We start from the raw sequence: 72089 nt of genomic DNA on the forward strand, positions 1-72089 counted from the left end.
CAATTCAAAGTTTTAGTTTTTATTTCATTCTCTTGGTGTTTGTTTATGTTCTCATTATTATTTAAGATCTTCATTCTCTTAGTTTAATAATTGCGATTTCTAAGTTTAATATTCTTAATCATGTTTAACCTTAGATTAGTCATAGATTCATTGTTTAATTGCTTTAACTCCATGATTAGTGAGTAGTTCATAATCTAGGGTTAGGGTGAAAGTATGAATTAGGGTTTAAATATGATGTTGATGTGATTGTGATTATTCAGAGAAAATTATGCATTGATCTTGGTGTTTTGAGACCTTAGGATAGATATTGATCACACTATACTTTGGTATTTTGATTTCAAACGTTCTTAAACCGGATTTTGAACTCTTTTATCATCCCCAAGAATCAACTTAATTTCTATACCAAGATATTGGGTGGAAATTAAGGGATCCTTCATTAGGGGTTTTCCAAACTTATCGAATCTCTTAATCAATTAACTAAAGACCATTCGAGAGAGGATTTAGTTGATAGATTAAGCGATTACTCTTGAGGACCATTCGAGAGAGGACTCAAGTATTTTGGAGGAGAACTAAACCTTGCATAATCGTCTTTGTTGCTTCACAATCGCATTAACAATCATCATCCGTTCTTATTCATACTAGTAGCCTTAACTCTAGTGTCTTTATTTGATATTTAAACTCGTATTAGTTGCTTGTTCTTGTTATTAGTTAGTCTTAATTGATACCAAAACTCTTTCAAACCCCCAAAAACTTCTTCAATTAGGCAGTCTAGACTTGTTAGACTTTAACCAATCCCTGTTTCCCTGTGGATCGACCCTTGACTTGCCCTTACTATTCTCTTAGTAATTGCTTGTTAGGACTATAAATATTGTTTGGAAAGCGGTTCTTAGTGCCTTAACGACACACTAAAAACCTCCTATCATCATGGTTGTCCACACTTGAGTGGAGATTGTGCAATCTCTCAAGACATGTAGGATATCTTCATAAGCATTGTCGCATATTGGGAAAACAGGAGATGGGATAATAATATGTCTAGAGTGAAGGAGGGCCCTGTGCGGGATACGGTCCCTCCATACTAGCCAGAGGAAGAACCTAACTCTTGGTGCTGTATGGGCTTTTCACACCTTCTGTATTTCAGTTTGCATCTGATGGTTTTTTCCTATTATGTCCCAAAGGCTCTCCTTATAAGCAAGTCCAAGGGAAAAGCCATTTATATTCACCAGATTTGAAATGGGGTGATCTTGATCGGTTGCGTTGTGCGGTACAGCTCGAATTCTCTCCTTGATTTCCGAGGGTACGGTGAGAGAGAGCTTGTGGAACTCCCACTCATTATCTCTAAGGATATCAGAAACCCTAAAATTCTCCTTCTCCCTCCTAAAGGGACCTTCTATACATCTCCTTAAAGGGCCAATCCCCACCCAGTCCTCCGCCCAAAAATTAATGGACTCCCCTTTTCCTAATAACCACGTATTGTTTTTAGCTAGAAGTTCCCAACCCATCCCAATCCCTTTCCAAACCGGCGACCCATATTTGAAACTGGTTACATGATTCGCATGTATATACTTAGAGAAAATACAGTCTTTGGACAAACTATCTTTTCCATGGCACATCTTCCAACCTAGCTTAGCCATAAAAGCTCTATTTAGGGCAAGTTGGTTCCTTATGCCTAGGCCTCCCATTTCATTAGGTAGGAAAGTAATGTCTCTGTTAACTAGGTGTATACGTTTTTTCCCCCTCCGTATCACCCCATAAGAAGTCATTGTAAAACTTATCTATATTGTGCATTGTTGCTTTTGGTAGGATGGTCGCCTACATATAGTGAGTGGGGATGGTTGATAGGGTGGATTTAATTAAACAGAGCCTCCCTGTCTTAGGCAGAAAGGTCGTTTTCCAATTTGCCAGCTTCCTCCTCACCGTTTCAATAACGAATTGGACTTAACTCTTAGTCGGTCTCTTATGAGAGAGGGGAAGTCCCAGGTATGTACCTAAGTCTTTAGACTGAGGGATGTTCAATGTTTCTTGGAAGAGAAGACGGTCAATTTCCGGGGTATTCGAGGAGAAAGTTAATCGGCTTTTCTCTTCATTAATTTTCTGCCCTGAGGCTTCACAAAAGTGCTTTAACACCTCCCTGACAGTGAAAGCTGTCGACTCCTCCACCCTTCCAAATAGTAAGAGGTCATCAGCAAACATGAGGTGGGACATAGGGACCTATCTCCTTCCAACCCAAAAAGGAGTCCACTTCTTCGCAAGACATGCCTCATTAATCAGTGTTGACAATGCCTCCAAGCACAGATTAAATAAGTAGGGTGACATTGGGTCACCTTGCCTAAGTCCCCTCGTATGTTTAATGTTTTCTCCTTTCCTACCATTCACTAATATTGTTGACGAGGCCTTGGAAACACAGTCGAGGATGATTTTGATTGTGTGATAATCCAATCCATGAATTTGAAGGCACTTTCTAACAAAACTCCACTCAACTCGATCATATGCATTCTCAAGGTCAATTTTTAGTGCAAATTAAACTAGTCCAATTTACCTTTCTTTTTGGACATAGAGTGTAGCACCTCCGAAGCTACCACTAAGTTTATGTTCGGTCCCCTTTCCTTGCTGAAGCTATTCTGATTTTGGGAGATTAGCTTAGGCATAAAAGGTTTTAACCTATTAACTAGAACCTTAGCAAGGACTTTGTAGAGAGTGTTGCATAAGCTTATAGGTCTCAAGTGTTTAACAGTTTCTGGGGGTTTTGCTAGGTATAAGGCAAATTGTGGCCTCACACATAATTTTCGATATACATCCCTCCCTCACCCCTCCCTTAATTGTCTCACAGACATCTTCCCCTAGTAAATTCCACAGCTTTTAAAAAAGACCGGGTGGAGGCCATCTAGACCTGGGGCTTTATTGGGGGTGCATCCCAAAAAGCGCACCTCCCACTTCCTCGTTTGTTATTGGCCCCTGTAAGTCAATCAGGACAGGGTGGTTCCTAACCTCTCTAAAGCTCACTTCCTTTTCAGTCCCATATAATTTGACAAAAAAGTTAGATATGTGTTCTCTAATTTCGGCGATGTCCTCCAAGACATTACCAACTCCATCCCTAATACTTAGTATTCTGCTCGCGATCTGGGCAATAACCACACTTCTATGAAAGTAGCGCGTATATCTATCCCCTTCCACAATGTTCTTGGTTCGACACTTGGCTGCCCATAAGGCCTCCTCCTGATTTAGTATTTGGGTTAGCTCCTGCTGAAGTTCTGCTTCTAGGTCAAAAAGGAAGCTAGAGTTCGGAGATTCAGCTAATGCCTTCTGGTTCCCGCAAGTCTAGCTAGCACTCTCTTTTTCCTATAATATACATTCCCAAATGTGGTCCTATTCCAATGTATGAGGGAACTACACAAGGCTGCTAGGTTCATTTGCAATTTTCCCTCCCCTAGGTTTTCCCACTCCGTCTCTACAAATTCGTGAAATGCGGGCTCAAGTAACCACATTGGCTCAAATCTAAATGGCTTAGCTTCTATTGGTTGGGGTCTCTTGTCTAGGTATAGAAGAATCGGACAGTGGTCGGACGTGATCCTAGGAGGGTGCCACAATGCAGAGTTTGGGAAGGCAAGAAACCAATTCGGGTTCCCCCACCCCGTTCCAAACGTTGAAAAATAGGATTATTCTTTCTTTTACTGGACCATGTGAGCTTAGGGACGTGAACACCAATGTCTATCAAATTACATTCATTCATTGTTTCAGCATAAGTCTCGACTCTTTTTCTACTCAAAGGTCTCCCACCAAATTTCTCACTTTGGCATAGAATATCATTAAAATCACCGACAGCTACCCAAGGTACATTCAGAGTATTAGCCACAATAACAAGTTCATCCCACAATGATTGACGTTTAAGAGCATTCGTACTAGCATAAATTGATGAAAGCAAAAAAGAAGAGATGGGGTTACGTACCTCCACAAGCCCATGCACACTTTGAGTACTACCTCCCGTGATATGGATAGTTACCCTGTCCGGGTTCCATAAGAGGAGAATACCCCAGCAAAACCAACCGGATCCACCAAGTGCCACGCCGTAAACGGCTACTTCCTCACAATCCTCTCGGTATGTTCCTTACTTACCCAAGTCTCTGCCAAGATTAATATATCCGGTCCATGTGTACTTAGTAACTGTCGAAAGTTTGCTTTGAATGATGGGCGAGCAATCCCCCGGACATTTCAAAACAGTACCAACATATTCCTAGGTATGGAGGGTCGGATCAGAATGCTTTGGTATAGCTCCCCTCCTTCAGCTCCCAACACTTCTACTTCTCGACCCGTTATCGGGCACATCCAAAAGGCTCTTTGGGGCCATAGAACCATCTCGTCTTCGCGCACGGCGCTTTTCTCGCTTTCCTCTTCCCAACTCACTGACAATTGGAGGAGTTGTTTCAGAGGTGTGCGGATTCGGGCTGCTATTAAGGCGTTGGTGTTGCTCTTATATGTCACTCTTTGTGTCGTGTATGAGACACGGACTAGCAACCGGCAGTGGGGAAGCAATGGGGTTGGGTCCAACCAAGGCCCTAAATTCTGTAGGAGAGCTCTCTCTTCTTGCTCCACCCCCCCTTCTTCTGCAGCAATCATTTCTTGAATATTTGCATGGTGGGAGGTGGTACATGGTCTGAAACTGTGGCATGTGAGGGGGGAGGAAGGCACACTCCTCGTGGCTGTACATGAGCTGGCTGTTGGACAAATTCGGGTCGACCTTCGGGTTCAAGATCATCTCCTTCATCTGCTCGAAGGTCATGTCCTCTACATAACCCTCCTCCTCCAGTAGGAATACATAGTCCGTGAAGCCCGGGTTCAGTTCCGGCATTATAGGGCGGACATGGCGATTGAACAAGAGTGGGCCTAAGTAATCCTGAAACTGGATTCGTGGGGGGGAAGATGAGTGGGGATGGTGGTGGCGTGTCTGGGGGGATGTTGGTGGGGGAGATGTAACGGTGATTTGTGACCGGTGTTGATTGTGGAAGGCTCAGAGTGGTAGCGGGTCCATTTAGAAATTTCAGTATGTCTATTTTTGTGGGGAGGGGTTTTGTGGTGTGTTTGTTGGTTTTTATTTCAGAATTTTCGGTTGAAAGACTAGCAGGCAGGAGGGTTTTTTCTTTAAAAATTTTAACTGGGTTTAGTTCTGTAGGGGGAGCTTCTCCTTCCCCACCTTTCGAGCTGTCATTGGGTGAAACTCATGTTTTATCCAGAGAGAGGAGAGGATAGGCGGCATTGCAGGTTTCGTAGGTTTCACAAAGAACTTCAAAAGGATTTGGGTCTGACACACTTTTCATTTCCCCTCTTTCCTCTTTGTCGTTGACATGTAAAGACTTGGAGACCCACTTTTCAGCAAATCCTTGTTTTTGATTTTTACCTACGTCCCCCCTTTTTTTCCGTTGGACTTCGTTCCACCCTGCTTCAGCAAGCGTTTCGCTTTTCTGCTCCTCTCTGGGTTGTACCATGGTGATTTTAGGACAGGTTTTTGGGTGGTGTCCAAAGCTGTGACAACCACTACAATAACCCGGTCCTCCCGCATAAATAATCTCTTGATATAGTTGCCCAATCCAAACACCGGTTGGCAATACCTTGGTTGGGTGGACCCAAATTAAAGGCAGAGAGATGCGTACCTACGCTTATCCCCCTCAATGGAATTTGTGTCTATTTTTGAGTTAGACGTGACATGTTCTCCTTTCGGGAAGTTTTGGATGACTGCGCTCTTTGTGATTTGGGATACATTGAATTGGCACGTGGTACACATGGGAGAGAGGGCTCACTCCAGCCACGAGAATAAAAGAGAGGTTGGACAGGTATATTTATAGCTCGGATTGGTTGCACTTATAACCTAATTACATTGTTGAGCATGGGCTATGTTACAAATCGGACCATGTTCCGATTATCACCCGACCTCCGCAAAATCACAAGAAAACAAAGAAGAAACGTGGGTTTCGGTTCGAGACCTGCTGGTTGTTAGATGAGGGGTGTGAATCGGTGGTGAAAAATGTTTGGGAAGATTCGGCTAGTGATGTGGAATGGCTTTTACTCCCTCTATATACCATCTGGGGGAAAGGGAGTAAAAGCCATTCCACATCGGAAGTTGAGGAGAACAAAGCCTTCTTTATATAGAGGTGGATACCTCAACCTAGTAGAGGCCTTTTGGGTGGGCCGTTCCCACTCCAAAGCAAAACCTTGCGGGCTAGGGCCCAGAGAGGACAATATCTACTAGCGGGCTCGTGGTCCTAGAGGGGTGTTACAGATGGTATCAGAGCCAGGGCCCGATTCGATGTCCTGTCGTGCCTTCAAGGACGCAGACACCCTTAAAGGGGGTGGGGAAAGGGAGTAAAAGCCATTCCACATCGGAAGTTGAGGAGAACAAAGCCTTCTTTATATAGAGGTGGATACCTCAACCTAGTAGAGGCCTTTTGGGTGGGCCATTCCCACTCCAAAGCAAAACCTTGCGGGCTAGGGCCCAGAGAGGACAATATCTACTAGCGGGCTCGTGGTCCCAGAGGGGTGTTACACTTAGTTTGCTGGCTCAAAATCTTGTAGTTTGGAGTGCTTCCCATTACAACAACTAAGTGAACAAATTAAAAATGTGGACAAAGCTCTTGGCCTCATTCAACAACGTGAGAGTATACTGGTACTTGCGCTCCAGAGTTGTAGAACTTAAAGACGGTGATAAGAACACTCAGTATTTCCATCATAAAGCCTCGCAGAGAAAGAAAAGAGATTATTTGAAAGGGCTCTTTGATGCTGGTGGAGCTTGGTGCGAGGAGGAAGAGGATACTGAAAACATACTTACTAATTATTTTTTTAGTAATATATTCACTTCTGCTAAAACCCATCTGATATGAATTTCCAGGAAATTCTACAGTGTATTCAACCAATTATCTCTGATGCTTGTAATGTTGCTCTTCTTAAGCCTTATACTAAAGATGAAATCTATGCAGCTCTTAGTCAGCTGCATCCCTGTAAGGCCCCTGGGCCGGATGGAATGCATGAAATTTTTTGTCAGCGGTTTTGGCATATTATTGGTGATGATGTTACAACTTTTGTCTATAATATTCTTCATGGAGTTTAATTCCCAGCGTCTGTAAACAAGACTAATATTGCCCTTATTCTGAAGGTGAAAGATCCGAAGGCTGCTGCAGAGTTTCGTCCTATAGCTCTGATAAGTCATATTTATATATAGTTTTTAGGTGCATTTAGGTTGCATTTTTGAGCATTTAGTTCATATTTAGGTTCATTATTGCATTATATTCTTAAGTTATGCTTTTCTACTCCTATTCTGTATGTTTTCTTGTTTTTGATGTTTCAGTCATTGAGGATGTATTTGGAGTATGATTAGCTAAGCTTGAGGATTAGGAACACTTGGAAAGAAGCTACAATGCATAAGGATCATATGGATATGTCATAGTACGAGTTTGAGCAAAAACAAAGCGGAAAAATCATTAGAAAAAATGTGAAAAAGGAGTCACATTTACTCTTCTGATCATAACTTTTGATGTCATTCTTAACATTGAGTAATTCCAGCATATTTGGAAACTAGACTTGAAGAGCTTTCCAACGATAGGTGGCACGCCCTGAGGAGACTTCTAGTCAAGGAGTTATGCCTTTCGGAAGATTGTACTGTTTCTACTGGAATCTGCCACGCGTACGCGCGGATCACTAATCCGCCTATTAATGATTTATTTAATACCTTTCTTATCTTGTAAATTACTTTCCAAGTCATATTAGGTCATTGAATATATATTTAGATAGGTTTTCATTCTTTTTCTCCCCACCCCCCTCTCACGTTATTCTTAGTTTTTAGTTTTCTCCTCTCTTTCTCTCTAGTTTTTGGTGTAAACCCTAGTTTCTTTTATCTATGGTTAAGTTGAACCCTAGTATGATTTAATTCATGATTGTTTCTTTAAATAATCATATTAATTGTTAATTGTTCTTGCTTAATTGATTGTGCATATTCCAATACTATATTAGGGATAACTAGTATTGTTATGATTCCATTGTCTTGATCACAACGGGAGTTGGATTTTGACGGATTTGAGTATTTCAATTAAGGACATGAAGTTCTCCATGGGAGTAGGTAGAATGGATTGTTAGAAAGTTAAAGTGTCGTGTTTAATGTCTTTAATTTGCATGATTCCACGGGAGTAGGCTTGACTGCATATTAGAGAAGCCATAGATACTCGGGAGAGGTCTATGGTACTTTATAGGGTGTACTTTTCCTTGTGAACATTTAATTTATTAGTTTGGGGTAGAAATTATTTTGTATTATTTCGTTCTAGTGGGGATACTTAACTATAGATGCTTTTATTTATATATTGATTAGTATAGTTAATTCGACCATTATTCTTGATATTAATCTCCTTTAGTCTTACCATTATTTAAGGACTAATCATAGAACAACTTTCTCTCTATGGGATCGACTCTGACTTACCCTACTACATAGTTAGGAGGATTAGTTATTTTATTTATTTTTGTTTGGTGCGCGACACGCCTATCAATGCACCATCACAATGAATAGCAAGAGGTGACATAGGTTTGACCCACAAGTCAACCTCACTCAACACATTCCTTAGCCATTCCGCTTCTTGGCAACAAGATGCCAATGCAATGAATTCCGATGCCATAGTTGAATCCGTTATACATGTTTGCTTCTTGGATGCCCATGAAATAGCACCTCCTCCAAGAAGAATACCCATCCACTTGTGGATGAATAATCTTCCTTATTGGAATCCAACTAGCATATGAGTAACCTTCTAGAATAGAAGGTTCTCCTTTTTCAGTTATGACATAATCCAAGATTTTATTCAAATACCTTAGCACTCTTCTCAATGCTTGCCAAATGCAACATACTAGATTACTAGTATACCTACTGATTTTACCAATAGCAAAAGCTATATCCGACTGAGTGCTAGTCATAGCATACATCAAGCTTCCAATTAAGCTTGCATACTCCAATTGTGAAATAGGAGTACCATTACTCAGAACCAAGTGAACATTAGGATCCATCGGAGTAGCAAAATGAATCGAGTTCGATTCATTAAACCTCTTGATCACTTTCTCAATGTAATGAGATTATGATAAAAAAAATTGACCCTTTACCTCTCATTATTCTAATACCTAAAATAACAATTGCCCTACAACCCCATACCTTAAGGTAATTGAGATTAAGCTTTTTGTTACACCAAAGTTCATAAGGGGTAGTCTTATTCCTCTTATTAGGAACTCGATTTAATATATAACATGCATCTAAAATTGCATCACCTCAAAAACCGTCATTTAGACCCGAACTAGAAAGCATGGTGTTAACCATTTCTTTTAGAAGGCCTATTTTTCCTTTCCGCTATACCATTACTTTGAGGTGAGTATAGGGCGGTTGTTTCATGAATTACACCAATGGAAATAAAATAGCTAGAATTATAGTATTCGCCACCCATATCCGTCCGAATTCTTTTAACTTTTTTGAAAGTTCCACTTTGGTCTTAAAAATCTTAAACTTTTCTAGTGCTTCATATTTAGTAAATAAATAATAAATATATGTAACAAAACCTTTAAAAATCATCAATAAAAGTTACAATATATTTTTTATTTTCCAAAAAAGGTGAACTATGAAAGTCACACAAGTCACTATGCACCAATTCTAGCATGCATTGTCTAGTCACACTAGGATAAGGAATCTTTGTAATCTTATTTAGCAGCATGTTACACTTCTCTAATTTAAATCAAAGAGGATTAAACCATTTAGACATGTCATATAATCTACGATAGTTACATGACATAATCGATTGTGCCATAGAGAAGAAACATCAAGCATGTAAATAGAACTAGTACAATTGATTATTAATACTAAATTTAAACATTCCATTACAAAAAACCTTGTCCCAATATACCACCCTTGGAAATAAATAAATTATCCGATCAAAACAACTTTAAAACCAATTATTCAAAGACCTCCCGACACAAGATTCTTCCTAACTTCGGTACATAAACAACATCCCGGAGAGTTAAGTCTTTCCCAGGTTAACAACAATTTACTTGGCCTATGCCCTAGCCTTTACCGAGAATCATTCCCCATATACAAGATTGGACCATCATCCAAATCTTTCAAAGACTTAAAGAAGTGCTTATTATTGCACACATGTCTAGAGGCCCCCGAATCTATCCACCAAGAATCATCAACCTGCACAAACATAATTTCAGAAATCATAGCCAAAAATTCATTTCTTCAATTACATTTAAATGTGCAATTTACCTTGGTTTTGAACAACACTAGGTTGTCATTCTTTGTCTTCTTCTTGCTTAGAAGGACAATCCCTCTTAGATGAGGCCATTGCATACCAACAAGGAGGGTCTTCCTCTTTTGTTTGCAAATTGGTTTTAGAGTTGTTATTGTTTGGATTTCTTGGTCCTAGACCCACCAACCTCTACCATATTCACGGTAGACTTTAGGAATACTAGGAGTAGTATCCTTAACCCCATCTTAGCCCGGATCCTCTTCAATACGAAGATGGTTCCTATAATTGCTCCATGGACATTCTTCCTCCTTATGTTTTCAAGAATGCTTAGTTTCTTTCCAAGAATATGGTAATTTATCAATGATTGAGGCGACCGCAATAGCCTCATCCATCACCATACCATGTGATCTTATTTGGTTCAAAATATGATGAACTTCATGAAGTTGCTCTATAATAGGCCGATCATTAGTCATTTTAAATGAATTAAAATTACTAACAAGAAATTTCTTATTTGAAGCATCTTCCGAAATACTTGGCCTCAAGAGCATCTCAAAGTTCCTTTGCACTCTCCACGTTTTAGTAAAGGTCGAACAAAGGGTCGGCAAGAGAGTTGAGGATGTGACCCCAACAAATGTAGTCATCATTCTCCCACTTTGTTCTCTTCCTTGTAGTCTCCACGGACTCTTCCTCTCCATTTTTCGGGAATGGTGGCATGGGTGTTGAAAGAAAATACACCACATTCGAAGTTGTCAACAAGAAGTGCATCTTCTTTTGCCATCTCCGATAACCCACCTCCTCAAACTTGTCCAACGAACTTTTGAAAGTTCATAGTAATGTCCTTGAGTGATTGAGCCATATCCGAAAAGAAAAATTAAACTAATAGATTGTTAGAAGTGTGATCAAACAAGGGAACCGGATATACCACTCCAAGGCACGGAAACTACGATTTCCTATTAGTTTAATTTCGCCCCTCTAGGATCACCGGGTTAACACAAAATAACTAATGAGATACAATGGAGAAAAAATTCACAAGATGATCTTTTATGTGAATTAACAAGAACTTTGAGTTTTTAGTTTGTGAAGAACACTGGAGAGAAAATAGCAAGGTTTCTCTCAAGCAAAGCAAGTGTATTGGAATGTGAAAACTGATTTTTTTTTTTTCCTCCCTCCACTCATAAGAATGACCAAGGTCATATATTCATATTCCCTCATAGCTTAGAGTTGTTACACCCTTTAATCCCTTGATTAAGAATCCTTAATCGTCATTAAAACGATAACGTAAACAACACAACGGTTATAAACCGTCCACGCACAATTTCACACCCCAAGCTAGAATACACGTCGCGGCCCGCGATACAGATCGCGAGTCGCGAAAGTGCGCTGGTCATGACCCGCGACGGCCCCCTGGTCGCGACCAGTGACACCCGTTCTATTTCTCTTAATTGTTTCACGTGATTTTACGCATTCTAATATTAGCATACTAGACCTCCTCCTCTTCGAGTATAGAACCATATATGAGCTTAGAAAACCCATTACACTATAAATGTTCCAACAAATAATATGAAGTTTCAATATAAACTAGAGAATTTGCTTAAAGAAAAGATCTAGACTAATGTCTTTTAGCAATGAATATTATTGGAAAGTAAAAAAAGCAAAACTACCTATTTGCTAAAAGGGGATACTAACTCAAAATTTTACCATTCCCATGCCTCTATAAGGAAAAATAGAAACCAAATAAAAGAATTCATAACTGAAATAATCTAGGTTACTCTTATAACCCAACTAATAATTGGGTAGATGTAGTTACTACCTATTAATAAATCAACTAATTAATAGACTTAGTGTGTACTGGGTTGATAATTGATATTACCTTTATATAGTGAGTTTTATAGAGATATAATAAACTTATATACAATATATATATAGTGGATTTTATTAAAGGAAATGTATAGTAAAATTATATGCAATATAGTGGAGGATTTAATTTTTAACATGCATGAAAATGTAGTTTGTGTACGTAGTATATCGTGATACATGCTTTAACATATAGAAAGATGTAGTTTCTGCATGATAATGAATGTTGAATAATATAGTGAGTTTTTGCATGATATAGTGAGTTTCTGAATAATTTAGTAGATTGTTCAGATTAATTTGATGTAGTTTCTGCATGATGTAGTATGTTTGTTAATGATATAGTGAGTTTCTTCATGATGTAGTGGGTTTCCGAATGATATAGTGGATTGGATGTAGTTTCTGCATGATATAATTAATATGCATCTGAATGATATAGTGACTTTTTGCATGACATAGTGGGTTTTTACATGATATAATGGATTTCTGCATGATATAGTGAGTTTTTGAATGAAATTGTTAAAAAAATGATAAGTGTTTTTGGCCTGGTGCACATTGCACAGTGTACACTAATGTTAATGTGAACCGGGTCCACACAAGTCAGATTAAAAGAATTTCATCAAAGGTTTATTTCAAACTACCTATTAGTTGGGATATTAAGGTACCTATTTGCTAAAAGGGGATTACTAAATAATTTCATCGTCAAAGGTTCAAATTAAACCCAAGCTGTTCTTTAACCACGTAAACACATTTTAATGTTTTAACCACAACCATTTCTAACGAAGATGATAATTTCTTAATAGAACATATTCTAGGGGAAGAAAATGGCGACTTCTGACTTAGCTCCTCATAAGTCTTTGGGGATGGGTGACTTTCCTTCTTTTTACTTGCAGAAGTACTGGTCCTTAGTAAGAATTTTTTTATTAGGTTGTCATAGTTTTTTTTTTTTTCCATTCAGGGAATATGTTGAAAGAGATTAACCACACTTTCTTAGCCTTGATTCCCAAAATAGATAATCTAATGACTACAATCACTTTTTTCCACTTACGCTTCGTTTGGTTGGGTGTAGAACATTTTCAGTGTAAAATGATTTTCATGGAAAACAATTTACAATGAAAAACACAATTCCAAAATTAGTTTTCCATTGTTTGGTTCAATGTAAGAAAAATAATGAAATGAAAAAAAAATGAAATGGGAGGAAAACAATGTTACCTTCATTTTGAAGGAAAAAAGGTTTTTCATCATTGGGTAAGAAACTTTACTCTTAAGGAAAATGGTTTTACACTCCTTTGCAAACCAAACAATGTAAAATTGAAAATAAAAGAAACAATTTTCCAGGAAAATGTTTTGCACCCAACCAAACGGAACCTTAGTTTTCGCTCCTCCATTATTTATAAGTTTATTTCTAAAATCATCACTTATAGGTTAAAAAAATCGTAATGGGAAGATTATTCACCTGCTTCAAGGAGCAAGCCTTTGTTCCTGATTTGTTAATTCATCAACATACTGATAGCTCATAAGGTATATACTCCCTCCGTTTTCTAAAGATCTTCCCTTTTTTCGTTTAAGTGCGTTTCCAAAAGATCTTCCCTTTTTTACTTTATTCCTTATTTGAATTTTTTTCCCTTTTTACCCTCTCATGTCCCTATCATATGGTCCACTATTACATTATTAATTCAATTTTACTCCCTTTCTCGCTCCTACTTTAACCTCTTTTTATTTGTTTATTTATCTTAACTCCTTTCTCTCTCCTACTTTACCCACCCACACCCCACACAACTTGATTCTCATTGTTATCTGTAGTAACAGTAACAAGGAAGATCTTTAGGAAACGGAGGTAGTAGCTCATAAGGTTTTCCACTCTTTTATGATAAGACAAGATAACAAGGTTGGATATCCATTAATTAAGTTAGACATGAACAAAGATTATACTTCCTTCGTTTTTTATTAGATGTTACACTTTTCAAATCACGGACTCCTAGGTAATTTTTGGAGAGGAGAGAGATAGTGAGAATGAAAAACAAAAGGGTCCCATGTGAACATGTGATAGAAGAGAGATAGAGAGAAGTTATTACCCAAAATAAAAGTGTAACATCTAATTTAAAACTTCCTAAAATAAAAAGTGTAACATCTAAAAAAACGGAGGAAGTAATAGATTACAATGGAATGATTTGTTCACTACTTAAGAAAAAAAAATAGGCTTTTGTTCAACTTGGCAAAATTGGATCAAAAGTTGTCTTTAGCTACTCCTTCCATTTCAATAATTCTAGTTAATGTATGGAATCCCAAGGGATCGTTTTGTCCCATCTCGGTGAAGAGAAAGCCTTGGTAACCAACTGTTTGAGTCCAAAAAAGACTCAAACACTCAAAAAGTTACACATTGGTACCACTATAACCTGGTATTGGTATCACATTGTTATCAGGATTGGTACCAAGCAACCTTACTTTGGTATCAAAATTTTCGGACAATGGTACCAATATAACCTAGCATTGGTACCAAACAACACGCGCGTGAAATTTCCAAGGCTTAAAATAATCAAATTGCCCCTGTTTGAGTCTCCTAAGAGACTCAAACGGTTGTTTGCCTAGACAAACTCCTCGGTGAATCATGCAAGGCGATCCTCTCTTGCTTCATACTCATTATTTTATGTACGCAGTTATTAGCCAAATTAAAGAAACTTCTTCTGCTAGCCTAGAAAGAGAAAAAATAATAGGAGTCTCAATAGGTAAAATAGGGATACAAAATCCTTTCCTTATATTTGTTGATAATATTATGATTTTTGCAGAAGTCATATTAAAGATTCTCATAAAAAACAATTCTCGACAAATATTTTGTACTAGCTTTCCACCCGTGCAAAAATGCACGGGAGGTTTTATGTAGAAATGGTTTGGAGACATATATAATGTACGACAACATTATTTTGTATATTAAGTAGTTGTTTTTATTCGAAATATATTGAATTCGTGCTTATTAGAATCCATGTATTTAAGATTAAAAGAATATAAAATGTAAAATTATATTTAATATATATATAAATCCTTTGTTACAACATTTTAAACTTTAAAAATATTGTAATCGTGATATATACATTTATAATTACGTAAATGAACAAAAAAAACACTAAAATGCGGGGGAATACTTTGTTTATAAATTTAAGATTTTAGAATGTTTCTCCTAAAATCATGATTTGAATAGTAGTTGATTGATTTCAAGTTTTCATAACCATATTGTGTATTAAAAATAAATTTTAAAACTGACTTATGACCCGTATGTTCAGTGATTGATGTAGCTAATGTCATGATAAAACATGTGACCAACCAACTTCTTTTTTTGCTAAGCAAATGTTTGCTTTTTCTTAGTTGGTTTTAGGTTGTAACTGTTTGTTCTAATTAATATAATTACTTGCTTAGTAAAAAAAAACTTTCTTAAAACAAAAAAAGTTCAATAAAGAAGCTTTTATTCTGCCTATCGTTTTATACAGCGGCTCATATAAATACAAAACGCGCAGCACTAATGTCACTCGATCATGCAACAACTTTCACTCCTTGCTTTCTGCAGTCCCGCTCAACTCCTCTCTCTTATTAAACTATCTTATTACAAATTTTTATCTTTTTTATTATATGATTATCCAAATTGTATTAAAAAACAATCTCAAAGTTTTATATAGCATGATTTTCATCAAAATGAATGGGGTTATCTCTAAATTTCTAAGTGAAAAAATTAATTGAAATAGACAATCACTCAAGAAAATTATACAAATATGGCATATTTTTGTATTGATTTGCCTTTTATTTCTTAATCACCATATGACCTGTGTTCTTTTTCATATTCTTTTCGATTTTTAGAATTGTATTGTAGAACAATTTCAAACTTCTATATTTACATTCCAACATATTCGTGAATGAGGTGTATCTTGTAATTTTAGGTTGAAATATTTATTATGGCCTTGTGATTAAAAATTTTAGAAATCTTGTAATGAGAATAGTTTAAAACTGGCTTATGACCCTTGTGCTGTAAGATTATGGCTTGTGAATTATCTATAATTAGTAGTATGATTGTTCTTATTTTTATTAGAACGGGCCTTATAAAAAATATTCTAAGTTTTAAATTAGAGAGAAAAGAAAATTAGAGAGAAAACTTCAGCCTACGTGGCAAGACATGAAGCTTCCTCTGCTCTCCTTCATCCTAATTTTTTCGGCCACCTCTTTGCTTATGTCATGTGTCATCTTCATTTCAACCTATTGCTTTGCTTTACCACGTGGTAATGTAAATGCAAGGACAATAATATTACTTTAGGAAAGAATATGATGATATTACTATATGAAAAAATATCATTTCGGCCATCAGTTCAAGCAAATTGGTTTTGTAGGTGCAATAATGTTACTTTATTCAATTATAATCTTAACTTTAGGAAAGAATATGATGATGAAGCAATAATCTATGCAAGCAAATTGGTTTTTTCAAGCAAATCAATTTATACACTATGTAGACCATGATGAGGCAATAATCCCAGTGAAAGTATTGGGTCAAACCGTCTGACCCAATACTTTCCGTCGGACGGGCTGAGCAAGCGCAAGGAAGAAGACGAAGAAGATGCAAGGACTTATTCTTAACCATCAACAACAGCAACTCGCATTAAATAGTTTGGGATTCAAGGGATAAGGATTTAGCTTGAGATAAGATGAAATCAACAGCTTCATAGTACTTAGGATTTGGCTGGGCAGTATTGATTCGAAGGTATTCTTGGAATCTGGAGATGATTGATGATGTTGATGATGATGATGATGGATTTTGGATTGTTGTGATTATTGTAGTGAAGAGAAGAGATACAACATAGAGATTAAAGAACATGGTTCCGCGACTTAGTAGTGATTCCAGCCCGTCCAAATGAAATTGCTTGGTGTGTTTTTTTTGCAATTTTTGGAAGGGGGAGGGGGGGAGAGAATGAGTAATCAGAAGAAGAAGATAATGCTTTCCTTCCTGTGATATGATTTTCATTTGGTCTTCTGTGTTCTTTCAGTTGGTGTGTAAATTCTTTCAGCTTGTGATGTTTTTCTTTCATTTGGTCTTTTGTGTTCTTTTAGTTGGTGTGTAAATTCTTTCAGCTTGTGTTATTTTTCTTCCATTTGGTCTTCTGAACAAAAATTGAAACCAACTGAAAAAAATTGAAACCAACTGGAAAAAAAATTGAAACCGACTGAAAGTCGTCCAACCAAATATTATGGTCGGACGCGTCTGACGTAATACCTTCTCATAATCCCATTATTTTATTCAAGGAAATCGGTATTTTACATATAATATTATAATATAATGCAAGCAAATCGTTTTTTTAATATTATTTTAACAAAAACACAATCGATTATGGATCCTATATAATACCGATATCAATTCTTTAACGGTCACTACAATACAATACATAAATCATCTCATTACTTAAGATTAAATTTTTTTTGTTATAATAAGATTTTATAAATATAAAATTCTGAAAAATAAAGTAAAATTATAATAAATCAGATGTTTTTTTTATGAAACATGTTTTTATTTATTAAATCAGATTTTTATCTTTCAAAAAATAAAATTTTCGAAATCAGAATTTTTTGTAAATCAGTTTTTCGTCCAAAATAGAAAATTAGAGAGAAAAAAAAATTCCGAAATTATAACTTGAGTTGTTTTGGGAAATGATTAGATTTATTACAGTTAGTGAGTGAGAAATATAAAAAATCAAGATTCTAAGTTTTAACAGTTAGTGAAAATTAATTTAATATATTAGTAGTATAACTATCATTTAGGAATTTATAATTGAGATTGAAATTAGGATGAATGCACATTTTAATTTTCTGGACAATCAGTTTATATTAGGGTGTGATTACATGAACATCTTATATAATAACATTTTTTACCTTTATTTTTCCGCAACTATAATAACAATTCTTGGTGGGTGAATTTTGAATTTTAAATAAAAAACATTTAATTATATTTGACCGATAGCTATAATTTAGGCAGTTGTTTAAAACTTCCCACACTAATATCATTGTTTGATTTCAAGGTAGTTTTTTTTTGGAAGGAAATAATCATGCCATGTGACATCAGAATTTTTGGATGTAAATACGTTAAATAAATAGAGTGTCGAATTTGGCGATGACATGTGGCAGATGTAGTAGTAGCATGACACGTAGGCGAAGTGAACATTGAATAATGCTGGCTTGACACGTAAGCAAAATGAACCTTGTTTTATATATATATATAGATACTTCCTTCATTATTTTTCAATTGCAATGTTTTCCTTATTTGGAAGTTTCATATTAATTACAACATTTCCTTATTTGGTAACGTAATATATTCTCTCTATCTATCTCCTATCATAGGTTCCTACTTTTTATCTATGTGTCTCTCTCGCTATCTCCTCTTCACGTGAGCTTATTAAAAAATGTGTCAATAAGGTATGTTGCAATTATGAACGGAAGAAATAATCATGTCTGGACAACTTATATACTTCCTCCGTTTTTTATTAGATGTTACACTTTTCAAATCACGGACTCCTAGGTAATTTTTGGAGAGGAGAGAGATAGAGTGAACGAAAAACAAAATGGTCTCATGTGAACATGTGATAGGAGAGAGATAGAGAGAAATTATTACCCAAAATAAAAATGTAACATCTAATTTAAAACTTCCTAAAATAGAAAGTGTAACATCTAAAAAAACGGAGGAAGTATTAATTATCACATGTCAACGTTCCAATGTTCAAATAATGTCCTTCCCCATGAAATATATATATAAAATTAGTAGTATACTAACTTGATTTAAACTTAACTCAATCAAAACACGGTCAATACTCGACTCGAGTGAGTTCGACCGAACTCTAGAATTTAACGAGTCAAGTCGAACAATCATAAACTCGAGCTCGACTTGTATTATTGGCTAGTGCACCTAACTAGTTGTAACACAAAGCGCAATTTTTTTTTTTTTTTAGGGGAACACAAAGCGCAATTCATAGAGAGAAAACGCCGCACTCCGTTGGTAGAAGAAACTAAAACGTTCACCTCTTAAAATGCGACAACTCATTAGAACAATTGTTTGCATGAAGAGACCTCCGTACTACTGAATGCCAATTGCCGAAGCCCCAAATATGAAATACACAGATTGCAGGGAAGTAAATTTCCGCTAAATCTTCATGTGCTGTAAATAATAATTTTTTTTTTTTAGGGGCTGTAAATAATAAGTTTTATAGAAGAGAGAACTGACTTTTTCTTTTGAAAAGTAAAAATAATTCATTAATAAAGGAGTCATACGACATCTATAATAGAAGTGAGGAATAACAAATACATAACAATTTTGAACAAATGAAATTCAGAATTTGCAAAAGCACGATTGTTGTGTAGAAGATCTAACAATTTCGCATATCCTTTTTTACATCGTTGTTTGATACATCCTTCAACGAGGGAATCTTCTGATATGTTGTAGTTTTGAAATAGAACTAAATCTGACACCATTGATTGTAATTGTAGATCTGAAATATGCTTCGACGACACCGCATAGATCTTCGTCAATGATCCAAAATTATGATAATTCATCTAGAAACAAAAGAGTAAACTAAAGTCTCTCCCAAGTAGAAAAGAAAAACCCTTTCTTTCAACGGAGAAACAATCCTCTCTTTAAAGGAGGAAGTATTATTCAAACAAGAATGAACATAAACAAAGCTAAACAACAATGAAAATTAAAATTATGGTGGGGCTATCCACCGATAAAATCGATGGAATCCCCGGTCCTTTGAAATTCACTAATGGTAGGGGTGGATTTACTATGGGTTCACTGGGTACAGGTGAACCCAGTGATTTTTGGAAAAAAAAATTGCCCCTTTTTTTAAAAATTTAAAATATTTTAGATATTAAATATATACTATTTGCGTGCAAAGTAGATCAGGAATAAAATAGATGCCATAGTGGTTTGTCTCTCCATTGTGCGTGCGGGTTGGGATTGAAGTCTCAGGTTTGAATCCAACAAGTGAACAAACACCCCTTTTTTTCCTTCTCTTTTTTTTTATCCCAATAACTACGCCCAAATTTCCCTCAACTATTGAACAAAACACAAAGCTCACATTTTTTCCCCAAAGACCAAAACCCTTAGTCCCTGACTGAGGAACTGCGGCGATGGCGCACTGCGGCGAGCCGGCAACTACTCAAGTTCTTTCATTTCCGGCGACCGTACTAGCCAACGGCTTTGACTTTGAGCAGTAACGCCCAATTCCTCAGTTTTAAATATGAATTTCATATTTTGTCTTTTAGACATTAGAATATGTAATTGTAAATTTGTAATTTTAATCATTTAAATGTTGAATACTTGAATGAATGAATGAATGTGGAGTTGTTACTTGTTAGTATTATTAGACTCACTGACTTAATCTCATGGAGTTGAATCTGTTGCTTTATGAATTTCAGATTTAAATGTTGAATGAATGAATGTGGATTGTGGATTGTGGATTGTGAATGTTGAATAAATGTTAAATGAATGAATGATTGAATGTGATTGAACTTTGTAGTGTCTAGACTCATGGAGTTGAAATTTCTTGCTTGTGTAGATTATATTGTGACTATGAAGGGTTTAGTCAACACTTCGACATGAACTTGAATATTTTTATGATGACATGAAAAAAGATGCAAGGTTTGGAGGAGTGAAGGATATTAATGAACTTTATATGATGCTTGTTGCAACAAAAAAGCATAATTCTTATAAACTATAGTTTACTTGGTCATAAAACTAGTATTTATTCTTCCGGTGGCAACGACAAGTGTGGAACGAGTCTTCTCTTCGATGACTTATGTCAAGAACAAGTTGCGGAATAGTATGGGTGATCAACTATTGAATGTTAGCTTAGTCACATTTTTTGAGAGGAATCTTTTTGTTCAAGTTAGTGATGATGGTGTATTAAAAATGTTTTTAAAGTATGAAAACTCGTAGGATGCTTTTGTAATTTTTTATTGATGTAATGTAATGAATTAACATTATTCTATTTAGCTATTGTAGTTTGATATTTTAATTAATGTATTGAACTTTGAGTAAATTGATATATATTTTTTTACCGACTCTGAATCTATAGGGTTTGAATCCTAGATATGCCACTGACAAATGGAGGCTAGGGTTTAGAAGATCGAGAAAGGGAAAGGAAGGAGAGAAGGGTTTTGTGGTTTACTTTATTGGTAAGAGAGAGAACTGACTTTATTTTATTCTTATCAAACTTGGTGAATAACTTGTATTGCAACCACGGACCACCTAATAACGAACCCAAACACAAATAAAAATTTCCAAACTAAAATATTTATCTCAAATTTTAAATGAAATTAAGAAATAAGGAATCTAGATAGCAGTAAATTTCTTTTACTATTTCGGGATATTCCATTTGGTACCATTGTAGTTTTGGCTTTTCCATTTGGTACCACTATTTTTCAGATTTTCTACATGGTACCACTATAATTTGATTTTATTCTCTATTGTAGCATTTAACTAAGTAAAGTGTTAATTTAAGTTAAAATAGGTTAGAGTTTTACATTGATTTACATGTTTTAATTTGCGTTAAGGTTTTAGTAATTGTTTTAGTTGTTAAGGTCAAAGTTGAGGTCATATTTGACAATAAAAAATTATAGAATATTATGATCATTTTTATGAAAATTTTGACTGAAAAATAGAGCTTTAAGGGTTAAAACAACATCCTATAATCTTAATTTATTAAATTTTTGCAACTGCAAATGGAAACATGCAAACCCAAACAAAATCGTATTCTTGTTCAACCATTAACTAACATTTTACTTAAAAAATGGTATGATAAAGATTAATATTAAATTAGAGTGGTATCATGTGAAATTTTAAAATAACAGTGGTATCAAATGGAAAAGCCAAAAATTCAATAGTACCAAATGGAATATATCCCTACTATTTCTATTCCAAAACAAACAAAAAAAAAGTAAAATTTATCCAAATGCTAGTATAATTAGGGAAAAAAGAAGATTATCTAAATGCTAGTACATGGCCTCTTGAGGTAGCTGAATGCAAGGCCATTTATATGGCAATCCGCTTAGCCAAAGCTCATGGATATGGTGATGTGGTCTTCCATTCCGACTCTCTAGTAGCTACGAGAAGATTAACAAAAGCAGCAATTTTCTTCTCTGATTTGGATGCAATACTTGGAGACATTATTGCTATGTGTAATGCTTTCTCTTATGTTTCTTTTTCTCATGTTAAAAGGGATGGGAATATTGTTGCCCATAACCTTGCTAGAGTTGTGCCTTTTGGTGTTGAGCAATGTTGGGAGCATCACTGCCCTAGTATTGTATCACCTTATGTACTTATGGACACTTGTCCCTTTGATCAATGCATTTCTCTTTCCCCTCAAAAAAAAATCTAAATGCTAGTACAATTATTTTATGCCGAAGAAAACAGACCATTAAAATTATTTTTACTATTTCTATTTCAAAACAATAAAAAAATTATCTAAATGCTAGTACAATTAGGACAAAAAAAAGATTCGTTCAACATTCAAAAGGCAGAACTTTTGCCTATATTGTAGGGGAAGTATAGGAGACTGTGATGAGATCTAGATCAACAACAAACCTGTGCTTATAAATAAAACAAAACAAAGAACAAATTTAAGAAAGAAAGAGATCTTTTTTTTTGTTTTTTTTTTTTTTTTTTTTTTTTGAAGGGAGAGAAAGAATGATGAATAAATGGCATACTAAATCCGTCTCTATTAAAGTTGCAATCCTTCATGCCCTAAATTTTCTATGTATTCAATGTATTTCAGTTTGGTCAGCTTACTCCATCTGGGTTGGAGTTGATAAGCAACAGAAACAATCATATGCAAACAAAGCCATGGCTAGCATGTATGAATCATTTTCTAAACATATGATTACTATCAGTATCACTACAATGTGGTTCGCGATAATACTATTTATAAAACCTCCAAAATGGATGTTAGACAGGATATTGATTTATAGAACTTTTACGTTGCTCATTTTCTGGATACAGTTCTTTAAATTCTACATTGTGAAGCCTGATAAAAATCATATACTAATTGGGATATTAGGTTTTGCTGTCCAGAGTTTTTGTGCAGCTGAATCATCTAGAATATGTGGGTTGTATAATAATTTTTTGTTACCTGAATTTAAATATTTCAAGTTTATATATGGCAGCTTCGATTTGCACTGCATACTACTCGTTTGGTTTTGGATCAACATATTTTTGGGTCGTATTATCTACGTTTGTTAGCCTCACATTTTTCAATGGTAATTACTTAAACCAAGCGATGCTAACTACGACTGTACTGGTAGTACTACTTATGAAGAGCATCATCCTTCATTTCTATGTCGCTTCTCCGATCGCATATTGAATGTTTTTGTTCATCATCCAGTTGCAAAACGAATAAATATTAACGATGGTACAACGGCGTAATCAGGACTCTAAGGAGCAAATGAGATTTTGGAAAGAGAATATATGAGCCATTGATTTATTATTCAATGGTTGATATTGCTCAAACTCTACCTTGTAGAGTTATTTTATTAATTTTAGAGGATCCAAACACAGAGGGGGCTGAATAACTAATACTAAACCCTTATGGGGTTTCCTTATGATTATCTTAATGGTTGGCTTTTATTTTCATTTAACTTGTTTGTATTGTTTGATTCTCTCTAATTTCTAAATATTAGTGGAGTGTAATATAGATATTACATTTTTTTTTATGGCCATTATGTTATTCATTTAGACTTTCTTAAGAGAACTCCATATCAATTCTCTTTACAGGGTTTTAAATTTTCTTGGCCTCCTTGGCCGAAAATAGTCTAATTTCCTTTGGAAGTAGACTATTTCCGACCCTTTTTCTTAGATTTTCGTTTTTTTAATGTTATTGTCTTATTTATTGCTTTCTTCTGTTCAGTTCTCTCCATCTGTGAGAGTTTTTGTCCCCTTTTTTTATCGTTGTTTCTCATCTTTTTATGAGTTTTTTTATTTTCATGGTGTCAATAATTTGGAAGATGGTCTAGATCCAGAAGGGTTTAGGTTTTTTCAGCAATTCGTCATTGGGAAGAATTATATCATACAATCAGATTGTGAAGGTCTCTACTTGGAAAGATGAAAAGACATTGAATGTTTAGAGCCTATTTGTAAATACAACCTACAACGCAGAATGATGTTACGTTCCGAATTATACTTACAGTTTGTTTGGTAGAAAGAATTTGGAAGGAAAGGAAATGAATTGGAAGGAAATTTTTAACTTTCCAATGTTTGGTTCATTAAAAAAAAAATTAAGTGAAAGGAAATGGGAGGAATTGGAAGGAAAGACTCTTTTATAAAATTTCACTTTACTTTCCTCCCAAAAGCGGGGGAATTCGAAAAGAACGAGAAAATTCATACCAAACATGGGAAATTAAGGTTTTTTTCCTTTCTCTTCCATTCTTTATTTTATTTTCTTTCTCTTCCCTTCCTTTATCTTCCCTTTCTTTCCTTTACTAAAAATGAACCAAACATATTGTTAGATGATGAATGTTTAGAGCTTTCAAAAACATATGCACCGACTCTCTAGAGGCACTTATGTGATGCTTTATAAGACCATTAACCATATGAGCATAATAAACCCATTACCTTATAAATGTTATAACATTAAGGACTCTGACTCTACGGAAGACTTGAAGTCTCTCACGATAACTAAATCACATGACCTCATCCTCAGGCATGCAAGAAATATACTAATTTGAAAAGTGATTATTTAACTCTAATTTTATGCATAACATTGTTTCATAGAAGAGAACATTAAAAGACATTAGAACTCATCAAAATGAACTAACTCACAAACTTAAGCACGTAATCTTTGACTCCTTAAAAATAGTTAACACGGTATTATGTCAGTAAGATTCTTTTCACAAAAATTTAATAATTCTGCTTCTACAAATACCCAACACATTTATTACAACCCTCTCTATTTATTACAGCTTTCTCCTTTTATGATAGCCTCTAAAATCTTCACCCTTAGCTCAAATTTTAAGAAAACCTCATACTTTCAATTAGGGGTTTGCATTTTTGGATTGGGACCAAAATTCCGACCGGAACCGGACCAGAATGGTTCCGGTCCAGGAAAATTTGGGATTCCGGGTATCCGATCCGGTCCAGTCCAAACCTGGAATTTTTCGATTCGGACCGGCGGACCGGAATTCCTTTTTAAAAAAAATAAGTTTAAAGGTTAAAAAAAAGTTTAAAGCTTAGAAAGTTAAACCTTTTATTTGTTGCCTTTAAGATTATTGCTTTTAGAATTATTAGAATTTAATATATTGAATTTATAAATATGTTTAACTCCAAGAAAAAGTTTTTATTTTTTTGATAAAAAAATATAAATTCCTGTCCAACCGGTCCAAAATCGAACGGGACTAGAATTTTTCCGGTCCGGTTCCGGTCCAATAATATTTCACATTCCGATCCACCGGTCCAACCAGCCAGGTCAAGTCCGGTTTTGGACCGGTGTACACCCCTACTTTCAACCACAGTGTGTTTTGCAACTCTTAAACGTTTCGCCACATCATCAAATAAATCAAAACGATGTTGTATACTTATTGGGGTTGAAGGATCCATGGAAAGATCATATCCAAGCAGAGGAAAAAAAAAATGACACAAGAAAGTGTAGATTATTGTTTTGGTGTAAAATTGTAAGTAGAAATCAGTACAAGATTCGAGATTTTGAAGCGAGATGGGAGAGGAAGAGGAGAGTCAGAGGAGTGATGGAAGTCAAAGAGAGAGAGAACATAATGAGGAGTAATGATAAAATCATACCAAATGCGGGTAACTTTGCCCATATCAAGGGTAAGTTTGTCAATTCAAATGATTTAGTAAGATGGGATTGTAAAAGAATGGGAATGGAGCGAGTATTCCCTTTCATTCCATAGGCTAGTTTAATAATAGTTTTGAAAATTGTGTCATCCTCTCTCCAAACCTCACTCTTCAACTTCACTCTTCAACCCACCCACCGGAGCTGTAACTTAACGTTTGATACCGGAAAATTCGCCAGAAAGAGGCACGAATTAACTGTGTTTTTCGTGAATTTAAGGTATGTGGAGTACATGCAAATGCAAATTTCTGTATTGGAGGAAATTACTTTATTAATATTGGAAGGAAAAAACCTTAACACTAAAAGACATGAGTGGCGGTGTTCACATAAACACAATTTCTATCATTTTGACAATAAATGGCAATGCAGAAACACAATATGTTACTACATTGTACATAACATTTTCGAACTTATAAAGTAAAACCACCTTAACACCATCACATATGTTGTTCAAAATATATAGCATAACTGATAAACACAAGGTCATGCCTTCATTTTCATTAGTTAATAAATCGATACTAATAACACTAAGGGACTAATAAAGATATGAATTAAAAAAATTAATTAACGTTCGTTAGTTTTATATACAACAAAACCATCATTTTTCAAGAAAACAATATCTATTAGTGTATAATCTTAATTTGTGTGACTTATCATCGAATAAAATCATATATATACTAATAAACCTTATAACAAGTATAAATTACCCAAAACGAATATTATATTGAACATTAATGGAAAAAAAGTTAACCCATATTAGTTCTTTTTTCACATCTAAATGATTGACTACTAATAACATTATTTTAATGTCACATTAATAAGTAATTTACAACGTGGTTTATTAAGAAAAAGGACATGCATGGAAAATGTTCACATGAACACCATCCTATACTTTTTGACAATACATGACAATGCAGAAACACAATATGTTGCTTCGTTGGACATAAGTTTTTTGACCTTATAACGTAAAGCCACCTTAACATGACATTAAAATACTGTTGACAAACACAATACGATGCCTTCATTATTTAACAAACCGATACTAATTACACTAACCATATGCATGAGAAAACTTAATTAATTGTTGTCAATTTTTTATACACCAAAACCATCATTTCTCCAAGAAAAATATTATCTATTAGTGTATACTCTTAATTTTGTGTGACTTATCATCCAATAAAATCATATATATACTAATAAACCTTATAACAAGTATAAATTACCCAAAACGAATATTATATTGAAAGTTAATGCATAAAAAGTCAACGCATATCAGTTCTTTTTTCACATCTGAATGATTGACTACTAATAACACTATTTTAATGTCACATTAATAAGTAATTTATGACGTGGTTTATTAATAAAAAAAGGCATGCGTGGAAAATGTTCACATGAACACCATTATTCTATCAATTTTGACAATATATGACAATGCATAAACACAATATGTTGCTTAGTTGGACATAAGTGTTTTGCTCTTATGACGTAAAGCCACCTTAACACCATTACATATGTTGTTGACAATATAGCGGAAACGATAAACACAATACGATGGTTCATTTTAAATACGAAATGATTAGTTAACATATTCATAAAACCATAATTATAGAAAGTACTTAAAATTATCCATACAACCATTATAATGCTAAGTGAGGTACTTAAAATTACACTTGCATTAGGTAGATCGTTACAAAAGAAAGCAATCCGACGCGCAAAATATCACGAACATGTCATCGTTATCCATTTCCCATGTAGCATATATGTATCCACAATGATGGAAATTTTTTGGCGCCAAAACCAAAACCATAGTATTGTGTTCTATTGTTTAAAGTTCATCTGGTTCCCCCCCCCCCCCCCCCATGCAAAAAAAGTCCTCCTTGTTATACTTTTGTGTGATTCATAGGCGTCTAAGGGATTACATCATAAAGCATGTTAAAGCTGTATTGTGTTCCTATAAGAGAATCTTGTGTTTATAATTAGTAGTATTGAGTTGGATCCCATTTAATCATATATTTTCTATTATTATAATTGTGTTTAAATGGGTTTGTTATGCCAACGATGTTTGGGGTATCTACAAATATAAGGAGACTTTAATTAATGTAAAAGGGGTGTTCATTTCGGATATTCGATCCTAATTTTTCGGATATATTCAAAATGTTCTGATCGGGGAAAATGTGATATGAGTATGTTGACTTCATTCTCATCTCATCCTTTATGATCTCTGGGCCTTCTCACTATGAGATATTCCTCGATATAGCTTCTTACTCAACCTAAAGGGATATTTCCATCGAGACACAATGCTCCATTTTGATGGGCGTAGACCAGGCGGGCTAGGAAGTAGAGCTCACCTAAGCAGTAGAGATGGCAATATTTTTGAGATATCCGCAAATGAACCCTAAGCCCTAAACCTTAATCCCTAAACCCGAAATATCCTAAAATAAATAAAAGGATTAGTAACAATTAACAGCTAATAAGTTAGTGAATTACTGAGTTATTAGGTTTAAGTGAGTAACTAATTAAGTGCTAAGTTACTAAATAGTAGTTAACAATGCAAGTTTAGTAACTACTTGATTTGACGTAATCGTTTGATGATTGACCATAAGTGACTTTAGTGTATATTGTTTAAGTATATACTCCATTGTAATAACACATAAACGCAATAAGCCAGTAGCCAATACTGTAAGTATTAGTTTAGTAACTTCACTCATTTATACAAATTGTTGTTATGTCTATTATTATTATACAACATATGAACCCTCGTTATTATCACTTAGGCCTCTTATGAACGGTAGTTATAAACATATAATTGTTATTTTTTATAATATTATAACATATCAAGAGTCATTATACTAATTTACGACCAATAGAATGATAATATTATGTTTCTTTATAACATATTCATATTATACAATGACGAAATTAAAAATGTGGACAAAGCTCTTGGCATCGCTCAACAACGTGAGAGTTCAGAAGATAATTGTCGTGGATGTCTGGAGCTCGAGAAAAAATTAGATGATCTCAATGAGAAGCACAAAGCCTACTGGTATTTGCGCTCCAGAGTTGTAGAACTTAAAGACGGTGATAAGAACACTCAGTATTTCCATCATAAAGCCTCGCAGAGAAAGAAAAGAGATTATGTGAAAGGGCTCTTTGATGCTGGTGGAGCTTGGTGCGAGGAGGAAGAGGATACCGAAAACATACTTACTAATTATTTTTTTAGTAATATATTCACTTCTGCTAACCCATCTGATATGAATTTCCAGGAAATTGTGTAGTGTATTCAACCAATTATCTCTGATGCTTGTAATGTTGCTCTTCTTAGGCCTTATACTAAAGATGAAATCTATGCAGCTCTTAGTCAGATGCATCCCTGTAAGGCCCTTGGACCGGATGGAATGCATGAAATTTTTTGTCAGCGGTTTTGGCATATTATTGGTGATGATGTTACAACTTTTGTCTATAATATTCTTCATGGAGTTCAATTCCCAGCGTCTGTAAATAGGACTAATATTGCCCTTATTCTGAAGGTGAAAGATCCGAAGGCTGCTGCAGAGTTTCGTCCTATAGCTCTGTGCTATATTTTCTATAAACTTGTCTATAAGGCCATTATTATGAGAGAAAAGTTTAGGCTTTTGTTCCACTTGGCGAAATTGGATCAAAAGTCATTGTCTTTCTACTCCTTCCTTTTCAATTCTAGTTAATGGAATTCCCGAGGATCGTTTTATCCCATCTTGGTGAATAATGCAAGGAGATCTTTTCTCTCCATACTCTTTATTTTATGTGCGGAGTTATATATTAGCCAAAGAAATCTCTTTTGCTAGCCTAGAAAGAGAAAAAGTAATAGGAGTCTCAATAGGTAAAACAAGGATCATAAATCCTTTCATTATATTTTTTGATAATATAATGATTTTTGTGGAAGTCAATGATCAAAGACTCATACGAGAATTCTCGACAAATATTGTATACTTCCTCTGTTTCTTTTTACTTGCAACAGTTTGACTTTCACGCTTGCCAATGCATAATTTCAACCATCAATAACTTTAATTACTGATAAATAAAAATTATAAAAAGTATATATTCGGAAAATATACATTCAGACGAATCTAACAAGATCCCACATGAATATGTATTTCCTTAACAATAAATCACCATACATAAAATAAGTAGAATTGGTGAATAGTGTAAAAGTCAAACCGTTGCAAGTAAAAAGAAACGGAGGAAGTACTTCCGCCGTTCTTTTTCAATTACAACGTTTTCCTTATTTGGAAGTTTTGTATTAATTGCAATATTTTCTTATTTGCTGACGTAGGCTATGTTCAGTTCACCTTATTTTTGCTTATTTCAGATCTAATCAGATCAGATCAGAAAAAATAAGTTCAGATCAGATCATATCAGATCAGTTCAGATCATGCTTATATTTAAAAATCATTATATCTTTCATTACATATTAGTAAAAATTATAATAATTGAATATTAATAAAGTACTCATTGAGACGAATCAAACAAGATCCCACATGACTATATTTTTTCTTATATATTGAGAAAAATCTAAAAGATAAGATATTGTAATCAGATCAGATCAGATCACAAAAAATAAGTTCAGATCAGAAAATTTCAGGTGAACTAAACATAGCCATAATATTTTTTCTCCATATTTCTCCTATCACATGGGTCCTACTTTTTATCTATCTGTTTCTCTCTCTCCTATTCACATGGGTTTTTTATAAACTGTAGTTAATGTTGAGAATTGGAAGTAGCTAACATTCAATCATCAGCCCATTTCCTCAAGCAAAAGTTAATCACCAGATTTTCTCTTCTTCCGACCATTGCCAACTTTCTCTTGATTTTCTCCCTATTTCAAACATCAAAGTCCCTCCATTTGAATTTGAAAAAATATGGTGTTTAAGAAAGAATTTTGATAACCTACTAAAGAGAACATGGTGTACCAACTTCACAAGCTCTAACATGTGTTTCCCACTAAAAAAATCTTTTAAAAGTTAAAGCTAAATTATCGAATGAAACTTAATTTGACAATATTTCTCGGCAATTGCGTAACGTTGACAAAGCGATAAAGGCAATCCAAGGTTAGGAGTTCATTTTTCATACACCCGGAGTGTACCATGTGCATGGTACATTCAAGACTAATTTCAAGGCCGGCTATGGGCCTGTGCAAACAGACCCATAGCACAGGGCCTCGTGCTCGTCAAGGGCCTCGTTTTCTGTGACCCATTTTCTAGTTTCTCTAATTCTTAATAATGGTTTTTTTTTTTTATAATTGTTCGTTGTATTTTATTTATTACTCAAGAGAAAGGCATCTCTACCCAATACCAGGTATCCCGTCTCAGTAGACAGAAACTTTCATAGTGCACGCACACCCAATAGAAGGGAAACACCTAGCTACATCGAAAATACAACAAGACCATCAAGGATGGTGATTATACATCCAACTGACACAAAAGAAACATTACAAAACCAGACTTTCAAAAAAACTGAACATAAGAGACATTAATACATGTTGCTACTGCCTATCCGATCTTTTGACTTGAGCGGCAAAAAAAGTCTTTGAACATCTGGATCTTTTCAGGTCCTTTTGAAGGCCTTGATCTCTGATTTTTATAGCCATGCTATGAACTCTGATTGTCGATGAATCCCTTGAACGCATCCGCCACGAAATTCGCGCTTCGACTCTTATGAACAATTGAGATGTCCAGTCCATTTTTCCGAGCGTTTCGAATGAAGTTTAATTGGAAATTCAGGTTCCATGGTCCACCATTGTCTGCATTACACCAAAGCACAGCATTTGATGAGTCTGATTCCAGTATTATTTTCGAGCTTTTTATTTTCTCGCTTGACAGTGATATTCTGATTGCCCTGTGAAAAGCATGAATTTCAGCACTGTTAATTTCCATAAACGGAATGGGGGATGAGAATATACATGAGAAGTTCCCTGAATGACTTCTTAAAACGCCTCCAATTGCGGATCTTGCTGACAGAGTGTTAACTGACGCGTCCACATTCCATTTGAGAATGTTTGGACTGGGAGGATTCCATGCGATATTTGCCTTCAAAGCCTTTTGCTGGCTTTTAATTGTTTCAATACCATTCCACTGCAAGCATAAAGGATTTCTCAAAGTTTCGTTTGGAGAATAGGGGAAGCCCACGTCCCATCCTGAGATCCACCACCCAATTCAAAGGAGAATCAAGTCTTTCATGTCTTTGATGGATGATTTAGTTTCGGTGAAGATGCGCTTGTTCCTTTCTTTCCATATTGTCCACAGGATAATAAAAAAAATTGTAGTCCATACCTTTTTAAAGAAGATGGATTTTTCCGGCCAGCACCATTGATTGAAGGCATCACGGAGATTGAGTGGGAACACCCAATTTATTTGCCATAACCCAAGCCACCAATTCCACACCTGCTTTGACACATTGCAATGGAGAAGCAAGTGGTCGCTGGTTTCAATTGAGGATAAGCACATGGGGCAGATGTTATTTTCCTCCGGTATTATTCCCAAAGCTGCTAATTTGCTTCTCGTGTTAATTTTCCCCATCAAGGCAATCCAGACAAACACTTCAATTCTATGGGGGACTAAACCCCTCCACACTCCTTTTATTGCATCTTCATGATGAGGGGGTTTGAGTTTGTCAAGCTCAAGCGTAAAAGATTTCGTGGAGAAACGGCCCGATTTTTCGAAGGCCCAAATAATCTGGTCTTGGCCCTCTTGAGATGGACATACGCTTTGTAGCATTGATTCAAGTCTCGCTTTTTCAACCAAGTCTTGAGGCCTAAGACTTCTGCGCCATGTGAAGGCCCATACCCAGTTAAACCCTTCCCATACTCCTTAAGATTCCACTGAGGCCCAGCCATCAATTGCGATAGAATACAGCCTTGGATATTCAGTTTTCAGAGGCCTATCTAATAGCCACGGATCTTGCCAAAAGAATGTGCTTAACCCTTTTCCAATATTTTTCCTCACTCCATTTATCATCACTGATTTTGCATTTGTGTGATTGAAGATCGCTGCGCAAATATGCTTCCAAGGTCCACCATGGTTCGGAACTGACAAGTTAACGATTGATATAGTTGAGGAATACATGTACTTGGATTTTACAGCACGACACCAAAATTGATTTGGATCTTTGAAGTAGCGCCATATCCATTTGAATAACATTGCAAGGTTTTTGTGTAGAAAGTTCCCAATGCCAAGGCCTCCTTGATTTTTTGGAGCTTGAACAATGTCCCATGAGACTAACGAGAGAGATTTCTTTTCTTTATCGCCACACCAAAGAAATTGTCTTGTGATTTTATTGATTTTTTCAATCACTCCCTTGTAATAATGGTTCATTTATCTTTCTCTTTCTCTGTGACCCATTAGTATTCATTTCTGATTCTTTTAATCTTCTAATCTGTATTCCATTAATAACTCTTGGCATTTTACAATCCCAAAAAATAAAATGGAAACTTTTCAAGTTCATTCTAAATTCTCTATTTTTTCCTTTATTTTCCTTCTTTAACCAAAGCTTTCATTTGACACTTTCATCTTGCTCTTCCTCTGTCAATTGACAATTGCAATTTATAAATTTTCTCAATCCTTGAGATACTGTCAAAGAATCATTGGCAGGATTAAATTTTGTCCTCAATAAGTCATCTATTAATTTCTAAAATTTTATCTCAATTATATATTCTACCCAATTTCAACCTATCTATGAAAAAACAAAGATTTCAATTATTATATTGAATTTAGACGGGAAAAAATTGGATTCATTTGGGAAAGAATTTTTGGTTTTTCAAGATTGCTACCCTTGTTGGGAATTTGGCAGTATTGGGGAAAGAAATATCTATGGAATTCGATATTTGCTTGAGAAGAACTGAAGAATTTGAGACCACAAGTTTACTAGTTTATAGGTTCAGCTACTCATTACATAATTCTCTTTTCTATTGTACCTTTTTAGGTTGAGATAGTAAAATTATTAAAGTTATCTTTAATTAAAAGATCAAGAAAAGCTTGTTTTGTTTTGAGTTGTTATATATAATTTCAAATTAGTTTGAGGTTTTCGTTTTTTGATTTGCAAGAATATAGATATATAATTGTAATATTATAGAAGAATTTTTTTGTATAATCTAAACTGCAAAAAAAAAATATATTGATACTAAGGGTCCAATTCTAAAACTAGAACAGGGCCTCTTAAATGCTTAAGACGGCCCTGACTAATTTATGCACATTGGAATCTCTCCTTCTTACTATGTTTTGCTCATTTGTAACTCTCCTTATAATATTTTACTCATTTGAATGATTTTAAATGAGCAATGAGCATAAAAATAGTCTTGGGTGTACCATGCTCACAGTACACCCAAATGTATGATAAAATTGATACAAGGTCAGCTCTTGCAAGATCCAAATAATAGAAAGTGTCAATATAAACTAGAGAATTTGCTTAAAGAAAAGATCTAAACTAATGTCTTTTAGCAATGAATATTGGAAAGTAAAAATAGCAAAACTACCTATTTGCTAAAAGGGGATACTAACTCAAAATTTTACCATTCCCATGCCTCTATAAAGAAAAATAGAAACCAAATAAAAGAATTCATAACTGAAATAATCTTGGTTACCGTTAATAACCCAACTAATAACTAGGTAGATGTAGTTTCTACCAGTTTCTACCTATTAATAACTCAACTAATTAAAAAATTTTAATGGACCCAGTGCACACTAACTTAGTGTGCACCGGGTTGGTAATTGATATTACCTTCATATAGTAAGTTTTATATAGATATAGTAAACTTATATACAACATAGTGGATTTTATTAACAGAAATATATAGTGAAATTATATGCAATATAGTGGAGGATTTAATTTTTAACATATGTGAAAATGAAGGTTGTGTAGTATATCGTGCACGTGCTTTAAAAAGATGCATGTAGTTTCTACATGATAGTGAATGTTGAATGATATAATGAGTTTTTGCATGATATAATAATGAATGTCTGAATGATATAGTGGATTGTTCAGATTTGATGTAGTTCTTGCATGATGTAGTATGTTTGTTAATGATATAGTGAATAAATTCATGATGTAGTGGGTTTCTGAATGATATAGTGGATTGTTTAGAAATGATGTAGTACTGCATGATATAATTAATATGCATCTGAATGATATAGTGACTTTCTGCATGATATAGTGGGTTTTTACATGATATAATGGGATTATGCATGGTATAGGGAGTTTCTGAATGAAGATTGTTCAGAAATGATACGTGCTTTTGGTCTGGTGCACGCTAATGTTAATGTGGACCGGGTCCACGTAAATCAGGTTAAAAGAATTTCATCAAAGGTTTATTTCAAACTACCTATTAGTTTGGGTTATTAAGCTACCTATTTGCTAGAAGGGGATTACTAAATAATTTCATCGTCAAAGGTCTATTTCAAATTAAACCCAACTTGAACCACTTAAACACATCTTAATCTTTTAACCACAATAATTTCTAACGAAGATAATAATTTCTTAATAGAAGATATTCTAGGGGAAGGAAATGGCAACTTCTGACTTAGCTCCTCATAAGTTTTTGGGGTTGGATGACTTTCCTTCTTTTTACTTGTAGAAGTACTGGTCCTTAGTAGGAAATTTTTTTATTATGGTTATCAGAGGTTTTTTTTCTCATTCAGGGAATATGTTGAAAGAGATTAACCACACTTTCTTAGCCTTGTTTCCCAAAATAGATAATCTAATGAATGCAATCACATTTTTCCACTTACACTCCATTTGGTTGGGTGTAGAACATTTTCAGTATAAAATGATTTTCATGGAAAACGATTTACAATGGAAAACACAATTTCAAAATTAGTTTTCCATTGTTTGGTTCCATGTAAGAAAAATAATAAAACAAAAAAAAAAAATGAAAGGGAAGGAAAACAGTTTTCCCTTCATTTTGAAGGGAAAATAGTTTTTCATCATTGGGTAAGCAACTTTACTCCTAAGGAAAATGGTTTACACTCCTATGCAAACCAAACAATGCAAAATTGAAAATAAAGGAGAATAATTTTCCAGGAAAATGTTTTACGCCCTACCAAACGGGGCCTTAGTCTTTGCTCCTCCATTATTTATAAGCTTATTTCTAAAATCATCACTAATAGATTTAAAAAAATTCATAATGGGGAAGATTATTCACCTACTTCAAGGAGCCAGTCTTTGTTCCTGATAGCTTAATTCATCGACATACTGATAGCTCATAAGGTTTTCCACTCTTTCAGGTTATAACAAGAAAACTAGGTTGGATATCCATTAAGTACGGATAGCTCATAAGGTTTTCCACTCTTTTAGGTTAAAACAGGAAAACAAGGTTGGATATCAATTAAGTTAGACATGAACAAAGATTGTAATACAATGGAATGATTTGTTCACTACTTTAGAAAAAAGTTTAGGCTTTTGTTCAACTTGGCAAAATTGGATCAAATTAAAGTTGTCTTTCTACTCTTCCATTTTCAATTCTAGTTAATAGAATCCCTAGAAATCGTTTTATCCCATCTCGGTGAATCATGCAAGGAGATCCTCTCTCACTTCATATTCTTTATTTTATGTACGTAGTTATTAGCCAAAGAAACCTCTTCTGCTAGCCTATAAAGAGAGAAAAATAATAGGAGTCTCAATAGGTAAAACAAGGATAAAAAATCCTTTCCTTATATTTGTTGATAATATTATGATTTTTGCAAATGTCAATTATTAAAGCTGCAAACTCATAAAAAAATTCTCGACAAATATTTTGTATACTTCCTCCATTCTTTTTCAATTGTAATGTTTTTGTTATTTGGAAGTTTCTTATTAATTGCAACATTTCCTTATTTGGTGACATAATATATTTTCTCTATCTATCTCCTATCACATGGGTCCTACTTTTTATCTATGCGTCTCTCTCCTCTTCACAATATTTTCTCTATATATATTGAGCTGAGATATCCAAATCATGTTAAGGATAGGTCTAGCCCATTTAAAAAAATATATAAAAATTGCTAATTGGATAAATAGGTCATATTATATTAACAAATCTCCTTATGTACTAATCTCATTTCATGAAGAACATGTTATATTTACACTGACGCTATTTACCGCCCACATTTTACTAACACTACCTATTTTTTTATATGGTTTTCTTTTTCTTCTTTCTCCCTCCTCTTCCTTTAATCTACTGTCACCACCACCACTACCGTCGCCACCACCTGCAGCCACCTCCCCCCTCCCTTCCTCCTTCCTTCCTTCTCCCTTCTCCCTTCTCTTTCCTCCTCCCTTCTTCCCTGCCTAACGCTAGCGGCAACAACTGCACCTCTGACAACGGCCACCACAGCGGGCCCTTTGTTTTTCTTCGTCTTCCTCCTCCCCTGACCGTCACTCTCCTCCCTCATGTTTTCCTTCAAAAAAAATCACCGGTTCCATCGAACTAGAACATTTTTTCGGTTTCACTTACCATCTTTTTTCAAGGGTTTTGCTAAATTACGCCCTAAATTTTCCTAGTAACGCCCTAAATACAGTATTTTCATACCGTATATATATACTTGTATTTCTTTTCTCTCTCTCCTCCCCTTCACTCACTTTCTTAACCCTCTTCCAATTTCAAAAGCTGCCACACCACCACCACCACCACCATCTTCTTCTCCAATTTCACACTTTTGATCAATTTTCTTCAATAGCAATGTGCCGACACCACCACCACCGCCGTACCCTCGACATCACCACCACAGTCGTACCCCCGCATCTTCCGCACATTAATTTCACTTATAGACAAACATAATCGTTGATTTGAAACAATTAACTAAACACCCAAAAAACGATCTCAACAATATTGCCAAAAAAGGAATAATAAGCACCTAAAATATCATGCAAATCCACCAAATAATTTGCAAATCCAGATCAATAAAGAGAAGCTTATTAAGAAAAATCGCCCAGTTATGCTAAGAATCTGAGAGAAAATAAATTGCCATTAACACACATATAAGAAAATGATGCGCGTAAGTTTTATAAATTATCCAAAAATAGTAGATAAATTTCCAAACTAAGGAGAGAGAAACTTACCTAAGTCTTGAATCCTCTTGCACACATTAACGAGATTTTTTTTTTTGAAAGAGAAATTTCATTAATTAAAGGTCAAACGGCATCTACAATAGATATTAAAGAAAAACAAGATACAATTAAACAGGATTAAATCAAATTCGTCTTCGAAGAAACTATAATGAACTAAATCGAGCAATACAGCGCAGCCCCCTTGTATTTGCTGAATCAAACAACTATTGATGAGGAAGTCTATCATTCTGACATAGTTTGGGAAGAACATTCTTGATCGAACCATGTTAACCGCATCCGAGATTCCAATACCTTCATGTTGAGTCTCAAACTTCAACCAATAAGAACAATTTCTCATACCTAAAAACAAAAGAACTACACTCACAACTCCCATAGAGAAGAAGGAGATCTCCACAACAGAGACTAAAAACCCCATAACAGAGTTTGAAGAAATCTCATAAAGATATACTAATTTATTCAACAAAACAAGAAAATGAAATAAAAACTGAAAATAAAAGTGGAAAAGGGGCTTACCATGGATGAAATCATCCATGGCAGCCCCTAACGGATGAAGAAGGGGTAGAGGAGACTAGGGTTTTAGAGAGAAAAAAAGAGAGGGCTAGGGTTTTTAGGCGACGAGTAAACCTTTGCACACATTAACGAGATTACAGACACTTCAAAGGATGAAAATTTTAAGGATTTTCAACAGCGAGAAAATAATTTGGGGATAAGAAGAGAAAAAGGTTAGTTATGAAACAATTTTTTTCTTCCACCACCGCCGTACCCCCGAGACACGACCACCATCCCCTTCTTCTCTTCTCCGTTTTTTTTATTTACTTTGAATTTTTTTCAAAAAAAAGGGGAGGCGTCCATGGCAGGCGCTCCACCACATGGTCAAGCGCCTGTCATGCACGCCTCCACCAGTGGTGGGGCGTCCATGGTGGACGCCTCCCCTTTTTCTAAAAGAAATTTTGAGAAAAAAGGAGGCGTCCACCAAGGACGCCCCACCACCGGTGGAGGCGTCCATGGCAGACGCCTCACCATGTGGTGGAGCGCCTGCCATGGACGCCTCCACCAGTGGTGGGGCGTCCATGGTGGATGCTCCCCTTTTTTAAAAAAAAATCAGATCATTGTCGATGAAGAAACAGAGAAGAGGAAGGTGGGGTTACGACGGTGGTGGTGCGGCGGCAGTGTGTCGGCGGTGCGGCAGTGTGTTCTACTAGTGCCCAATGGTGATGTGGGAGAAGAGGGGAGAAAAGTCAAAGTAGAAGGGGGTAGGAATGGCAACGGGTCGGACTTGGACCGGATTATGCATAATCCGACTCCGACCCTACAGGAAGTCGGATTTTAAATCTGAGTCCGACTCCGACCCCGACATCCGACTTCAAAAATCCAAATCCGACCCGACTTAAAATCTGAACATCCGACTCCGAATCCGATCCGACTAAAAATCCGAACATCCGACTCCGTACCTGATCAGACTTATTTTTCTGCCCATTTTTTATAATAGAATAGTCTGCTATTATACGATGATCTAACATTATAATTTATTCTAATAATCATATGGAAATCTTATATAGTACGCATTTAATCTAAATATTAATATTATTTTTAACAATCCTTTCTTTAATGCGAAAATCCTATATCATACAACTGGTTGATAGTCGTAGTCAGGTTATACATAAATTGTATATTTACATAAATAAGAATAAAAAGGATAGATTGACTCAAAGTCGGAGTCGGATTCGGATGTCGGATTATTTTACGAGATCCGACTCCGACCCTCCTCCAACTCGGAGTCGGACTTTTTAAACGGAGTCAGAGTCGGATTGTTTTTTTGTCGGAGTTGACTCGGATTTTTCCTTTCGGATCGGAGCGGACTAGGGTCGGATCCGGGCTGGATTGTCATCCCTAGAAGGGGGAAAATCTGAAAATGAAAAAATACGTATATTATACATATTTAGGGCGTTACTAGGAAATTCTAGGGCGTCGTTTAGCAAATGAGTTTTTCAATACCAACAAATGGGAGCAATTCCACCATGGTGGAACCAAAACAAAAAAAGCGAAAGATCATTTAGATTCAATGATATGCATACGTAGGGGTGTTCATTTTGGATATACGAAAATTTTGGATCTGGAAAATTGTGATCCGAATCCGATCCGAAAAAGTCGAATATTCGAAAATAAACATAAGGAGTCAAGGTTGTTTGTTTCCCCCAAGATTGGATAATTAGTCCTCATAACTTGAAGCGGGTTGAAAAGAACAATTCTATGGAGTTTTGACTATCTTTTTTTTATATGTATTACCATACATGACATTAATTACCATAGAGATTCGAAATTTCGATCGAATATCTAAAAACTAAAAAATGAATTTTTCAGAGGGAAAGTTTATAAAATTAGTTTCGGATCGGGTCAATGGGTATTTCAGATATCCGGTCCTGAAAACGGATATCTCGGATCGGATGTCCGAAAAATTCCTCATGTTTCGGATATTTTCGGATATTCGAAAATGAAAATTTTCGATCCGTATCTGATTCGAAAATTTTCGGATATCCAATTTGAAATATACGGAAACTAAAAAATCAGATCAGATAGACTGGATCACGAATCGAATCGATCGGATCGGATATTTAAGAACACTCTTACGCATACGTTACTTTTGAAAGCCAAAAAATGAGTGGCGGGAAAAGATAGTCGCTTTATATTTGCAAAAACAAGTTGGTTTGGTTTATCAGACTTGTCCCTTGCATCGGGATTAAATTTGGTGCCACCAACTGCTTAAGAACTTATATCTGAATGAAAATTGATTAAAATATTATATCTCAATTTAAATATCATAAAAAATACTTGGCCAATGATTGATTTAAAATAAGATTTTGAGATCTACTATTTTATCTTAGGGTCATTAATTCAATTATATATATTTGGTGTGCTACTTATTTACGGGTTCGTACATCCAACTCTAAAATATACATATCACTTCCTCATATCGAGAGCCCGATGTACCTATAGGCTATACTATACCACTCTTGTGTCCAGTTCCAGGATCATAATAGAATTGCAAAAAGTTATCAATAAGCACTAAATCTTGAGTACAATATAGAGATGATTTGAAATAGCTAGACGTATTCTCCACAAATCATCACCTTGACTCCTTGAGTAACTTACATCTTACTGTTATAGTTCCAGAGGCATGAGAATTAAACAGCAGAATATTAGACATTTTTTCAGAACAGTAGTATTCAACCAAAGATAGAAAGTTATAACAATATGACTATATGAGCAACAGCAACCATAAATTTAGTATTTGAGAAAAATATGCATGGCTCACATCCTCCAGGCTCCAAGTAAGATATGATATGTATACTACATTAACATTACTAACCATCACATTCAAACACATGCAACCTCTTCATAGCTACCTTGAAATCTATTTAATCATATATCACCTTCTTAACAATAAAGGCATCAAGGAAGATGCTCCAAAAGTTACCATCTCATATAATCTCATACATGAATGGTAAGGCAGCTGTTTAATTAATATAAATTTTTCAATCACCAATGACTGCAAAATCCGGAGTCTTCAAGGATGAGTATAGTAGTGGGCAGGTCTTTAATCAGGCAAAGAAAGTCAGAATTCTGATACATAGATCATAGATGTGAATATGATACTATCAAATGGATCTCAAGTTCAGACATGATAAGGTAACATACCTAACTAATCAAAGGACACAAATTTGCCAGTTCCTCTGTAGAAAAAACAACTTGCTAAAAAATACTAATAGTGCTCAATAACAGCAAACCACCACATACTAGGATCACCAAAATGCTTCTAAACACCAGCATCAACATCATTAACTTTGTAACAAGCTATCGAGGTGCAGTGTACACCTGCTGGGATGCGTCATATTGTTGATAGACAAGCGGAGGTTGGGGTGACACGGTTTTTCCATATTCAACATGTGTGCCAGCATATCCACCAGATTGAGCAACGACCGCCACCTAATCATAACCAGGTTGTGTTGGAGCTTGCTCAACATGGCCTTGTTGTGCCACAGCAGGTGCAGCACCGTAAGCTTGTTGTCCGGCCTCTGCAGCACCGTAAGCTTGTTGTTCAGCCTCTTCAGCATAAGGTTGTTGCTGCCTTGGAGCCTGTGTATCATATTAGTTAAGTAGTAGGAACTAAAAACAACAAAAAGAATAGAAAAGCGTCAAGCTAAAATTACTGTCACCAGGAACAGTTACCTCAATCTCCATAGATCTAGAGGTAATTGCAGCAGCAAAGCCTCTAGCCACAAAGAAAGGTGAACCTTCTGCATCATCCTACAAATATTGTACAAGTACAAGAGGAATCATACATAAAACCAGACAACTTGAGAGGGAACGTAAAGGGGCATGATTATTAGGCACATGCACAATCTGGCACCAATCTTGATTCTTGCACATTCACTCATTGTCCATTTCCAACAGAGTCAAGGGTTTAATATTTCTATTTTAGAGTTACAATAAACAAGATTAAAATTGCCCACTATATTGACTGAGCTACTAGTTTATTGTGCAGTATCCAGCGTTGGTGCATATTATGTTGACAATCAATCCAATTAGCTACCTTATCTAGAGCTGGAATTCGTCAGAAGCATTAGAGAAATCAGAAATGCAGGGGTTGGTGCATTCTCATCTGACTAGGGACAAGTTTCCAGAGAACATCTAGGTACCAGAGATTCCATGATTTTTGTTCATTTTGTAAACGATTAAATGATCGATTTGACCTCCAAGATAGCAATAACACAAACTAGTTTTATTCACTTTGAAAAAATGTGTCACCAGAAAAAAAATGTCCATGTAAGTTCCTACAAGTCCAATTCAAACAAGGCCCACTTAAGTTCAGAAAAATTAAAGTAAAAGGTTTCACGAGAAAGAAACGAAGCATGTATATAGTGAACGCGTAATTGGAAAAACAAAAACAAACAAAAAAAAGACTGGGCTAGTAAAAATGCAGAACTAGAGAATATAGCAGCAATGAAAAAGATATAAATCATAAGAAAGACAAACATCAAAGCATTGCCAAGAAGCACACCTCTGCTAAACTTACTTTGTTACCCGAAACAGTTGCCTCAGTCTCCTTAGATCCAGAGGTACTTGCAGCAGTAAAACCTCGAGCCGCAAAGGCAGGTGAACCTTCTGCATCAGCCTGCAAATATTGTACAAGAGGTATAAAACATAAAACCAGACAACTTGAGAGGGAACGTAAAGGGGAAATGAATATGAGACACATGCACACTCCGGCACCAATCTTGATTCTTGCACATTCACTCATTGTCCATTTCCAACAGAGTCAAGGGTTTAATATTTCTATTTTAGAGTTACAATAAACAAGATTAAAATTGCCCACTATATTGACTGAGCTACTAGTTTATTGTGCAGTATCCAGCGTTGGTGCATATTATGTTGACAATCAATCCAATTAGCTACCTTATCTAGAGCTGGAATTCGTCAGAAGCATTAGAGAAATCAGAAATGCAGGGGTTGGTGCATTCTCATCTGACTAGGGACAAGTTTCCAGAGAACATCTAGGTACCAGAGATTCCATGATTTTTGTTCATTTTGTAAACGATTAAATGATCGATTTGACCTCCAAGATAGCAAAACACAAACTAGTTTTATTCACTTTGAAAAAATATGTCACCAGAAAAAAAATGTCCATGTAAGTTCCTACAAGTCCAATTCAAACAAGGCCCACTTAAGTTCAGAAAAATTCAAGTAAAAGGTTTCACGAGAAAGAAACGAAGCATGTATATAGTGAACGCGTAATTGGAAAACAAAAACAAACAAAAAAAAAGACTGGGCTAGTAAAAACTGCAGAACTAGAGAATATAGCAGCAATGAAAAAGTTGCCTCAGTCTCCTTAGATCCAGAGGTACTTGCAGCAGTAAAACCTCGAGCCGCAAAGGCAGGTGAACCTTCTGCATCAGCCTGCAAATATTGTACAAGAGGTATAAAACATAAAACCAGACAACTTGAGAGGGAACGTAAAGGGGAAATGAATATGAGACACATGCACACTCCGGCACCAATCTTGATTCTTGCACATTCACTCATTGTCCATTTCCAACAGAGTCAAGGGTTTAATATTTCTATTTTAGAGTTACAATAAACAAGATTAAAATTGCCCACTATATTGACTGAGCTACTAGTTTATTGTGCAGTATCCAGCGTTGGTGCATATTATGTTGACAATCAATCCAATTAGCTACCTTATCTAGAGCTGGAATTCGTCAGAAGCATTAGAGAAATCAGAAATGCAGGGTTGGTGCATTCTCATCTGACTAGGGACAAGTTTCCAGAGAACATCTAGGTACCAGAGATTCCATGATTTTTGTTCATTTTGTAAACGATTAAATGATCGATTTGACCTCCAAGATAGCAATAACACAAACTAGTTTTATTCACTTTGAAAAAATATGTCACCAGAAAAAAAAATGTCCATGTAAGTTCCTACAAGTCCAATTCAAACAAGGCCCACTTAAGTTCAGAAAAATTCAAGTAAAAGGTTTCACGAGAAAGAAACGAAGCATGTATATAGTGAACGCGTAATTGGAAAACAAAAACAAACAAAAAAAAAGACTGGGCTAGTAAAAACTGCAGAACTAGAGAATATAGCAGCAATGAAAAAGTTGCCTCAGTCTCCTTAGATCCAGAGGTACTTGCAGCAGTAAAACCTCGAGCCGCAAAGGCAGGTGAACCTTCTGCATCAGCCTGCAAATATTGTACAAGAGGTATAAAACATAAAACCAGACAACTTGAGAGGGAACGTAAAGGGGAAATGAATATGAGACACATGCACACTCCGGCACCAATCTTGATTCTTGCAATGCACATTCACTCATTGTCCATTTCCAACAGAGTCAAGGGTTTAATATTTCTATTTTAGAGTTACAATAAACAAGATTAAAATTGCCCACTATATTGACTGAGCTACTAGTTTATTGTGCAGTATCCAGCGTTGGTGCATATTATGTTGACAATCAATCCAATTAGCTACCTTATCTAGAGCTGGAATTCGTCAGAAGCATTAGAGAAATCAGAAATGCAGGGGTTGGTGCATTCTCATCTGACTAGGGACAAGTTTCCAGAGAACATCTAGGTACCAGAGATTCCATGATTTTTGTTCATTTTGTAAACGATTAAATGATTGATTTGACCTCCAAGATAGCAATAACACAAACTAGTTTTATTCACTTTGAAAAAATATGTCACCAGAAAAAAAATGTCCATGTAAGTTCCTACAAGTCCAATTCAAACAAGGCCCACTTAAGTTCAGAAAAATTCAAGTAAAAGGTTTCACGAGAAAGAAACGAAGCATGTATATAGTGAACGCGTAATTGGAAAACAAAAACAAACAAAAAAAAAGACTGGGCTAGTAAAAACTGCAGAACTAGAGAATATAGCAGCAATGAAAAAGATATAAATCATAAGAAAGACAAACATCAAAGCATTGCCAAGAAGCACACCTCTGCTAAACTTACTTTGTTACCCAAACAGTTGCCTCAGTCTCCTTAGATCCAGAGGTACTTGCAGCAGTAAAACCTCGAGCCGCAAAGGCAGGTGAACCTTCTGCATCAGCCTGCAAATATTGTACAAGAGGTATAAAACATAAAACCAGACAACTTGAGAGGGAACGTAAAGGGGAAATGAATATGAGACACATGCACACTCCGGCACCAATCTTGATTCTTGCACATTCACTCATTGTCCATTTCCAACAGAGTCAAGGGTTTAATATTTCTATTTTAGAGTTACAATAAACAAGATTAAAATTGCCCACTATATTGACTGAGCTACTAGTTTATTGTGCAGTATCCAGCGTTGGTGCATATTATGTTGACAATCAATCCAATTAGCTACCTTATATAGAGCTGGAATTCGTCAGAAGCATTAGAGAAATCAGAAATGCAGGGGTTGGTGCATTCTCATCTGACTAGGGACAAGTTTCCAGAGAACATCTAGGTACCAGAGATTCCATGATTTTTGTTCATTTTGTAAACGATTAAATGATCGATTTGACCTCCAAGATAGCAATAACACAAACTAGGTTTATTCACTTTGAAAAAATATGTCACCAGAAAAAAAATGTCCATGTAAGTTCCTACAAGTCCAATTCAAACAAGGCCCACTTAAGTTCAGAAAAATTCAAGTAAAAGGTTTCACGAGAAAGAAACGAAGCATGTATATAGTGAACGCGTAATTGGAAAACAAAAACAAACAAAAAAAAAGACTGGGCTAGTAAAAACTGCAGAACTAGAGAATATAGCAGCAATGAAAAAGATATAAATCATAAGAAAGACAAACATCAAAGCATTGCCAAGAAGCACACCTCTGCTAAACTTACTTTGTTACCCGAAACAGTTGCCTCAGTCTCCTTAGATCCAGAGGTACTTGCAGCAGTAAAACCTCGAGCCGCAAAGGCAGGTGAACCTTCTGCATCAGCCTGCAAATATTGTACAAGAGGTATAAAACATAAAACCAGACAACTTGAGAGGGAACGTAAAGGGGAAATGAATATGAGACACATGCACACTCCGGCACCAATCTTGATTCTTGCACATTCACTCATTGTCCATTTCCAACAGAGTCAAGGGTTTAATATTTCTATTTTAGAGTTACAATAAACAAGATTAAAATTGCCCACTATATTGACTGAGCTACTAGTTTATTGTGCAGTATCCAGCGTTGGTGCATATTATGTTGACAATCAATCCAATTAGCTACCTTATCTAGAGCTGGAATTCGTCAGAAGCATTAGAGAAATCAGAAATGCAGGGGTTGGTGCATTCTCATCTGACTAGGGACAAGTTTCCAGAGAACATCTAGGTACCAGAGATTCCATGATTTTTGTTCATTTTGTAAACGATTAAATGATCGATTTGACCTCCAAGATAGCAATAACACAAACTAGGTTTATTCACTTTGAAAAAATATGTCACCAGAAAAAAAATGTCCATGTAAGTTCCTACAAGTCCAATTCAAACAAGGCCCACTTAAGTTCAGAAAAATTCAAGTAAAAGGTTTCACGAGAAAGAAACGAAGCATGTATATAGTGAACGCGTAATTGGAAAACAAAAACAAACAAAAAAAAAGACTGGGCTAGTAAAAACTGCAGAACTAGAGAATATAGCAGCAATGAAAAAGATATAAATCATAAGAAAGACAAACATCAAAGCATTGCCAAGAAGCACACCTCTGCTAAACTTACTTTGTTACCCGAAACAGTTGCCTCAGTCTCCTTAGATCCAGAGGTACTTGCAGCAGTAAAACCTCGAGCCGCAAAGGCAGGTGAACCTTCTGCATCAGCCTGCAAATATTGTACAAGAGGTATAAAACATAAAACCAGACAACTTGAGAGGGAACGTAAAGGGGAAATGAATATGAGACACATGCACACTCCGGCACCAATCTTGATTCTTGCACATTCACTCATTGTCCATTTCCAACAGAGTCAAGGGTTTAATATTTCTATTTTAGAGTTACAATAAACAAGATTAAAATTGCTCACTATATTGACTGAGCTACTAGTTTATTGTGCAGTATCCAGCATTGGTGCATATTATGTTGACAATCAATCCAATTAGCTAACTTATCTAGAGCTGGAATTCGTCAGAAGCATTAGAGAAATCAGAAATGCAGGGGTTGGTGCATTCTCATCTGACTAGGGACAAGTTTCCAGAGAACATCTAGGTACCAGAGATTCCATGATTTTTGTTCATTTTGTAAACGATTAAATGATCGATTTGACCTCCAAGATAGCAATAACACAAACTAGTTTTATTCACTTTGAAAAAATATGTCACCAGAAAAAAAATGTCCATGTAAGTTCCTACAAGTCCAATTCAAACAAGGCCCACTTAAGTTCAGAAAAATTCAAGTAAAAGGTTTCACGAGAAAGAAACGAAGCATGTATATAGTGAACGCGTAATTGGAAAACAAAAACAAACAAAAAAAAAGACTGGGCTAGTAAAAACTGCAGAACTAGAGAATATAGCAGCAATGAAAAAGATATAAATCATAAGAAAGACAAACATCAAAGAATTGCCAAGAAGCACACCTCTGCTAAACTTACTTTGTTACCCGAAACAGTTGCCTCAGTCTCCTTAGATCCAGAGGTACTTGCAGCAGTAAAACCTCGAGCCGCAAAGGCAGGTGAACCTTCTGCATCAGCCTGCAAATATTGTACAAGAGGTATAAAACATAAAACCAGACAACTTGAGAGGGAACGTAAAGGGGAAATGAATATGAGACACATGCACACTCCGGCACCAATCTTGATTCTTGCACATTCACTCATTGTCCATTTCCAATAGAGTCAAGGGTTTAATATTTCTATTTTAGAGTTACAATAAACAAGATTAAAATTGCTCACTATATTGACTGAGCTACTAATGTATTGTGATTTTTGTGAAGTATTCCGGTGTTGGTGCATATCATATTGAGAATCAATCCAACACCCTATCATATCATATTGTGAGTGAGTTTGAGCGTGAGTGTGTGTATATGCAGAGTGCAAGTTTGTTTTGAACACACTATCAATCAACATTCCCCTTACATCTCTGTTTCATCTATGTTCAATTCATAATCTAGCTCACAAGCATGGTCTCAAATCTCGGATGTGATCGCAACTGCAGTAACGCTCACAGAGCCACTTTCGCAAGCGATGGAGATGGTTTCTAGCTGTTGCGGCCTAACATTATGGTCGCAGAAAGATCAAATGTGAGCATCTAGCATAAACCCAACCCCAAAAACCAGATTCAACAACAAACATCCTCAACCTACTTGAAATAGGCAATTTAGATAACTCAATCTTTCATCAAACATATCTTATTAGGCAATTTAGATAACTCAATCTTTCATCAAACGTATCTTATTTCACATCATTTTATTGACTGTTTGAATAAATAAGGTATACTGCCTATTTTTGAGCTCAACCAACAACAAGCCGAGTCAACGAAAAGACTGGAAGTGCATCACAATCATTCCAAGATACAAACAACGGTTAATTACTGATATAAGAACAGGTCCTACATTCATGATAAACTCAAACATCATTAGTCCACACACGTAATACTTTGACCTCAAGAAAAAAAATCATCCTGAGGATTAATAGTAATCTTGAAGCAGATTATCGTCCAGAGCAGTACATAATAATTCATAATTATTAACCAAAATCAGATTCTTATATGTGGGTGATGGATACAGCGATACAGGTACATAATCCAATCTAGCTAACATACTAGCTTATGATGTATGAATATGATGCCATGCGAGTCAAACAATAAGTAATAAAGAAAGAAACATTACCTTATCATTGGGAATTTCAATTATCCTTCTGCTAATGCCAGAATCAAAATCATGATATTGTTCTCCCCCTTCATTGACCACCTTTTTCATGCGCTCCTCACTGCTTGTCTGATCAACAAAAGCTGCTCCACCCATTTCAAGATCTGCTTCATGCCCTGCCTGAGTTTGTGGGTCTTTACTCCTGCGTTCTAAAGGTTGCTCTTCACTTAAAGGTGACTCTTGACTTTCTTCCTCTTGTATCATTTGACTCACTCTTACCAGTTTATAGAATTTCAATAAGTAGTTCCAATTCTCATTCTCATTCTCATTCTCATTCTCATTCTCATTCTCATTCTCAAGTTCCCTCACTGAATCTCTCACATCATCACAATACATCGCACATGACACGATTTTGCATGTATTTTCAGCCTGGATGATATGAAAAAGAGCATTTTGCCACCCCATTTCGCTTTGCAACAATGTTAGCTCTGCATCTCTCACTTCTCTAATTTCATACCTACCCTCAATAAATGGTCTAGCATCCCGTAAATGAATAAGTATCCGTTCTGGATATGGGGTGTAGGTGACGAGCTGGTAATAATAATGTAAACCTAAGTATAGGGAAAAACCGACGCATACCGCAACAATGTCGCGGGTATGCGTCGGGTAACATTGAATTATACTTAGTAAAATCGACAAACTAGCTGACACAACACTCCCATATAACCCAGTGTCCGACTTAGATTGGAAAAATAGTTGAACTAAAAAAACCCATATCATCATCATTAAGGCAGAAGCAAAATATAAGTAATCGTAATTTTTGAAGGCGTTAGGTATGACAGAAAAGACAAGCGAGACAAAGAAGAAGAAGGTGAGTTGAAAAGGACTTTGTGGTTCCACAAACCATTTGCACATGAAAATTTGATCCACATTGTTAAGCAAATATATATGTGTGCACCACAGAATACTGAAAATGCCAAGAAGAAGACCTAAAATGGTAGAAAAATACGGGTTCTTATCATGTAATTCGGAAGTCAGACTAGGAGTGTAGTATTAGAGAAATAGGGGAAGCTACAAACTGCTAAAGGGTTTTTAGTCCTACCATACTCGGCTGTGAATACAATAATTAGCACCCCACATATTGTAAACCATCCAAACGCCAAACGTAGGGACCACTTTCTTAACGATTTTCTATTTGTGCAAAAAAAATCCTTAACATGTTTACCACAATCTTTTAAACACTCCCAACAACAACCCAAGCAAGTCATAATTTGAGCAGCTAACCATGAAAAAAAAAAAAAATACGTTAATATACGGAACATAAAACCTAAAACAAATCTATATAGTACAGGGCACATAGCACCTAAAACAAATCTTATATATATATTAAACAATAAAAATATGTGTGTTAAGACTTGAACCAAGAATCTCATATTGATTTTTGATGATAAGTAAAAGTAATCATGCTTCTTAAGTTGACACATGAATTAGATGCTTACATTAAGTGACCTATTAAGTAAATGAGTAATCATATACTAATATATTCCACATCACAAGTTATATTACCTATAAAGTTTCGATTTACCATAATAATGATAATAAAACATTAATCAACTTAGCTACATGATAATATAATCTCTAATGGGACGAGAGGACCATAATTTATGTTTAGCCTTTTACAAGATAGAAAACAAAGTACTACCTATTTGAAGGAAAAATTTGAGAAAAGTATCTTGTAGTTAATTTTAATCAATGTTTAGGTAGGAACGAAAATATAACATGCCTTTATGTACTGTAAATATTTGTCTATTAGAGAGAATCATGTATTATCTTCAAATATCTAGCTTGTATTTATAGTATAGTTGTGATATATACATTTGATATTATATGATAGCCATAGGATTGTAATACTAGGATATAATATGTAATTTTCCATGCATATCTTTTGAACCTTATTTCATATTAATAGAGGAATTCTTTACTGCTGAGTCACTAACATACAAAATCCCTTTTAAAAATAGTTGATTCTAATTTCCATTAGGCACTAACATACAATCAAATGTGGCAATAAAACACAGACCCATATCCAACAAAATCACAACATGCAACTTTAACCAAATCAAAAGAATTACAAATACCTAGAAACAAAATTAGTAATTATCATAAATATAAAAACAAAAATACCCAACAAATAATGAATCAAAATTGAGACCTTTTCTCGAAGTTTATGGGTGATGAAGAGGAAACAAATTATAAACTTCTGTTTTTAACAAAATTAGCAGTGAAGAAGTATCAATAATTGTAGTAGTAGTGGAAGATGAACAAGTTGGAGCTTCTGATTCAATTTTTTTTGTAGTACAATGGAGAGAGGAGATATGCTTGACATTTAAAAATGGAGAGAGGAGTGGGGAAGCATGGAGAGAGAGAGGAGGGTGGGGGAAGCATGGAGCCTAGTAGAAAGAGAACGGTCCCCTGCAAAATATTTTCCCTGTCTTGTCTAAAAGTTAAAACAAATTCACCAAAATATCTCTTTTCTTTACTGAAAATCCCATCCCCTGCAAATTATTTTCCCCGTCTTGTCTTGTCTTGGCTACAAAGAAACAACTTTCCTCTTATTCCTCTATCATCTATTGCCAAAAATTACTAAATATTTCCCCAACTATCTTGTATGGAACACTACATTTTCATCAACACCAACCCACGCACATCTCATTAAAAAAAAAAAAACGAATATCTATCTTAACCTTCTATCTTTACTATATCAAGTATATTACTACTTCCCTACAACTATTACTACAGATAACCAAAAAAAAAAAATCATCCATTTGTTTCTTAGTAGCAAATGACTCATTTAATATAAAATAGATTAATGCAAAAATAATCCTAACTAATTGATAATTTAAGGCAAATAATGATATAGGTAAGAAAATAATAAAGTAATGCCAAAACTACAACATAAAAAACAGATAAGTATTATATATTAACTACTAAGACAATAATAACTACAAAATTAAGACAAAAGAAAAATAAGAGTTGGAAGATTTCTCACGTATAAAGCAAGGAATCAAGTTCACTCTTCTTCTGTTTTGCTTGTGGTCTGATGGGACGTTCCGAAAGAGACTGCCGTGTAGTACCGGAGGACGAAAAACTATACCCAGAAATAGGTGGAGGAAGAAAAACAACGAACTTCGAGCCAAAAAAAAAAAAAGAATTCTTTTCTGAGGTTTCAAAGAAGAATACAGAATTTGTTGGAGGTTCGAAAGAGATTGAGGATGGAGTTGGGGTTGTGAAGAAAAATGTAAGTGGAGGTGGGTTTATATCCTGTAACGTGAAAGGGAGAAATTTGAATGTTGTGACTTGTGTGTGTACTACTACTGTGTAGTGGAACCATTGAAATTTTTAGGGTAATGTTGTGCACTCCCCATTTAATGCTACTGAAAAGTAGGTTTGCAGGAGCCTAGTACTGCAGGTGCTTTTATATTGCAGTCCAAAAAAAAAGGAAGCAAAAGTACAAGGGAGAATTTGAAAAGATTAGCTCAAAGGTAATATGGATGAAAACGCCAAAAGGGGAAGCTGAGCAGATGGAGATGGACGGTTTGGAGACATATGGTGATGGACTGATGGTAGTATCAACTATCAAGTATGGAGTTGGAGAATGTTGACGGTGCTAAGAAGCGTTTGAAGCAGACCAACCCCCATGACACTACATCCGTTTTTTTGGCGAATTATATTTTCGAGTAAAGCTTACGAAGAGTTTTATAGAGTTCTTTTGTTTTCACTATATTATAGCATTTTGATAGTATATTTGTATTTTCTCAAATAGTTTTCCTACAAAACTTGTTTTTAGTATCAGTTTGTAATTCTTTATTATTTCAAGAATTTGGAAAATTTTCCTACTCAAGTTTTAGAAAATTTTCAGTTTGTCTTAAACTATACCCTTTTGTACTTATTCAAATGCTTTCTTTATTATGTTGATCTATTATTGAAAGCAATTATTTCTATTATTAATACCTTAAAATAGAGGGGTTTTTTTTAACTTAAAAGTTATTTTTGAAAGTATTATTATCTCTCTAGTGATTTTATTATTATATTTTCCAACAACAATTCTTATATTGTTGTATTACAAGGTTGTTAAATAATTTTAAGTCAAGTTTTAAGCCTTAGCGAGTTACTCCTTTTTAAGGGGATAGAATGCGATATAGTTTCGTGCTTTTAACTTAATATGCTATTTTTGACCTAATTTTTTACTTATTTTATGAGTTATTAAGTTAGCCAACTTACTTTAATAAAATGAATTTGATATATGTAACTTAATTGCTATATTTCTTACTTGCATGCTCCAAGTTTCGAGGAAGAAACTTCTTTTAAGGGGTAGTCTGTAATACTCCTTATTTTTAGTAAGTTAATATTTATATTTTTAGAAAAGTTTTAATTTTTAAAAAGGTTTTATTTACTAAAAAGGCTAATTATTTATTAGAAAGGTTTTGGGTATTTAAAACAAATTTTAGCCCAAATAAATTTTGGGCTTAACTTTCCTAAATTTTACATTCAAGTAGTTAGTTTAAACAATCCGACTTGCGTGGACCCGGTTCACACTAAAAATAGTGTGGACCAGGCCCAGCATGTGACACTATATACATATCATTATAACATACATTAATATCATTTCATTTATATACACTATACATAAACACTATATCATTATAACATACACTATATCATTATAACATACACTATATCACTTTAACATACACTATATTATTATAATATACATTATATCACTTTAACATACAGTATATCACTTTAACATACACTATATCATTGTAACACACACTATATCATTTTAACACACACTATATCACTTTAACATACACTATATCACTTTAACATACACCATATTATTTTAACATACACTATATCACTGTAACATATATACACTATATCACTGTAACATACATTATATCATTTTAATATACACTATATCATTTTAACATACACTATATCATTTTAACATACACTATATCATAAACTCACGTGATATGGATCGCGTGCACACTAATTAGTGTGCACCGGGTTCATATTAGTTTTTTTATAGTTTAAAATAAAATAAATAATGTTTTGAAAACCATTCCAAAAAGATTTGCAAAAAAAAAAGGAGATTTTACAAAAAAGGAAAAAGATTTGAAGAAAAAGGTTTACAAAAGAAAAAAAAGAAAAAGAAAAAAAAAATTTAGCTCAAGTCATCACGCGGCAGTACGTGAAGTAAGATAGTTATTTTGTTTTTTTATTATTATCTTTAATTATTTTACCTTTTATAATTATGTATTATGGGATAAATTATATATTTTCCTAATGTTAGTTGGAAAATCGTATATATTAGTTATATCTTAACTAGATTAGTTTATCTTTTTCTCTAAATCTATCTTTTAGTTTTCTAATCCTATTCCGATTCTACCTATCCAACTAGTATAAATAGGGGCTCCACCCATCATATCTTTCACACCAAATTTGAGAAATAAATCTCTTTTCTCAAGTTTAAACTCTCCCTCTCAGCCTACCTTTCTCTTCTCCTTAGTAGCTATTAATTTTCAAGGTGCGTGTATTTGTAGATCTTTAATAATTGTTTTGCAAGTGTAGTATCATGTTTTTAGGAAAATATTTTGGATTGAAATCCATGTTTTTATGAGTTTTATTATGAACTGCATCTAACAAACGGCTAGCTGGTGTGGTGATGGTATGTAGTATCAACTATCAAGTATGGAGTTGGAGAATGTGGACGGTGCTAAGAAGCGTTTGAAGAAGACCAACGCCCATGACACTACATCCAGCCCCGCCAAGCATTATATATGAGTACTCTTTGCTAGAACTGCCGACGGATGGGCAACCCTTGGTTAGTTCGTCTACTCCACAAATGGAGTATTGTGTATGCCCCGGCATCATTTTTTTTATCGGAGACCATGCTATAAAATAATGATGCGGAAGTTTTAAAAGATTGGTTCGTTGGGTTTTAAAAATTCTTTTAGTGTTGCGAGTCAAGCTAAGGAAGAGCTGGTGGCTCATGTCTCTATTGGAAGGAAAATGTAAATTTTTCCCTTGTATTGTATCTTTTTCTCAGCACCATATTTGTGGGGGTATAGGAGAGGGTGATTGCAATTGGAGGTTTGTGGGTATTTATGGCTCGGCGAAGAAGGAGGAGAAATATCGAACTTGGGACCTTATTCGTTATATCAACACTCAATCTGATTTGCCTTTGCTTTTTAGTGGAGACTTTAATGAGATTCTTAGCAATGAGGAAAAAGTCGGAGGTGTAGAGCGAGTTAGACGTGACATGCTCTCCCTTATTTCGGGAAGTTTTGGATGACTATGCTTTTCGTGATTTGTGATACATTGGCACGTGGTACACATGGGAGCGAGAGAGGGCTCACTCCAGCCACGAGAATAAGAGAGATGTTGGACAAGTATATTTGTAGCTCGGATTGGTTGCACTTATTCGCTGATTACATTATTAAGCATGGGCTACGTTACAAATCGAACCATGTTCTGACTATCACCCGACCTCTGCAAAATCACAAGAAAAGAAAGAAGAAACGTGGGTTTTGGTTCGAGACCTGCTGGTTGTTAGATGAGGGGTGTGAATTGGTGGCGAAAAATGCTTAATTGGGAAGATTCGGCTGGTGATGTGTTAACAACGAGACTTGGTTTGCCGGCTCAAAATCTTGTAGTTTGGAGTGCTGCCCATTACAACAATCTTAGTGAACAGATAAAAAATGTGGAGAAAGCACTTGGCCTCGCTCAACAACGTGAGATTTCGGAAGATAATTATCGTGAATGTCTGGAGCTTGAGAAAAAAATTAGATGATCTTAATGAGAAGCACGAAGCCTACTGGTATTTGCGCTCCAAAGTTGCAAAAGTGAAAGACGATGATAAGAACACTCAGTATTTCCATCATAAAGCCTTGCAGAGAAAGAAAATAGATTATGTGAAAGGGCTCTTTGATGTTGGTGGAGCTTGGTGCGAGGAAGAAGAGGATATTGAAAACATATTTACTCATTATTTTAGTAATATATTTACTTTTGCTAACCCATCTGATACGAATTTCTATGAAGTTCTGCAGTGTATTCAACCAATTATCTCTGATGCTTGTGATGTTGCTCTTCTTAAGCCTTATACTAAAGATGAAATCTATGCAGCTCTTAGTCAGATGCATACCTATTTACGTTTATCTGAACTTATTAAATCTTGTTAGTCTTTATTAGACTTAATCTGAACTGTTCAGAACTTATGAGACCTATTTTCTGTTAAACCTATTATTTTTGTTTATTTTTGTTGAATTGAACTTATCAGAACTTATTAGTCCCTTAATAAAATTATTTAAATTTATCTAAACAATATTATTTTTCTTATAAGCACTGAAAATAAAGAACGGAACATGCCCAATATTGTAATTAGTCAACTGATTTTTTTTTTCAAATCCCCACATCAATGAATTATAATCACCTTCGTCAAAAAAAAAAAAAGAATTATAATCACCCATCAGTTGCTGCAATGTTGCATAACATTATAAGTTTTTTAATTTAATAAAATTTAACACTTTATATCTCAATATTGATAGTCCAAAATTTAACAATAAGAAATATTTATAAGTGCATGTCTGTGCTTGTTACGATATTTTGTTTAGGGGAGTAAAGAACATAAAGAGGTCTTAAAACATAACATATACAGATATACTTTTATAAAGTATGTTTCAGATTTTGTTGCTCGAGTCCAATTCACGAATCACTGAATTCCAACGGGCATATAGGAACTATAAAAACTCTTCATGAAATAGAGGAATATTCTATATATAAAGAGACAAATTTCTTAAAAATTTACTCGGTCATTGATAATGTTAATTCCCAAAGGCTTGTAATACCCAATTACCCATCACAAAGTTATTTAAGGAGTGTGCACGCAAATATAATGTTCTAACCAAATCACTTCTCTAAGAGGTTTGTGGTTATTTTGAAAGGATTGTAAATTGTAATGTAATACTATCTCTTAGGCTATGTTCAGTTCACCTTATTTTTGCTTATTTCAGATCTAATCAGATCATATCAGATCAGAAAAAATAAGTTCTAATCAGATCAGATCAGATCTGTCAGTTTTTAAACTCATTTTTACTATTAAATATCTTTCATTACATATTAGTAAAAATTATAATAATTGAATATTAATAAAGTATTCATTGAGACGAATCAAACAAGACCCCACATGACTATATTTTTTCTTATATAGTGAGAGAAATCTAAAAGATAAGATCTTGTAATCAGATCAGTTCAGAAAAAATAAGTTCAGATCAGATCAGATCAGAAAAAATAAGTTCAGATAAGTTCAGATCAGAAAATTTCAGGTGAACTAAACATAGCCTTAATTGTCAGTATTATATAAGTCCTCTCGTTTTATTGCCTACTCTATTATTTCTTATTGAGTGGGGCATAAAAACTTCAGTTGTACAAAATCAGGTCATCTGCAAAGCACATATTTATCTCCATACTCATCTTCTTGAGCATCTTGGACAAGTATTCTATATTTCTCGGCCTTTTGGCTAAGATCTAGCGTAGTATATGTTCTTATAAGTATAATAGAAGATATTATGGGGGAATAAATTGAAATGGCGACTTTTGACTTAACTCCTAATAAGTCTTAGGGGCTGAATAACTTTCAGTCTTTCTATTTTCAAAAGTATTAGTCCTTAGTAGGAATTTTTTTATTAGGGCTATTAGAGTTTTTTTTTCCATTTAGGGAATATGTTGAAAGAAATTAACCACACTTTCTTAGTCTTAATTCCCAAAGTAGATAATTTATAACTGCCCGATCATTTTTTTTCCACTTAGTCTTTGCTCCTCCATTTATAAGATTATTTCTCAAATCATCACTAGCTAGTAGGTTAAAAACATTGTAATGGGGAAGATTATTCACCAGCTTCAAGGAGTGCTTGTTCCTGATCGGTTAGTTTTAGGCTATGTTCAGTTCACCTTATTTTTGCTTATTTCAGATCTAATCAGATCAGAAAAAATAAGTTCAGATCAGATCAGTCAGTTTTAAAACTCATTTTTACTATTAAATATCTTTCATTACATATTAGTAAAAATTATAATAATTGAATATTAATAAAGTACTCATTGAGATGAATCAAACAAGATCCCACATGACTATATTTTTTCTCATATATTGAGAGAAATCTAAAAGACAAGATCTTGTAATCAGATCAGTTCAGAAAAATTAAGTTCAGATCAGAAAAAATAAGTTCAGATCAGATCAGATAAGTTCAGATCAGAAAATTTCAGGTGAACTAAACATAGCCTTAGTTGGATGATTTCAGATGTAGTTTCTACCTAGTGTGCACCGGGTTGGTAATTGATATTACCTTCATATAGTAAGTTTTTATAGAGATATAGTAAACTTATATACAATATAGTGGATTTATTAACAAAAATATATAGTGAAATTATATGCAAATATAGTGGAGGATTTAATTTTTAACATGCATGAAAATGAAAGTTGTGTAGTATATAGTGACACATGCTTTAAAAAGATGTAGTTTCTGCATGATAGTGAATGTTGAATGATATAGTGAGTTTTTGCATGATATAATGAGTGTCTGAATGATATAGTGGATTGTTCAGATTTGATGTAGTTTTTGCATGATGTAGTATGTTTGTTAATGATATAGTGAATAAATTCATGATGTAGTGGGTTTCTGAATGATATAGTGGATTGTTTAGAAATGATGTAGTTTCTGCATGATATAATTAATATGCATCTGAATGGTATAGTAACTTTCTGCATTATATAGTGGGTTTTTACATGATATAATTGTGTTATGCATGTATAGTGAGTTTCTGAATGATGATTGTTCAGAAATGATACGTGATTTTGGTCTGGTGCACGCTAATGTCAATGTGGACTGGGTCCACGTAAGTCAGGTCAAAAGAATTTCATCAAAGGTTTATTTCAAACTACCTATTAGTTGGGTTATTAAGCTACCTATTTGCTAAAAGGGGACCCGCCGGGGATTACTAAATAATTTCATCGTCAAAGGTCTATTTCAAATTAAACCCAACTTGAACCACTTAAACACATCTTAATCTTTTAACCACAATAATTTCTAACGAATATAATAATTTCTTAATAGAAGATATTATATGGGAAGAAAATGGCAACTTCTGACTTAGCTCCTCATAAGTTTTTGGGGTTGGATGAATTTCCTTCTTTTTACTTGTAGAAGTACTGGTCCTTAGTAGGAAATTTTTTTATAATGGTTATCAGTGTTTTTTTTTCATTCAGGGAATATGTTGAAAGAGATTAACCACACTTTCTTAGCCTTGTTTCCCAAAATAGATAATCTAATGAATGCAATCACATTTTTCCACCTACGCTCTGTTTGGTTGGGTGTAGAACATTTTCAGTGTAAAATGATTTTCATGGAAAACGATTTAATGAAAAACACAATTCCAAAATTAGTTTTCCGTTGTTTAGTTCCATGTAAGAAAAATAATAAAACAAAAGAAAAATGAAAGGGAAGGAAAACAGTTTTCCCTTCATTTTGAAGGGAAAATGGTTTTTCATCATTGTGTAAGCAACTTTACTCGTAAGGAAAATGGTTTTACACTCCTTTATAAACCAAACAATGTAAAATTGAAAATAAAGGAGAATACAGGAAAAATGTTTTACGCCCTACCAAACGGGGCCTTAGTCTTTGCTCCTCCATTATTTGTAAGTTTATTTCTAAAATCATCACTAATAGATTAAAAAAATTCGTAACGGGGAAGATTATTCACGTACTTCAAGGAGCAAGCCTTTGTTCCTGATCGCTTAATTCAGCAACATATTGATAGCTCATAAGGTTTTCCACTCTTTCAGGTTTTAACAAGAAAAGCAGGTTGGATATCCATTAAGTACTGATAGCTCATAAAATTTTCCACTCTTTTAGGTTAAAACATGAAAACAAGATTGGATCAATTAAGTTAGACATGAACAAAGATTGTAATACAATGGAATGATTTGTTCACTACTTTAGAAAAAGTTTAGGCTTTTGTTCAATTTGGCAAAATTGGATCAAATTAAAGTTGTCCTTCTACTCTTCCATTTCAATTCTACTACTCTTCCATTTCAATTCTAGTTAATGGAATCCCTAGGGATCGTTTTATCCCATCTCGATGAATTATGCAAGGTGCACCCTCTTCTAAACTACGTCGTTTTATCATTTTTAGACTTTATAATTTCAAAAAAATTATTGTTGTTTGTTTCCTTAAATTTTGCAACTAAAGATTCCTTTTACAAATTTAAATTTAAAAGGTCTATGTTCTTTTACCTTAACCGTATATGTTCATTTACTATATGTTCTTTTCATTATTACCTATGTTCTTTTATAAATATAAATTTACATGTTCTTTAATTTTAAGTCGCGTGTTCTTTTTCAAAGTAAAAAAAGTTGTTAAAAAAAGTTCATGTTGTTTTATATAAATGGTATGTTCTTTTTGGGTGCACAATAAGCATTGTGCACCCTAGTGCACAATCCACGCTTTGTCTTCTGCTAGCCTAGAAAGAGAAAAAATAATAAGAGTCTCAATAGGTAAAACAAGGATAAGAAATCCTTTCCTTATATTTGTTGATAATATTTTGATTTTTGCAAATGTCAATTATTAAAGCTGCAAACTCAAAAAAAAATTCTCGGCAAATATTTTGTATACTTCCTCCATTCTTTTTCAATTGTAATGTTTTCCTTATTTGAAAGTTTCCTATTAATTGCAACATTTCCTTATTTGGTGACATAATATATATATATTCTCTATCTATCTCCTATCACATGGGTCCTACTTTTTATTTATGTGTCTCTCTCGCTCTCTCCTCTTCACATGAGCTTCTTAAAAAATGTGTCAATAAGGTATGTTGAACAAAACATGTTTAGAGAGAGGGGAGAGCCTCTCTCTCTAAAACCAAAAGCCCTCACGGCACAAAGAGAGCAGACCCCGACCGGAGAGGAGCTCGTCTCCACCGATGATGCCAGGAATCAAAGCCATGAACTACCCTCTAACCCACCCTCTTTCCCACCCACCACTCCTCCCACCTCCTCCCCCTCACCAACTAAAAAATCCATTCCCAACCTTACGACCTTTCTCTTACCTCCCAGCCAGGAAACCTCTGTCACTAAGTCCTTTAAGGAAGCCATGAATATAGGCTTTCATCATGCTAAGGAAATTTCCCTTTCTGAAATAACGTGCCTTCCACCAGCAAACTTACCGTATGCAACGGAATGCGTTGAGCTCAAAAAGGGGGAAGAAATTTTCATTCCTATAACAGAGGAAGAATATAGGAACTTAGCCCAACCTTGGGAGAATTCCCTAATATGTAAGGTTATGGGAAGATCCTTTTCTAGGGAATTTCTAAGCCAAGAACTGCATAAGATGTGGAATTGGGAAGGGAAACTAGAAATGACTACACTTGGGCGTGGATTTTATAGTATCCAATGCCCAAGTCAAGTCAAAAGGTCCGAGATCATCGTTAATGGTCCATGGTTCTTGTTAGGCTGCCATATATGGATTCAATGCTGGACAGCGGGATTCCGACCGTCAATGGCACAATTCACAGAGAAACCTAGATGGGTGGCTCTCCCGGAGTTACCAATTGAGTTTTTCAACCGGAACATTCTTGAAAAGGTGGGAAATGCACTAGGAAAACTTCTCAAGGTAGATGCCCACTCACTTACGGGAGATAAACGGAGGTTCGCCGCCATTTGCGTACTCATGGAGAAAGAACAGATATTACCAAAAGGGGTATGGCTGGGGAAAACTTTCCAACCACTCATATTTTGTGAGGGACCATGGTTTTGTGAGATGTGTAATAAATTCGGCCATAATATGAGAAATTGTGGACAAGTCCCAAAGAAGTGGAGCTCGGTGGAGCATAACTCACAAACCCAGAATATTGATGAGGAAGAAGACAGGGGCAATAAGTGGAAAAAAGTCAACAAAAAGGAGAAGGGCAAAAAGGTAAAAGGAAGTCAACAGGGAGAGGGAGCCAATAGCACACGTTGGACTCCTAAAAAATTTAAAGACAGAGTGGGGTCAGACAAAACCCAGGAGAGAGGAAATGAAAGTTTAGAAAAGGAAAAGCAAACCAGTGGGGTTATCTCCTTGGTTTTGGGAACGGGAAAAGAGAGCTGCATACTTGCAAACTCCTTTTCGTCTTTGCAGGAGTTAGAAGATCTGGAAGGATCTCCCATCTGTGCTGTGGCAGGAGAAGAAACGTCTAAAAGAATGAAAAGTGGTAATCAAACTGAACCTAGTACACCTACAACATCCCATCAAAACCAACTCACAAGTAAAATACAAAACCCAAATACAAACATAAATAAACTCTGCCTCCCTCAAAGAAACAATACCGCAAAAACACCAGAAAAAAGAAACCCCAAACCCAGCCATGGAAATGCCGACGGAAATGTTCCCAACATCACCACCACCACTCTCAACCCCATCACCCCCAAATTCACCCCCATCACCACCGCGAACCCTAGTGATACGCTACGACCACCCACTGCATTACAACAGGCCGGTCCGACCTGTTATGTCGGAATTCAATCTGGGATACGCCGACTATCTGATCCCGGAGGGAGAGGAAGGATATTACACCGACCTTACATGGCAAGAAGTCAAAGCTTTAGTCCTAAACCCCTACCCAACACCCATGATCTTCCAGAAAATGATTCTCTACGTGAACTCGGACCTTGCTCCAGTGCATGTACCACAAATTCAGGACGCGAGTCACGTCCCAAAACCCATGCTACTCTTCCTCAACTGGTTACTAGAGAAAGAGGGAGGAGTCGAGAAAGAAGAAAGGGACTTGTTCCAGAATATGGGTCCATGGCTCGACCCGTCCCCGGTTCTACCTCGAACCCGTACCATGGTGAGCATTATGAACAGGATGGTGAGGCTACAAATTATGAGCAACACAGACGGCCTACTGCTAGCCCGAGTTCGAAAGCCAATGAGACAAATGGGGGTGACAGTCTCCTGGGTAGAGGCAAGAGGAATAAAGTTCCCTCGCGAAGCCGAGGCTCTCCTACACCCACACCTTCAAACGATCACAGACGTACTAACCGGGGGGGAAGCTCAGCCATGGGAACTCGGTTACGGGGGAACACTTGCAAAGTTCCTCAACAAACCCCTCTTACCAACTGATATGACGATCCTTTTTTGGAACGTAAGAGGGATTGGGAGACCCTCCTTCAAACCCAACTTTCGCCTACTTATAAACCAACATAATCCGGATATTGTTATCCTTGTGGAAACCCGGGTATGCCGAGAAACTACCAACACCATACTCGAGAATGTGGGCTTTGATTCCTGGCATGTGGTGGAACCGAGAGGCTTTGCCGGTGGCATCATCCTCCTGTGGAATGCTAACAACCTCAACTTTCATTACATAGGAGGAAATGCCCAAGGGGTCCATGGGGTTGTTGAGGTATGTAGTACAAAACTAACTTATGTTTTATCTGCTATATATGCAAGTCCTACTTATGTTGATAGAAAATTATTGTGGCAAGACTTGCTTAATGTATCGGATGTGGTTAAAGGTCCTTGGATAGTAATTGGGGACTTTAATGAGATTATTAATCAAGGGGAAAAGTTTGGAGGTCAATCTATAAAAATAAACCGTGCTAACTTGTATGCATCTACGATGAACGATTGTAATTTGTTAGATTTGGGTTACCAAGGTCAAAAGTATACATGGTCTAATATGCGGAAAAAAGAACCAATTTTTGAAAGACTAGATAGAGGGTGGGTTAACCCGGATTGGATCACCAAATTCCCGAATTCGAACCTTTGGAATCTCCCTAGGGTGACCTCGGACCACTGTCCGATTTTAGTATACTTAGATAATCCCCCGCCCAAAATAGGCATTAAACCATTCCGTTTCGAGCCAATGTGGCTCTTGGACCACACTTTCAAAGGAAATGTAGAAACTGCGTGGCCTAGGGAGGGGGGAGAAATAGGTAGCATGCTTTTGGATCTTAAAGAAGTACTGATTGACTGGAATATGAACACGTTTGGGAATGTGTATAAAAGGAAGAGAAAAGTACTGGCTAGGCTTCACGGAGCCCAAAAAGCTCTACATAATAAGCCATACTCGAATTTCTTGTACGATTTAGAAAGAGACCTTCAGGACGAACTAGTTCATATTTTAATGCAAGAAGAGGCCCTATGGGCCGCAAAGAATAAAATGGATCGGTTAAAGGAGGGAGAGAGGAATACTAGATATTTCCATAGAAGTGTAATGATAAAACGAAATGCTAGCCGTATTCTCTCGCTTAGAAATGAGGTAGGAATAGATATTCAGGACCCTGACCAGCTTAGATCACACATAGAAAAGTTTTTCGAAAATCTTTATTCATCTGAACAGATGGTATGCCCATGGTCAGCAAACTCAAGCCAACACCTCATAGACATAGCATATCCACCCTCCGATGAAGAAATAAGGCAAGCTCTGAAGCAAATGAAACCTACTAAAGCCCCAGGTCCTGATGGGTTTCACCCTATTTTCTTCCAAAAAATGTGGGATATTGTAGGAAAGGATGTCTGTCATAATATTCGATCATGGTTCTCCAGTGGAAAAGTTCCCCAGGAAATGTGTCAAGCAGTTATCTGTCTAATTCCTAAGCAAAACCCCCCTGACACGGTCAAACAACTGCGACCCATAAGTTTGTGTAATTCCCTGTATAAGCTGGCAACCAAGGTTATAGTTAATCGACTCAAACCCTTGATTCCATACTGGATCTCACCAAATCAGAATAGTTTCATTAAGGGTAGAGGGCCAGATGTGAATATTGTAGTTGCCACGGAAATTCTTCATTCAATGAATAAGAAGAAAGGGAAAACGGGGTGGTTTGCGCTAAAAATTGATTTAGAAAAGGCTTATGATAGGATTGAGTGGAGTTTTGCAAGGACATGCCTCCAAAACCTAGACCTTAATGACTCGTCCATCAACCTCATTATGAGTTGTATAACCCAGGCCTCATCCTCGATTCTCATAAATGGGAGAAAATCTAACTCGTTCAACCACACACGGGGATTGAGACAGGGTGACCCGATGTCCCCTTACTTGTTTAACATCTGCCTTGAATCCCTCTCTCATAGGATTACACAGGCAACAATGGATAAGATTTGGACCCCTTTTTGGGTAGGAAAAGATAGAGTCCCTGTGTCACACTTAATGTTTGCTGACGACCTCTTAATCTTTGGGAGAGTTGACGAATCAACGACCTTTGCAGTTAGGGATATTTTAAGGAAATTTTGCGAGGATTCGGGTCAAAAGATCAATGAAGCCAAAAGTAGACTTATTTTTTCCCCCAACACACCCACGGAACACAAATGCCTGTTCCAACAAACCTTGAATATTGCGGAGAATGAAAACTTAGGTACCTATTTAGGTCTTCCCTTATCTCATAAAAGACCCTCGAAAAATCAAGTTCAGTTTGTGGTAGATAAAGTGAAAAAGAAACTTGCCAATTGGAAAACAAAATATTTATCAAGAGCGGGTCGTTTATGTCTTATTTCCTCCACTCTTTCAACAATCCCGGCCTATTATATGCAAGCCATGGCTCTCCCAGTTGCAACCCTCAATGACCTAGATAGAGTGTGCAATAACTTTTTATGGGGGGATGTGGAGAACCAAAAAAGAATCCATCTGGTGGGGAGAGAAAGGACCTTCATGCCTAAGAAACTGGGCGGGCTGGGCATACGCAACCAAACTTTGATGAATAAAGCATATATGGCAAAATTAGGATGGAAACTCTCTCAAGGACCAGATAGTCTAGCGCAAAAATGCATAATGTCGAAGTATATCCATAGAGATTATGTTACATCCTTTGCTAAGGGATCACCAATTTGGCAAAGTATAGGAAGAGGGTGGGACCTCCTTGCACAAAACAGTCAGTGGATCATGGGGAATGGGAAACATATAGACTTTTGGAACGATAATTGGTTAGGAATAGGTAATATTCGTGGTCATGTTAGTGGTCCTCTAAAATTTTGTGAGCAGAATTTCAAGGTATGTGATGCGATTAGGGAGGGAGCGTGGAACTTAGAACTATTATCCTTGACTCTTCCGGACCACATAGTGAGTCGCATTTTGAATACGGACCCGCCTAACCAGGAGGCCCAAACTGACATTCGGGCCCCCATTTACCTCCAGCCCGAGGGTTTCTCGCTAGCGTTAGCTTATCAAGCCCAGTTTCCTAGCCATAATATGGAAGTATTAGAGGGGATATGGAAAGTGAACACAAGCCCAAAAGTTCAATTCTTTCTATGGCTTGTGTGCCTAGATCGCCTACCTCATAACAAAACGCTTAGAGATAGACACATAACCCAAGAAGCTCGATGTCCGAGATGCTCGCATGATGTCGAAGATACTAATCATATCCTTCGTCAATGCCCAATATCTCAAAGAATATGGAATCTTGCACTCTCTCCCAACCCCTTCCACAATCTCGAATTGTCAACTTGGGTTCATGAGAATACCAAATATAAGAGTTGTTTTCGTAACATTGAGTGGTCTATCATATTTCCTTTCATCTGCTTTGAAATCTGGAAAAGCAGAAACCACGCTATCTTCAACCCCACAAAAACTCCACATACCCCTGAGGAAGTACTGGCTCAGGCGTGGAGAAATGCAAAAGACTTCCTTCAAGCAACCCATATCTCCGGAACCCAAAATGTTAGAACCCAGACCCATCGCCTCGGAGATCACACACCTATTAACTGGACTATGCTAAATGTAGACGCTGCTTTCAAGGGTCAATCCCAGACAAGCGGACTTGGGGGGGTGTTGAGAACAAAAGAGGGGAAATGGATTATAGGATTCACGAAAACCACCTTTGCGAGGGATCCTTTAGGGGCTGAACTTCAGGGGATTCGGGAGGGACTACATCTCGCACTCAATCACGGTCTAAAAAAAGTGGTACTTTTTTCCGATTGTATGAAGGCGGTACAACTAATTGACCAAGAAGTAACCCAAACTAACATTTATACTGATGTTATATGTAAATGCAGGGAGTTAACTCGGCAGTTTGAGGAATTCAAGGCCCGACATTGTAGGAGGCAAGACAACAAGCTTGCGGACCGAATGGCGAAGTTTTGCATGGAACATGAAGACCAGCAAATTTGTAATAGCGTAGCTACTTTTTTCAATCAAGTCCCTAATTATTGCGTAGAAACATATTTGGATGAATGTATTAGTGAAACCACTAGGTTTGACTCTGTGGAGTATGTTTGACATCTTGCTTTAATTTAATGCATCCTTTATTTCACCAAAAAAAAAAAGGTATGTTGAACAGAGGAAGTAGTTATGTCTGGACAACTTATATATTAGTTATCACATGTCAACATTCCAATGTTCAATTAATGTCCTTCCCCATGAAATATATATTTAAAATTAGTGGTATACTAAACTTAACACGGTCAAAACACAGTCAACATATACTCGATTCGAGTGAGCTCGACTGAACTCGAAAATTTAATGAGTCAAGTTGAACAATCATAAACTCGAGCTTGATTCGTATTATTGGCACACCTAACTAGTTGTAACACAAAGCGCTATTAGAGAGAAAATGCCGTACTCTGTTAGTAGATATTAGAAGAAACGAAAACATTCATCTCTTAAAATAAGACAACTCATTAGAACAATTGTTTGCATGAAGAGACCTCCGTACTACTGAATGCCAATTGCCGAAGTCCCAAATATGAAATACACAGATTGCAGGGAAGTAAATTTCCGCTAAATCTTTATGTGCTGTAAATAATAATTTTTATAGAAGAGAGAAATGACTTTTTTTTTTAAGTAAAATTAATTCATTAATAAAGGAGTCATACAACATTTACAATAGAAATCAGGAATAACAAATACATAACAATTTTGTACAAATAAAACTCAGAATTTGCAAAAGCACGATTGTTGTGTAGTAGATCTAACAATTCCGTATACTCTCTTCCACATCGTTGTTTGATACAGCCTTCAACGAGGGGGTCTTCTGACATTTTGTACTTTTGAAAAAGAATTAAATCTGATACCATTGATTGTAATTGTAGATCTGAAATCTGCTTCGACACCGCATAGTTCTTCATTAATGATCCAAAATTACGATAATTCATCTAGAAAAAAAAGGAGTAAATTAAAGTCTCTCCCAAGTAGAAGAGAAAAAGTCTTTCTTTCAAGGGAGAAACGAGCCTCTCTTAAAAAAGGAAGTATAATTCAAACAAGAATAATGAACATAAAATAAAGCTAAACAACAATGAAAATAAAAATTATGGCGGGGTTATCCACCGATAAAATCGATGGAAGCCCTTTGTAATTCACTAATGTCTAAATTCTAATGAGGCTAGGGTTTAGAAGAGAAAGGGAAATGAGGGTTTTTTGGTTTACTTCATTTGTAAGAGAGAGAACTGACTTTATTTTATTCTTATCAAACTTGGTGAACAACTTGTATTGCAACCACGGACCACCTAACGAACCCAAAAACAAATAAAAAATTCCAAACTAAAATATTTATCTCAAATTTTAAATTAAATTAAGAAATAAGGAATTAAGATAGCGGTAAATTTCTTTCACTATTTCTATTCCAAAACAAAAAAAAAGGTAAAAATTTCTTTCACTTTTACGTTGCTCATTTTCTGGATGCAGTTCTTAAGATTCTACATTGTGAAGCCTGATAAAAATCATATACTAATTGGGATATTAGGTTTTGCTGTCCAGAGTTTTTGTGCAGCTGAATCATCTAGAATATGTGGGTTGTATAATAATTTTTTGTTACCTGAATTTAAATATTTCAAGTTTATAATGGCAGCTTCGATTTGCACTGCATACTACTCGTTTGGTTTTGGATCAACATATTTTTGGGTCGTATTATCTACGTTTGTTAGCCTCACATTTTTCAATGGTAATTACTTTAAACCAAGCGATGCTAACTACGACTGTACTGGTAGTACTACTTATGAAGAGCATCATCCTTCATTTCTATGTCGCTTCTCCGATCGCATATTGAATGTTTTTGTTCATCATCCAGTTGCAAAACGAATAAATATTAACGATGGTACAACGGCGTAATCAGGACTCTAAGGAGCAAATGAGATTTTGGAAAGAGAATATATGAGCCATTGATTTATTATTCAATGGTTGATATTGCTCAAACTCTACCTTGTAGAGTTATTTTATAATTTTAGAGGATCCAAACACAGAGGGGGGCTGAATAACTAATACTAAACCCTTATTGGGGTTTCCTTATGATTATCTTAATGGTTGGCTTTTATTTTCATTTAACTTGTTTGTATTGTTTGATTCTCTCTAATTTCTAAATATAAGTGGAGTGTAATATAGATATTACATTTTTTTTTTATGGTCACTCTTAGCTTATTTTCCCGCTTTAATAGTTTGTGCTTATTTTTGGAACTCCCTGAATGCATCTTCAACATGGCGAAGTTTAACTTGATATGTTTTTGGATTCATGTCAAATATGTTATTCATTTATTCTTTAAGACTTTATAAGAGAACTCCATATCAGATGTCACTCTTAGCTTATTTTAATTTCCCGCTCTAATAGTTTGTGCTTTAGTTGGTTCATATCGATTATACAATAACAAACCCTTTTGTATTTGACTTATTCTTATAAAGAGAGTATGTTTTTTCAATTTAACTTGCAAAAATATTCATTATGTTCAATAGGTTTAATGAGATTGTTGTTATCGGAGGTAGAGTATAAAGAAAATCTGATTTTTCTTCTAACCCTTTCCTCATAGGAATCACCAAGGTTATATAGGAAATATACCCTTCATACATTAGAGTGGTTACTTTCATAACCCCCATTTTAATCACTGATTAAAGACCTTTAATCCACTGATTTAAGGACCCTAAAAGTCATTAAAAGGTAAACGTACACATCACAACGGTTGAAAACCGTCAAAACATCTTTTCATATTCCAAGGCAGAAGACACGTCGCGACTCGCAAGGCCCAGGTCGCGACCCGCGACGGCCCCCAGGTCGCGACCAGCGACGGGTATCGCGACCCGCGACCAGTCTTCTGTCTTCCCTTGGTTTTCCACGTGACTTGCAACTTTGTGTACTCTAATCTTTTGCATACTAGACCTCCTCCTCTTCTAGCTGTATAAGACCATATGAGCATAATAAACCCATTACCTTATAAATGTTCTAACATTAAGGACTCAGAATCTACGGAAGACTTGAAGTCTCTCACGATAACTAAATCACATGACCTCGTGCAATGTCGGATCCAACGTGGGCAGGGGCGGATCTACTTAGTAACAAGGGGTAGCATATGCTACCCCTAAAAAGAAATAAATAAAAAAAATACGCTGTGGACAAAAACAAAAAGAACAAATATATACAATATCAAGCGTTATATTGTTTTATAAATAAGGTTGCCGCAGTGGTAGGAGTATGATTATTAGAACCTGGAGGTCTCGGGTTCAAGAACTACTTGTCACCTTTTATTGTTTTTAATTATCTTTTTTCCTTTTCCTTTTGCCCTTTTTCGATTTTTTCCTTCATTTTCTTTTTTTCTTTTCCTTTTGCCCTTTTTCGATTTTTTCCTTTTTCTTTAATTTTTCCTATGTCCCTAATTTCCCATCTTCCACAATTACATTTGTAAATTTAAACAATATAATACTTCATATTCATTCCTTTTTACCCTTTTTCGTTTATTTTTCTTTTTCTTTAATTTTCCCTATGTCCCTAATTTCCCATCTTCCACAATTACACTTGTAAATTTAAACAATATAATACTTCATATTCAACAAACTCTATTCTAATTATAATTATCTTTCATTATATTATTAATACATCACACTTTCCTAATTTCGAATAAAAAGGTTTAACTTTTTATAAATCGCATATTATAAAGAGAATCTTTTTTTATTTTTAATTTTGATATAGTACCCATGTATTTTTCCATTTTCTATACTATATTCTGAATATTTTTTCCTTCTCGAATTGTAGCTTTGAATTTTTTTTATTCTATGTTGTACCTCTCTGTTAAATCAACTTTAAGCTTTTCATTAATTTCTTATTTTTAGTTCTTCAAACTTACATTATGTGGGAGAGAAAATTCTCCGGCTCGATAGGGATACGAAAGAGTAGTAGGGTACATAGAATTTTTACAAGAATATAGTATTATGAACCATATAATAATATAGTATCGTATTTTTAAAAGGGTTATAAGTGTAGGTTAACGTGAATTATGTTCTATATTATGAACCGTTTTTGGTAAAACTATGCTACCCCTGAGTGAAAATCCTGGCTCTGAGCGTGGAATCAGTGGGTTCAACTGAACCCACGCGGATCCGGGTGAAAATCTGGAAAGCAGAGTATTACTGATGAATTTTATATCTAAAACGCGCAGTACATCCCGCATAATTGCTGTTGTGGTTTGGTGGTAAACATGCTTTACTTATATCAAAATCTTGACTTTAAATTCATTGTTTTAAATGATGCGGGTTCGGATTTGGCAAAATTGCATTTTGTCTTCTTTGCTCTTTTAAATGATGCGGGTTCGAATTTGGCAAAATTGCATTTTGTCTTCTTTTGCTCTTTTAAATGATGCGGGTTCGAATTTGGCAAAATTGCATTTTGTCTTCTTTTGCTCTTTTAACATTCAATCCTCCATAGCAGTAGAGTTAATGTTTTAGTTTTCT

The 72089-nt window shown here is 35.4% G+C and overlaps 2 protein-coding genes and 1 pseudogene across 4 annotated transcripts; 1 reads left to right on the forward strand and 2 right to left on the reverse strand.

Annotated features, from left to right (window-relative positions):
- Window positions 1-41531: 41531 nt before the first annotated feature.
- On the reverse strand, window positions 41532-43645 carry LOC130589761 (uncharacterized). The gene is made up of 3 exons (XM_057391304.1): window positions 43110-43645; window positions 42263-42340; window positions 41532-42169 (listed from the first exon to the last, which is right to left on the reverse strand). The coding sequence occupies exons 1-3, from the start codon at window positions 43332-43334 to the stop codon at window positions 42020-42022; spliced, it is 453 nt and encodes a 150-aa protein (XP_057247287.1). The 5' UTR covers window positions 43335-43645; the 3' UTR covers window positions 41532-42019.
- Window positions 43646-44333: 688 nt separating this feature from the next.
- On the reverse strand, window positions 44334-52828 carry LOC125492537 (uncharacterized). Of its 3 annotated transcripts, none has more exons than XM_057391307.1 (6): window positions 51561-52828; window positions 49370-50627; window positions 48135-48233; window positions 46407-47369; window positions 45529-45641; window positions 44334-44773 (listed from the first exon to the last, which is right to left on the reverse strand). In XM_057391307.1, exons 2-4 carry the CDS (start codon window positions 50261-50263, stop codon window positions 47232-47234), a joined length of 1131 nt encoding a protein of 376 aa, XP_057247290.1. In that variant the 5' UTR covers window positions 50264-50627; window positions 51561-52828; the 3' UTR covers window positions 44334-44773; window positions 45529-45641; window positions 46407-47231. The 3 variants fall into 3 exon arrangements, with proteins under 3 accessions (XP_057247290.1, XP_057247288.1, XP_057247289.1); XM_057391305.1 differs by having other exon boundaries at window positions 48120-48233; XM_057391306.1 differs by lacking the exon at window positions 51561-52828 and having other exon boundaries at window positions 48120-48233; window positions 49370-51009.
- Window positions 52829-57916: 5088 nt separating this feature from the next.
- LOC125492971 (U2 spliceosomal RNA) lies at window positions 57917-58082 on the forward strand (annotated as a pseudogene).
- Window positions 58083-72089: the final 14007 nt, after the last annotated feature.

Source organism: Beta vulgaris, chromosome 8, assembly GCF_026745355.1.
Source record: "Beta vulgaris subsp. vulgaris cultivar EL10 chromosome 8, EL10.2, whole genome shotgun sequence".
NCBI lineage: Eukaryota > Viridiplantae > Streptophyta > Magnoliopsida > Caryophyllales > Amaranthaceae > Beta > Beta vulgaris.

Bases quoted from the DNA above. Each gene is read 5' to 3' on its own strand.
- LOC130589761 (XM_057391304.1), bottom strand. From the start codon at position 43,334: ATGAGTGAATGTGCAAGAATCAAGATTGGTGCCGGAGTGTGCATGTGT. The intron at 42,341-43,109 runs GTAAGTTTAGCA...CAATATTTGTAG, and splicing joins CAACTGTTTCGGGTAACAAA to GATGATGCAGAAGGTTCACC. The intron at 42,170-42,262 runs GTAACTGTTCCT...TATGATACACAG, and splicing joins CTAGATCTATGGAGATTGAG to GCTCCAAGGCAGCAACAACC.
- LOC125492537 (XM_057391305.1), bottom strand. From the start codon at position 50,263: ATGTGCAAATGGTTTGTGGAACCACAAAGTCCTTTTCAACTCACCTTC. The intron at 48,234-49,369 runs GTAATGTTTCTT...CAATATTTGCAG, and splicing joins TTGAAATTCCCAATGATAAG to GCTGATGCAGAAGGTTCACC. The intron at 47,370-48,119 runs GTGTGCTTCTTG...CAATATTTGCAG, and splicing joins ACAAAGTAAGTTTAGCAGAG to GCTGATGCAGAAGGTTCACC.